The 54,946-nt window shown below is 40.7% G+C and overlaps 1 protein-coding gene and 1 pseudogene across 2 annotated transcripts; both read right to left on the reverse strand.

Annotated features, from left to right (window-relative positions):
* Window positions 1-7,463: 7,463 nt before the first annotated feature.
* On the reverse strand, window positions 7,464-9,994 carry LOC119243528 (ATP synthase F(0) complex subunit C2, mitochondrial-like; annotated as a pseudogene). Its single transcript, XR_008551487.1, has one exon. The product of XR_008551487.1 is annotated as an ATP synthase F(0) complex subunit C2, mitochondrial-like (transcript).
* LMNB1 (lamin B1) lies at window positions 7,464-50,846 on the reverse strand. Its single transcript, XM_037509430.1, has 11 exons — window positions 50,051-50,846; window positions 30,718-30,874; window positions 29,967-30,092; window positions 26,955-27,125; window positions 25,390-25,515; window positions 19,213-19,433; window positions 18,225-18,450; window positions 16,653-16,757; window positions 13,568-13,687; window positions 10,001-10,108; window positions 7,464-7,552 (listed from the first exon to the last, which is right to left on the reverse strand). Exons 1-11 carry the CDS (start codon window positions 50,407-50,409, stop codon window positions 7,511-7,513), a joined length of 1,761 nt encoding a protein of 586 aa, XP_037365327.1. The 5' UTR covers window positions 50,410-50,846; the 3' UTR covers window positions 7,464-7,510.
* Between the last annotated feature and the right edge of the window lie 4,100 nt (window positions 50,847-54,946).

The raw sequence follows: 54,946 nt of genomic DNA on the forward strand, positions 1-54,946 counted from the left end.
ATCCCCACCTGCTGGTGAGATATCCACATGGCACGGCAGACCTTTCCTGCCTCGCCCGCTGCTCCCCTCAGTAGTGTGTTCCAGTCAATCTGCCTGTTCTGTTCCCCGCTCTGTCTCTGGTGAATCCTCTCACCCTCCTGCACATCTGGCCTGTACCCCGGTTCTTGTATGCATGAATAAATAACTCTTTAAAAAAAAAAACTCACTACTTCCAAGTTCCCCTAAATGAAAATGTTGACATCATCATCAGTTTAAAATTCTATTTAGACCTACTATTTTGGTATGACCTTTCTCCATCATCTATTTAATTCTCCACAAATCTTCTGTAATAGAACTTTTCATTTACAGGGAGGGAAACTGAGCAGCAGGAATGTAAGTGTTTTCAGGATCACAGCACTAAGTGACAGCAACTTAACAGTCACTAATTATTTCCCTTTGGGGGTTTTTCATTCATCAAGTTAGTTCAAAGGCAAAAAAAAAAAAAATACTGCTATTTTTATTTGCAGCTTATCTATGGAGAAGGCCCATCCATGTGGGCGAGTACAAATTTGTTACATAACGCATGACTACTCTTGGCATGTTTGAAAGAATGCTTAACTCTCTATCATTAAAAAAAAATTAACCACCTTTGTAATCAGAGCCTAATCACCAATTCCAATCATTCCCATCATTCATAGCCTTCCCCCACCAGAGTAACTGGGCCCCACTCATACTCCTGATGGGTCACTTTGAACAATCTTCAGGCAGGTCCTCTACACCTGCTTAGCTTACCAAGTGGCAATTATCCCCCACAGGACACTGAGCTCAGAAAACCGAATTACTTCCCTGATATGAAAAGTACATCACGAAATGCAGCCAGTTCACGAAAGGCCACTGGGCTGTGGCTTGCTGTTTTGTCTGAAAGTGCAGAATGCAGTACAGGAGGGAAAGGCAGAAACACAGAGCAGGCGCCTGGGCTGCAGGAAGCAGATTCCCTGCTCCCAAGTCACATCTTAGGGGCTGATGGGCAAAGTCAGCAAATCTGATAGTGTCTTCCTGAGCTGCAATTTGCTAATAGAATTTATGACATTTGCCATATAATTTGAAAGACATTAGAAACAACAGATCTGAAAAAGGGACTTGGGGATTAATGACAATGGAATTGTTCCCATTCATTTTGACAACTAAAAGCAGTTTCCATTTATAAACTAGCCATGTAAATAACTTTCTAATAGCTGCTTAGAATAAGCACAGATGTCAAAGATACAAACCTGTATGATCGGACTGAGCTTCCCAGAAACTACATCTCTCATCTTGACTTCCTGGTGCCTTGCTGGCAAAAAATCCCCTGGCGAATGGCTACTGAAGGAATGAGTGAGTAAATAACTGACTTAACCTCTGGGCACATTACCAGGCCTACAAAAGAAGGAGTCCACTTCCCTAGGGAGGTACCGCAGCTTCAAGGAACTTTTGACATGAGCAGTGTGCCCAACGTTCAATAAGTGTTTGAGCTTTTGCCTTCCTTCCTCTTTATAGCTCTTGGGGTGCTTTCTTGCCCCACATGGGAATGAAACTTCTCCACATTAAGAAAGAGGCGAGCATATGATAGTCTGCTCCGCAGTGTCAGAGCTGAAGTGCATTTCCACCACTTGGCCCTGGCCAAGTTCTCTTAATTGGGTTTGCAAGTTTCCCCCACAACTTGGCCTGCTTCAGACTCCTATAGGAATTTCTGGTATGAGGTCACCCTGAGTCAACTAAAACATTCTTCTCTCTGGTTCCTTCTCCACAACAGTACCTTTTCCAGATTTGTAGGTATAAGCACTACTTTTCCTGATGAGCCCATGGCTGCCTATGCTGCCTATCAGAGTTCTGTCCAGGTCTTCAGTTTGTTACAACACAGAAGGATGAGAACTATGCAACAGGCACTCAAAATGGTCTAATTAGGCAGTTGGGAAGATGGTTCTTGGGAAAATTTTGGCACTCAAAAGAGCTTGGTTTTAGTCCCTTGATACTGATTGGAGGGTAGCATGACCAAAAAATTGAAGAGGTGGCAGTAAAGGCTGGGGTTTCAGAGAAAATGTATTGGCTGCTCTAGTTCAGTAATTACTGCTTGTTAGGTCTAGTCAGAAAGAAGGCCCCTGGCTTGACTAGGAGGAAGAGGGGAAAGATCACTCTCGGCCACTAAGCTAGAAAGGGTTTCTGTGAGAGCTGAGCCTTTTTCAGCATAAGCTCTTGTGTCCCTCTAGGGTGAATGCATAGCAGACACTTGCACTAGCACTTGTCTTGGGACACAGGACTGTATGGAAGGGGGTTGTGGAAATACCTGAATATATTCAAAAGACAGAACCAAACTGAAAATAGTTACGCAGTTACTGAGGACAAATGCCTAGTACAATTGTTTGAGGTATAGCCCCAAAGCTGGGTCCCTGGAGAAATTCAGGTGGCTAGCAGCTTACAGTGGCAGAAGATTAGGGTACACAACCTATGGGCCAAGTAGATCACGAAGGAAGGCTTTCAGTCCCAGTGAGAATTTTCTTATTTCAAATCAAATCAACACCAACATTTAAGAAAATGGCATACAAAATGCAGGGAACCCTTAGGATCTACGGGCCCATTTGAAGTAATATATAGCCAAAGGAAGTATAAAAACCACTGAAATGGAACAAGAGCTACATTTCTCTAAGAGCAAACTTGGCTGGCATTTAAACCAGGAATTCCAATTCAGATTGGTGGAGGAAGCACTCACATAATAAATCTGGACGAATATGTGTTTTATTGTTATAAAGTAATTAGTCTACTGAACAGGTTGTCTCCTTAAATTGAGAGGTGCATTTTGTCTCTGGAGAAATGTCAGAAGATAGGATTTACTGTGCTGTTAAAAGAATACAAGATTGTGGAAGTGAGGTGATTTCTCACTTTGGAGTCAGCTGCATGTATCCAAGGGCAAACTGGCTATTGGTCTACCTCTATCATTGTTCTCTGCCCTAGCTTTGACCCTCTAGATCAGCAAAGCAACATCCATTCACAGTATTATGCCTGTTAATTATTCTTCCCATTTACTACTACTAATGTGAAGCTCCCTCTCCAACTTGAAATCTGACTCCTGTGAATTTTTTTTATTTTTTTTGCCTATTTTCCTTGTTCACATTAATTTGGCTCTGAATGTCCCTTTACTAAGGCAGGCAAATGGTAAAATACACAATCCTAAATAAACATTAGTCATTCTATAGCTTTTGTATTGGGGGGAGGGGAGGGGATTTTCTCAAGTAAATAAGGAAATACCAAAACCTTGTTAAGGTGGCTCCAAAAAGTTTTAAACTTAATAGTCATTCTCCGCTAGTGGTACTTCCTGGAAGTCATATTCATGCTGCTCCCTCATGTAGTACAACTGAAAAGAAAAGCATTTTGTTTAGAAGCCAAAGTTCCAGGAGCATAGATTTTTTTTTTTTAAAGACTTATTTATCCATGCATACAAGACCTGGGGTACAGGCCAGAGACGCAGGGGGTGAGAGAATTCACCAGAGACAGTGGGGAACAGAACAGGCAGACTGACTGAAGTACACTGCTGAGGGGAGCAGCATATGAGACAGGAAAGGTCTGCACCATGTGGGCCACTCCCTGGCCGGGGATTGAACCCTCACTGCAGCAGCTATGGACAACTTCATAGTGTGGCATATTAACCAACTGTGCCACCAGAGAGGTCCCCAGAAGCATAGATTTTAAAGATTTGTTTCAGTTTCTCATTTTAACATGTCATGACCAGGAGAAGAGCAGTCAAATAAATTATCCTTGTAATATAAAATCTGATTAAAGGATTGAAACCAAGAGGAACATGATTTAGGATAATCTTTTTTTTTTTTTTTTTTTTATAGAGGCATGTTTTTTTTATTTATTTGTTTGTTTGTTTTGTTTATACATGCACTGGGTACAGTCAGAAGCGCGGGAGGGTGAGAGAATTCACCAGAGCCAGAGCGGGGAGCAGAGCAGGCAGAAGGACCGAAGTACACTGCTGAGGGGAGCAGCGGGCGGCAGGAGAGGTCTGCGCGCCATGTGGGACCCTCCTCTGGTGGCCGGGGAGCAGCCGGGGATCGAACCGGCGCTGCAGAGGCCGCGGGCAGCTTCGCAACCCAGTGCTCAACCGCTGCGCCACCGGGGAGGCCCCGATTTAGGATAATCTTAACTCTTTTAAAAAGACATCCATACACACAGGCAAATAAATATGCATATATGCAAATATGTATGATGGCAGACTAAACTGACAAGGACAATCCCTTCTTCCTCCCACCGTAAGTAATAAAATATTTTGACTTAATTTCTGTTTCAACATAGCGCCAAAAGAACAAACGTTAAAGGAATTAAACACCAGGTGCTATAAAGGAACACAAAACTCTTAGGTCTGAAATACAAGCTTCCTACGGCTTGGAGTGGAAAATAGGAAACAGATGTTGGGTCCTGAAAGGAAAGGACCTAGAGCAAAAGTGCTGTATAGCGCACAGAACCTTAGAATCTTCCCTGCATCTCACCCAATCAGAACGTGCTTGCCACACCAAAGCTAAGGCAGACACCTGCTAGGGCTTTGGAAAACACTTGGAAGTGACTTGTGAAAAACACACACCCAGGTACCAGTGTTGCAGTGGATTTTCACCACCACCAGGTGAATCACTGGAGAGCTTGGCAGAGAAAAATTATGTACCACAATCGCCAAAACATGGACCACTCGTAAAATCAACAACCCTTGCTGAAGATGAGTTCATAAGCTTAAAAAACCCCATGGGAACCATACCATCCCTACAAACTCAAGAAAATAAGAATATAAAATAACTATGATTAAAATGATTTTCTAAAATGATGAAAACTAATGAAAAAAGGAACCTGAAGAACTGGCAAACTTGACAGAAAAAGAATCAAAGACCACTTCAGAAATGAAAAGCACAGTCAATGAAATCAGACACTCAGTAGATGGGATAAACATTACATGGGCTGAGATAAACACAAAGGTTACATCACAGAGGAAACCAAAACATACAAAGAAGCATAGGTTTGGTCCTCCCCTGGTGGTGCAGGCGGTTGAGTGTAGCGCCGGTGAGATCCCAGCTGGCCGGCAAGGGTTCCACATGGCACTGCAGACCTTTCCTTTCTTGCCTGCTGCTCCCCTCAGCAGTGTATTTTGTCAGTCCACCTGTTCCGTTCCCCGCTCTGTCTCTGGTGAATCCTCTCACCCTCCCACACGTCTGGCCTGTACCCCAGTTCTTGTGTAAATAAATAAATAAATCTGTTTAAAAAAAAAAAAAAGCCTGAAGAGATTCCAGAAAGAACAGCTAACTGAAAATAGTCAGTAAAACAAAGATTTTCAGCATATTCTTAGTGGAGAACACTGAGATGAGAAGCTGAACAAGAGGAAAAAATAAAACTGCATATAAAACTAGTAGTAAAACAAGACTAAGACAAAAGAATGGGGGGGGGAGCAGAATAAACTAATGCTTGTCACTAGTAGCTCAATAATCCAGAAATGTGCTTTTATTTATTTTTTTAAAGATTTATTTATTCATACATACAAGAACCTGAGTACAGGCCAGAGGTGCAGGATGGTGAGAGGATTCACCAGAGATAGAGCAGGGAGCAGAACAGGCAGACTGACTGAAATACACTGCTGAGGAGAGCAGCGGGCGAGACAGGAGAGGTCTGCCACGCCATGTGGGTTTGCCAGCCAGTGGGGATAGAACCCGTGCTGCAGAGGCTGCCTGCAGCAGCAGCTTCACAACACTGTGCTCAACCTGCTGCGCCACCAGGGGAGGCCCCAGAAATGTGTTTTTAAAAACTAACCTCCACAGATGTAGAGATAATGAAAATACAGACCCAGCATGTGCTCCTTTCCCCTCTGCCTCAAGCACCCTGTGGGAAGCACCCTGAGTGCACTTTGTTCTCAGAAAACCTCGATTTAGTGTTGCCAGTCTAAATACACTTTAACAATCCACTGCCTCACATTGTCAGGAACCAAAGTGTATTATTAACTGAGTCCTGAATTTCACTAGAGTATTCTTCTGTATCACAACTGCCAATTTTTCTTAATTCCTAACTAAAGCTAAAGTGTTTATTTCTATAACCCAATTTATCTAGCAATAAAGTACCTAGTGTGCATTTTGATGAGAAGAACCCCATCTTGTGGCAAAAATTTTTCACAACCAAGTTTGGCGAGGAACTGCCTCGCCATTCTCATTCTGAAGACAAATCTGCGTTGAGAAGTTATCATTTTATCTGCTTCAAGAGACAGAACTTCTAACCCAGCATTTATCCTGTGTCTCTGATGGCACCAGAGTATGTAGTAAATCTGCAGAGCACAGCAATTCTGGGACTCTGAATTATTTTCAAGTGAAAGCTGGTAGTCTTTGCACAGCTTGCTTTACTGCAAGAATATTTTAAGAGAAAACAAACATGTACTCTGGGTTAGCATGTGAAATACTACCTATCATTTGTGAGATGTGGCTTTCCTATCAAGAGATTTTGAAAGGTCTTTTACTGTTAACAGGCTAACAAATATAAAATTCTGAGCACAACGGCTGGCTCAAAAGAAATCAACCCTTGTTTTTATTGTGATTACCATTATTATTAAAAACAGTAAAAAGGGAGGTAAAATACTCCAAACAGTTTATTTCCACTTATCTTACTCAGTGTCTTAAAGAAAAATCTAGTTCAAATGAGTCAAATGTTTCATAAAAGGCAAAACTGAAATACTTATACCTCCCCCCAAATGTTTTTAAAGTTAAGACAGTAAATTAATATTAAAACAGCTTTATTTTGTTAATGTCACATAAGAAATTTAAGCAAGTTACACTAGCTTAAAAAACACAACTACCGCGTTTTAAGAGATGCCCAGCCCTCCCCCAGTCCCCTCATGAATTATCTAAGAGAAGTAACCATAAAACAAAGTTTTGCGGAATCCTTCATCCATAGTTGCTTACATGATGATTAGGTTAATATTGCCTTCTTACAAAATTTCTCTTCTGTTTTTTTTAAAAAAAAAATTGTAGCCTTGATTGTTATTACAAAAAAATTCAGTACAAAAGTTCAATATATTGAAAAATGCTTTTCCCCGCCCTCACAGCACCGTTGTATATAGCAGAGAATAATCAAGAGCAGATTGCTAATCTAGATAGAGCAATCTTCATATTATACCCAGACACAGTGGTTTATTACCCTTCCCTCCCCTTCTCACAAGAACTTAAAAAAAAAGAAAAAAAAAAACAACCCACATACACAATACAAAAAATGTCAAAAAATTTGAGGAACCCTTTCCAAACAGTACAGATAGTTCAGTGTCGATAATTCACATCTTGCAACAAAGTGTATGGATATGATTTCTTTTACAAAACTTTTCAGTGTCAAAAAGAAATTAAGGCCATCAATTCGCAGCTTAAAAATTCACATAAAGGAAATATAAAAATATTCTGTGCTTCTGAGAAGGCTCTGCACTGTATGTAGGTAAGGATTACCATACGTCTTTATTTTGAGGAAGACAATTGTTCTGAGAAGTTTACATAATTGCACAGCTTCTATTAGATGCTCTTGGAGTTCCCTGAGGAAGAAAACAGAATGGAAAAATCAGTGCTAAGAAAATAAATCACAATACTTTAAAAGATGTCAACAGAGATCTCACAAATCCATACTACCTAACTTTAAATGGATCCCTATCACTTCTCACTTTTTCATTTTAACACTGTCACAAAGTTCTTCCCTAAAATACTCCCAACAAATTCAAATCTGGCTGCACGTTCAGATCCCGAGTGACTTAAAGAATTATGGGAGGTGGAGATGACTCCTTCACATGGCAAAGAGAAAGGCGACCATCAGGCAGAAGAGCCCCAGGGCTTCTGAGATAGCAGATCCTAGAATGGCACAGAAGAGCTGTTGCTTCAGGGGGGTTCCTGGCATAACCCATGATGAGGCACCTAGTCTCAGGCTCAGAGAACTTAGCTGCTATGTCAATGTCCCTTGAAATGGCGCTTGTTGGGAAGCTACGACTGAAAATAAGCGAGTTCAGCGGATGTGAGGCTGCCAAGATGTCACGGCTATCATCTGTCAGGGTCTCTGGTTGTTTCAGCACCATAGCACACTCAGCAGCTGAGGTGCTCCTGACCAAGGATGGGGTGGAGACGAACTTGGCTCAGGCATAAAACATTTTCAGGGAATGAGGAAATGTAGCAGGAGAGCTGGCCCAGTGCAGAAAAAACACAGCTCTCCATTTCTTTATCACACATTAAATTCCTTAAAACCCTACAATATAACTTGCGAATTAACACTTGAATTGGTTTCTTGAAGGTCACTCAAAAGCCTCCTAATCAACTCAAAAGGCCATTGGATTCAATCTCAAATCTAAAGTTAAATAGCTGAACTGCCTTTCTATCTTCCCTCTTCTGAACTTTGATAGCATTATTTTGTCTCATCGCAATAGTTAAAAAAATCAAAAATCTCACCCATCTGACTTTTTTTCCCCTTCTCTCACCTTCAAATTCAAGTACAATGCCTTAATGAGTTTCTATTTAAACAGTCCCTCAGTATTTCTGCAGTTTCCCTTCTAGAGTCAATCCCTGGTATCTCGTAAAATTTTCCCTTGCTCCAACATGCACAGTCTACTCGCGTAGGCATCCCAGACTACGTTAATTTAACACTAACCTTGCAATTTCATTTCTCTCTCACACATGCTCTACAGTGCAATGAGGTGTACAGACATACTCAGTGCTATTTTTCCCTCATCCTATCACAAGTCAGTTGTCATGTTGTAAGGAACGCTGGGCTAAACTAACTAATGAGAAACTACATGGAAAAAAAAAGACTTGGAGACATTCCAGTCCCAAATTCCCAGCTAAATGCAACTTCATGACTGACTGCATTCTCTAGTATGTGGCGCAAAAGAACTGAGCCCAGTCAAATCACAGATCATGGTATGTAAGAAATTACTGTTTTAAGTCATTGAATCTGGGATGCTGCTGTTAGTGTAGCAACATGTAATTCAAATCCTCTCAAAACATCATTAAATAAATAATAGCCGCTAACTCTTCACAAATACCGGACAAGCATATTTCTGTGAGCTCTTCTCAACTATGTTGTCTGGAAAGCCTTCTCCAGCATCTGGTATACTGTCTACTCACGCTCCAAGCCACTTACTTGTCTGGCCCACTGGCGTATCTCCTATACTGTTATAGTGCTCCAGTCATTTTAATGCTTCTCACTAAGGACAGGAAATAGATTCTTGTGCTTGTTTCTTGTTAATGCCAAGTCTCAAGCATCTGTTTTTAAATATGCCTTCAAAATGCCCGAGAAGGTAGCCAAAAACTCATTCTACCTTGTATAGCCCACCTGAAGCAGTTCTCGACCCTGGGGACTAAACATATAAGAGAAGGTTTATTTGGAGTAGAACTGGACTAATTGGGAAAAAAATTGATTAAGATTATAAATCTAGAGACATAAAGAAGTCTGATAAGGATAGGAATTCTGATTGATGATCAGATTCTGCTTGCGAACAAAAACCTGGGATTCTTTAGTTACTAATAATTCCAATTTAATAAATCAAATTTGAAGTTTCTTTATTTCAAGAGCTCTCAAAAGCACAAGCATCAGCTAAAATATTGCAATTGGATGATTAAGAACTTAATATGACAAAAACTTTGTTTCACAAGGAGCTGAGTATTACCCTTTATGTTTATATGCAAATGCTTGCTCTAATACAGTGATTCAACTTTTCCAACATGTAACCCTTTGGTAAATAATTCAAATCCACATTCTTATTTTAAGTAATATACATGGCCCTAATATACTATATATGTGCATTATAAAATAACAAAATTGAAAAAGTTTTGAAAAAGTTTTGAAAGTGCTAATATTTTTTTCCAGTACCCTAATCTGTGATCTTAAATGACCGTTATAAAGAACAAACTCCACTTGAGAGATCACTGATCTGATCTATCAAGTAATAGTTTTGAGTGTCCACTGTAACTCTGTTGTAAGAATTTAAAACAAGTAATACCTGCTGGTGGAAAAGTTCTTCCTCGACAGCCACCTCAGCTGCTTCTTCCTCCTCCTCTTCCTCTTCAGGTATGGTTGTCTTAAAGACTGTACATCTTTGCGCAACTTCCTAAAGATAAGAGTGGTTTGACTTATAAGTTAAAACCTACTTAAAATCACAAGGGCTATGGAGAAGGGGGACCTTTTCTTTGTTTAAGTTTAAGAAACAGCATTCCTATGCCAGGGAGTTTTTGTTTTTTTTTTTTAAGCTGTAGATCAGTAGCTTTTGCTACTGAACAGAATTTTTGCATAATTAGTAGCAGTTCTTATATCTTCAGTATTCCCTGCAGGGAAGCTACTGGCTTCCAATTTGAAATACCTGCTGAGAGGTTTCCACTGCTTTTATTCCCATCCTGTTGACTAAGAATTCTGTAAATGATTTGAGACATTAAATTCTTTATAACATTCAACATGAATTTAGCTAAAAGGTCTAGCTTCCTCACAAAAAGGTGCTGAAAGTAAATGTTGAATAAAATAAAGCTGGCGGTCAACTGCTGTGATCTCAGGGAACGTGGTGGCAGGAGCACCTGGTGAGTGAGATGCAAAGGACAAGTTCCTTTTACTCCTTCAGCAGCTGGTTCCACTTGACAGAGACAGAGGTGAAATATTTACTAATAAAACATTGGATGCTCTAGTGTATCCTATCATTTACTGGAGATAAAACAGAAAGTAACTGTTTTCATTTTCTACTGAAAGATTCAAATATTGATCACTTTTCTGTAGAGAATACGGACTTGCATAAACACGAAGTGAACCTGGGATCTGCAACAGGTATAAGGAGTGTCCTAGAGGGTGCTGCAGAGCAGGTGCACCATGACCTAAGGTCACCCAAGAAAGAACTCCACAAAGACAGACATCAAACATGAGTCGGTAAAAGCAGTGTTGAAATTTAACACAGACCAGCAAAGGAACAAAACAAAACAAAAAAACCAACCCCATGTCATAGAAATAAGACTTCTATAAGTAGTTAAGTAGGAGTTTTGATTACTGTTGCAGAGTCATGGAAGAGACCATTTTCAGTCTCGTAGCCAGAAACTTCAATTCTGTGAGATCGGTTTGCGTTTCCACACACAAATAGCCACTTCACATGCTGGCCGCGTAAAATGACCACAGTGGGAACATTTACACAACAGATATCAGCATATGCTACAAATCAGAGCAATATATGTAACCATTACATACACAAGTTTCAGTTATGCCTATATTCTAAAATGTATAGAGTCTGCTTTAAATTTTATTTCCCTGATAGAAAAACATTTTATTCTACCATGATGACAGGTACTGTTCTTTCCACCACTCAACACCCTCTTCCTCGTTTCTCAGTAAGAGTCTCTGTTTAACCTGGGTGCCCATCTCTCCCAGGGAGAGGCGGTATGTGTGTCATCCAGGAGCCACATGTAATCTAGCTGTGAGGAATGAAAAAGGCTCAAACTCTAACTCCATCCTCCAGGAACTGGAGGCTGCGACCCAAGCTACTACTGAGCAAAGGCCTGGATGGAGATCTCACAGGGGAGGATGCTCCTTCCTGTAAGAAGTCAACTGGCATGACAAACCTCCAAGAACAGTTCACAGCGAACCTGCACCCATGAGGGAGACAACAGAAACCTAGGGGACACTGAACCAACGGATCAAGTCCATGATCTTTAGGTTTGGAGTTACATGAATCCATACACTCACATTATTTTAGGGGCAGTTAATATTGGATTTTCTGACATTTCCAATGCCTCAGCAAGAATAAAAAAAATATTAACTTAAGCTAACTACCCACAATCTCACAGGAAAGTAGTCTTGATGGTAGTAATTAGATTGTTACAAATGTGGTCTGGGACCTACAGATAAATATGAAACATGGTCTTACACAATGAAATGAATGATCACCAAAACTACTTGTCTTAAAATCAGAAATAAGTAAGAACTGTATTCATGATATTTCCCAACAGAAATCTGTAAGAAGGACAAAACCAACCAAATACGCTAACATTTAGTGTTTTGGTTTATGAAGGGAAATCAGAGCTTCATCTCAATACTACCCCTCAAGACCCAGGCCCCAGCATTTACTTTGTTTCCATGTCATTGTACCCATTTTGTGAGCTTTTAAACCTTTCCCTTTCCAAATATCCTCCTGTAAAATTGTTTCTAATTTGAAACACATTTTCACATGGAAAATAATTGTACTGCATGTCAGCTAAATTCCATGACTCACAAAAGCCTATTTCATCTGCTTTATAACAATGCTTTTCAATCTGAGCAGATCACCACTGGTAATAATGTTTTGAAAGAGACTTGTATTCTGCCAATTTCACATCAGGGGGAATTCCCACTTCAGGAGCTACAAAAAGTCTAGTACTTGAGGGTACCTGGAAGGATTCCAAGATGCTAAGGCAGGAAAGCAAATAAGGGCTTTCCAAACAGAGACCACCAAGAAGATCTAGCACCCTAAAGTCTGTGAAAGATTGGAGGCATTTGTAAACTACTCTCCTGCCTGGAAAATTACCAGGTATTTGGAGGTAAATTCCCCAGATGCACCCAAAAACCTTATACAATCGTACTGAAGTCCTCAGTTTAAAAAAAAAAAAAAAATCATGCCATTTCCAGATCAGTCTCAGCCTGAGATCAAAGACACTCCTCATTTAGTAGATAATGAATTCCTTAGGAAAAGCAGTGTCAACCACCAGCAGATATTTACGATGGGGATGGATGTGAAGATGGCTAGGCACAGACCTGATGCAAAACCTACAAACTCCCACAATTACTGCTGTTAATTACTTTATTTCTGTGAATTTAAGTGAAAGTACATGTTCGATTTTTTTTTTTTAAATTTAGCTAATAAATTCTTACTGAAAGCCTATTAGGTGCCAGGCATGCTGCCAGAATAAATCAGCATAGGTCTTTGCCCTTAATGTGCTCGTTACCGTGTGAGAGAGGACAACGGACAAGCACTCTGCAGAATAAGCGGCTGCACTTGGCATTAGAGGAAAAGGACACCCAAAGGGTTACTGCACACTTGGTCCTGCAACTCCTCCCTCCCTTGCAGACATTCACTTCTGACTGGGTGTATGTCAGGTTCTTTGACATGAATTCTAAAACTGACAGTTGAAAACAAACACAGTAAAGATCTTTAAACCCAAAGATTTCACAAGCACAAGATTAATAATGTAGACATTTACTAGAGATTAGATACTGTTCTAAGTCACAAGGATTGCCTCATTTATAAACTTGTTATCTGCATTTTAAAATGAGAAAACTAAAAAGAGTAAAGGATCTTAATTAGTCACAAAGCCAGTATGCGGTGAAGACAAAACTGGACACTGTGTGAGACTCTTTAGTCTGTGCAAATAATTAGTACTCTACAAGATAATCATATTTCATTCCTAAAATTTAAAGGCAGCTTCACTTTGACTTACTCAGCCGCCTTGGTCAGATTTAAGCAATTATTTCATATTTCAATCTGATTCTGAAAAGAAAAATACTGGCATGATGAGCTTTCAGGTGAAACTGATGGCTAGAGCTACTGATAGAATGTCCATACCTCTCCCTGAGAATTTTTCAATATAACCTTCACATCTTCGCCAGTGCCCCAAGAGTTCTGGTTCTTCCAGATGAGGTCGGTAGGAGGACTGGCTGTGACACCAGCATTTGCAGCCCAGATCTGGAAAACAGAAAGGATGTGAGTTTAGTCTACTCAGAACCCAGTTCTCTCTCATGCCAACACTAGCAACGTAATGGTGAGACTTGAACACCCTGGACTGATTCTGTAAATCTCAGAACTATGTCCCAGCTTTCAACCCGCTGCATTAACTAGCCCTGTAACAAGACAACCCGAGCTTGTCAGCCTCAGCTTTCCTATCCGATAAAGATGCCGAAACCCGCGTCTGAAACAAAGTTTCCTACACTCACATCCTATTTTCTCTACAATCCAGCTGACTTTGAACATATTACCTTCCTTTCATTGCCTACAAATGAGACAGAAATGGCACTGGATTGCTGTGATGAACAAGTGACTTCCCACACACAGGAGCTAGAGCCCTCAATGAGAACTAGCTCTCATGTCAGCATGTTATCCTAGGGGTTTCATGGGATATCTTCTGTGTCACTGCCTCTCAAGCAGTGTTCTCCAACCAGGAGAGCAAGAATCAAGGAGATGACTGCTCTCAAACAGCATGCCATCTAATCTAGAACACTCATGGAAACTGTTACCACTCCAGCCAGAGACAGTATCACTACCCCAGAGAGTCAGACATTGAACTACAAGAAGAATACAGGAAAAGGAAAAAGCACCAACTGTTCAAGGTGGGGGAAATAACTGATATTGAAAGAGGCAAAACAAAGAAAATAATTCTATTTCCCTTCTCAGTAGCATGGAAATTCTGCCATATATTTTAACTATCTAATCGACAAATGTGTATACTGACTGTATATTGAAATAATATTTTGCATATCTTGCATTGAAAAGAATATAAGGCTGAAGTTAATTTTACACCTTTGCTTTTTTTTAAAGTTGCTACAAGAAAATTTGAATTACATTATCTAATTCTCTAATTTCTGTTCTGGAATTTTATACTGATCTTCACTATCACCTTGTACAGTTTTTCAAAAAGACCACTTATCATCCTCCATGTTCCACATTTAATGCTACCTACTAAAGAAAAAATACATTATTGCATATGATAATTGAGTTCTACACTAGACCTAAAGAATATGTATGAATTTTGTCTCTGAGGAAGTATACCCAGTGGAATAGCAGATGACTGACATAATGGTTTCACATCAGAGAAATAGAGAGCACACTCAAATCTGAATCTTTTCAATTAAAATGTCAGATTCTTTCCACCATATTATGCAGCATTCATAAGACACATAATAGAACTGAGCCATTTTCTCTCACTATAATAATTACTAAAGAGAAGGACAGTTTTCGTTCCCATTCTTATGCACTATTACAAAATTAGCACCTGGTATTTTCACAATATCAGGTTCTACAAACATACTTTAAAAAAAAGAGGTTCTAAGGTGTTTGAGCCTTTGACTTTAAACTCTGTTATCAATCCTTAAATATTTTCTTTGAAGACTTTTTTTTATTTATGCATAGAAGTACTGGGGTCTAGGCCAGAAGTGCAGGAGGGTGAGAGGATTCACCAGAGACAGAGTGGGGAGCAGAACAGGCAGATCTACTGAAACACACTGCCGAGGGAGGCAGCGGGTGAGACAGAAGAGGTCTGCTGCACCATGTGGGTTAGCTCTCTGGCCAGGGATCGAATTTGTGCTGCAGTGGCTAACAGTGGCTGGCGATAGCTTGATAGCACAAGCTTGATAGCACTGAGACTTAACCCCTGAGCCGAGGGAGGGCCCCAATCTTTAAATTTTAAATGTGTTTAATATTTTCGTAAAAGAACCAATAAAAGGAAATAGCAGTGACCGCAACATTCTTTGGGATAAGCATAGTGGACTTCTTTAAAATATGTATCAGGGGCCTCCCTGGTGGCACAAGGGGTTGGGACACAACCTATGAGGCTATCCACAGTCGCTGCAGCACGAGTTCGATCCCTGGCCAGGGAGCTACCCACATGGCACAGCAGACCTCTCCTGGCTCTCCCACTGCTCCCCTCAGCAGTGTATTTCAATCTGCCTGTTCTGTTCCTCACTCTGTCTCTGGTGAATCCTCTCACTGCCCACCCCACACCTCTGGCCTGTGCCCCAGTTTTTGTATGCATAAATGAATGAGCCTATAAAATAAAAATAAGTATTAAAGTTAACATTTGTATTGACTGCTTTTACTTAATGGTTAGGTTTAGCAAAGGAATCTTATGTTTGTTCAATGAAGCATTCCTCTAAAAACTGAGCTAGTATTATTTATTTTTCAAGACACAGTTATTTCAGAACACACCATGAGAACCATTTGGAACTCAACATACAGTTAGAATACTACAGAGATCATCTCTGTAAATCTAAAACCACATGTTGCCTTCACTTTATTATTATACATAAAGAAGTGATTCTTTTGAACAATACCTAGCAACTAAGAGCTTTTATTCAAAACACAAACTCTAACCCAGGACAAGAGATAGTGACTGGGTCCTGGACATCTAAATACTGCCCAGATGATTTTCATGTCCACCCCAGACTGAAATCTTGTCATTTTAAGGCATATTCGAGCATTAATAGCTTTCCTTCCTAGTAGTTCTCAATGGCAAGCAAGAATCTCTTCACTTATACACTGTGCTATAAATATCAGTGAGGAATTATTTTATATCTATTAGACTATATAAATAAAAAGAACTTAAAGATCAGTTCTTCAATTTTTACATTTCCCCCCCAATTATATTTCTTAAGGTAAAATTAGTTTACACCATTGTATCTGCTTTGGGGGTGTTAGGTTGGAACCTCTACAACAATGTATTTTGACACCCTGCTCACCACTACCCTTCACTAGTCAGTTATCACTCCAACAGAATTTTTAAAAATTTGTAATAGCACTTGTAATTCTTTAGTAATACAAAAGATGTTTTAATGTTCATTTCTAAAATGTTCTTCTTTAAGCCTAGTATTTTCTTGAATTCTGTTAACTCGTCGTTAGCATAATGAAGGTAAATTAAATGATGGGTACATTCACTTACCGTAACAGTCTGGCCTGCCTTCAGCACATATCTTGAGGTATATTTATAACTGACTGATGTGTCTCCAATTTTTCTGATCATCTCCCAGCCTCCCATTGGTTGATCCTATTCACAGAGCAAAATAAAGCAAGGTTACTCCAAAAATACACAAAATCATGAAATTATTAAATCTATCCAGTTAAACTTTATAAAATCTGTACAGCTGAATTAAGACAGCCTTGTGGCTGTCTTTCCATGATTTTCATTTTCTTACTATGAAAAGTGAACATGGTTTTGTCATTCAGCAAGGTAATAACTTTTTGACAAAACTGCAGTTAATTATTGAGGTACTTAATTTTAAAGAGGATAAAACTTGGGAGAAAAGGAATACGCACCAAATCAAGTGGCTATAGTCACTGCTAGATCAGGTGGGTCTTTAAACATCTACTATTTACTTTAAGCTTTTAAAATACAGGCACACAAGCTTAGAGACAGGAGGAAGAAAACAAGGTCTTTTCCTCCTACCCCCATTCCATCTCCGCCCACATGTAACTCGTAACTTCAAGCATCAGAGGCTCAAAGAGGCTCAAAGAGGGTCAATGATGCAGTGAGCCAAATCCTAGAGGACAGTTATCAATTCTAGCCCCCAAGCTATCCAGAGCTGCCGGACATCTGAGGAAAGGTACAGGATTTGAAAGCAATTAGCTACACTAATTTATACTCTTCTCTAACTCAGACATGAATAAAGCAGGCTGAGAGCCAACTTCAGTATAGCTCCACACGAGCTAGCTCACCACTACAACTACTGTCTCCTTTAGCTTTTAGAGTCAGTAAGAGGCCTTTGAGCCTGTACTTTAGCGTCACAACTGCTAGTGTTCCTTTACCCAGCCAAATTACTTATCCACAGCAAGATGCATTTAATAACTACGGTGAGAAAAGGAGTGATTTTCACAAACATTTGACAAACCCTGAACACAGGCTTCAGAAATGGCATCCATCCCATGCACCCCTGCCACACCTCCACCCTGCCTCTTCCTCAAGGATCCTCTCACCCGCTCACGACCCCCAGCACCATGCTGCCCAGCCAAGAAGGATCTTCACGACTGAGCTCTTCAGGGCCCTCCTCTAAATTCCAGAATTCCCTGCTGTTTTTTTGTGTTTATTTCTAAACAAATAATTTCAAGATAGAGCTTCATATTATTTTTGATATAAATTAAATCACTAGCATCCATGTAGAGAAAAATGTTTCCTGCATATAATAGGAGCAGGTAGCCACAGCAACTTTTCCACAATCTAGCGTAGGGCAGGTAATAACAACTACTCATGCTTAGGAAGGCGACTGTGGCAAAACAACCAGGTGTGAACAAAAGACTGGCTCTGCAAAGGAGGCCTAATGCAGAAAATCTCTAACCACTAAGGGCACCATCTCCTCCTACTTCAAGTTATACTTCAGTCTTTTATGAATTCAGGTAAAAATGAAGGAAGAGACTTTCTGTGAGGACCACTGAATCCAAATAAAGGCCGAGGAGATCTTATAATTACAAGATAAGTCACAATCAAAAAAGCTTCATGGGGGGGGGGAAGGCTTTTAACCTGTTCAGAGGTGTTCTTCAAGCGGATAAACTTCCCATCAACATCTATCTCTTCGATGCAGACATTCCCAGTGGCTGAAGCAGAATGAGAGATGCTAACACTACTGCTGGCCTCTGATTCTTCCACATCAACTCGCTTCCGCTTGCCTCTGGTTGTGCGCACACTGCGACTTGACGATGCTCGTGATACTGTCACACGGGAAGAAGGGCTTGGCGAGAGCTTCAATCTATGTGGGAGAAATAAAGCATTTATGAAATAGTATGCCCTCCCTGCCTTAGAAAGAATATCGAAATGCCCGCAAATTTCTAAAGCAAAACATAACTGTCAATCTGTTAGGTAGTATCTGGCATATCTTAACTAAGATGAATATATTTATGCTATGATGACAAACCATCAAGTTTCTTTAAAAAAAAAAAGGTAATTTGAATGTTTGCCCTAGGAAAATATAACCACAATGCAGTGAGTTTGGAAAATGCATGAGTCCACCTACCTCCTCTTTATAACAACTACTGTTACATTTAGTATGCTTTCCTTAATTGCTTTGCAACTTGTCTTTTTACAAAATTACAATCGCAATATACATAATATAATGTTGACTGGATTTTTATTCTAAATTAGCCACTTTACATTTAGTCGGGTTTTTTTCGGAACACAGGTGTTAAAAAGGATTTACACACTAGCCAGATTTAAAAAGTAAGTATAAAGCATCAGAATAAATCTGTTGTCCTACAATATATTAAACTGTCGAAATATTTAAAGCCTCATAGAATAGACTCTATCCTAACAGCATTTAAAGTAAGACTGCTTATGCAAATTTCCTGTTGTCAAAATAAAATCTATCACCACCTACCCCTACACCTAGGTGTTAACAGAAATGCCAGAGAAAATAAAGTTGGCGTGATTTTTTTTAACCCTACTTACTCTTCTTTAAATGGAAGGGGGCCGGGGAGGGAGACTGTGACGTAAGGGTGACATCTGAGTTCCTTACCTCTCTTCTTCACCTTCTAAGAGTTTCCTATAAGCACTGATTTCCATGTCCAGAGCTAACTTGACATCAAGCAGTTGTTCATAATCATTCAGCTGTTGCTGCATCTGATCCCTTATTTCTGCCATCTCCCTCTCTTTGTCAGTCATCATGCGCCGAGAGTTGTCTCTTTCTTTAGCAAGCAAGTCCTCCAGCTCTTGAACCCTCTCCGACCATGCTCTCGACTGCAGATTCAAGGAAACACAGTTACTCTCTAGGAACTTTCCAACATTAGCACAAGGCAGCTATTTTAAACCATTTCCCAGACTGGCAAACAAATAGAATCTTAACAAATCTCTAATAGAATTCGAGAGACTTTTAAGATATTAAAAACCAAGATTCCTCAAATACAAAATATTTGTGAGTAAAGTTTTCTTTTATAAACCACCAAGGAGATATTCATGAAATATAATTATCATAAATACACATATTTGCCTGGTTTTGGTCAAATAAAACCATTTTTAACTTGTCACAGACTTGGTTTTTCCCTGACCTTTTCTAAAGTCAAATCTGGCTCTTTGTGAGGCTTTTAGTTCAAAGGTACAAATTAATAAAGAGATATAACTAAAAAGATAGAAAACTCATTAACAAATGAATTCTAAGGGTGGTGAAAATCTGTGTTGAAGAGTCACCTGGAACTACTCAGAAACCAAAGAAAAGGGATTCTGGTTTTCTGTGGAGGCAGCACACACCACAGTACACTGATGTGTAGGCTGCAGGGTGTTCTTGTAAACACAGAAGGTATGTTTGGTATTTGGAAAAAAAAAAGAAAGAGAAATCACATATCCTACACCAGAAAGTTTACCTTAGAAACTTTGCAGTAGCCATAGTTAAGTGACAAAGATAATCAACTCAGAAAGACAGAAGGATAACTTAGCTCTCCCCTACACAAGCTACATCAGAACTTGCTATATCAGAGCAAGCTACACAGAGCCAGAGAAATCACAAGCTACATCAGAGCCAGAGAAAGGGCAGCTACTGTGCAAAATGAATCTTGGAGACTAGAGAAAAAGGAACACTACGTGTTACAGACACACCATTCTTGTTAGTATTTTGCATAGAGTATGTGCAGGTTAAAAATTTTTTTCCATTTTATACACTGAATTTTCATTCAGTATACATTTACGTGCATACTGGGGTTGAACAATAAGTAAATGGAATGGTAGAAAGCAGGTTCTTATATTCAGAGAGAAAAGTTGCAGATAAGAAAAAATGAAGCCTAAAACAAACCCTGTGGTGCAGGGTTAGTCAGAGACATCCAAATGAACTTATATTTGGCCTAATATGAATAAAATGGACATGTGTAAACATGGGTTAGCATATATCCACATAACCTAGCTCTGTCAGCAAGAGGGCCAGTACTGAGGACAACTCTCAGTCCCCAGATCTAAATTTCTGCATCGATCACTCTCCAAAGAGTAAATGTCTATGTAGATCATTTCTCCTTCAAGAAATGACTGTTTTGGGGTCTCCCCTGGTGGCGCAGCGGTTGAGCGCTGGGCTGCAAGGCTGCCCGCAGCCTCTGCAGCGCCGGTTTGTTCCCCGGCCGCCGGCGAGGGTCCCACCAAAAAAAAAAAAAAAAAAGACTTTCCAGGGCTGGGGTAGGAGATATATGAGAGTCTGGAGCATCTTAATAGTATAATTAAAAAATAATTATATCACAAAAGAGGAAAGACACAGTAGTCAACTTGAAAGAACTCCTAACTGCCAAAGCTGGAACAATTTGAACTAAAGTGATACTGCAGTCTTTACTGGATTATATAACCCAAAACATAAATGTCCATGAATACATTCCAATAAAAACTGAAAAAAATATAAAAATATGTAGGTATAGAGGGCCTCCCTGGTGGTGCAGGGGTTAAAGTCAGTGACATCAAGCTATTGCTAGGCTGGCCAGGGAGAAACCCACATGGCGCAGCAGACCTCTCCTGCCTCACCCGCTGCTCCCCTCAGCAGTTTATTTCAGTAGATCTGCCTGTTCTGCTCCCCATTCTCTCTGGTGAATTCTCTCACCACCCCATACCTCTGGCTTATACCCCAGTTCTTGTACGCATAAATAAATAAATCTTTAAAAAAATGTAGGTCAAGAAAAGATAAACCTTATCAAAAAATATCAACTATTAATTATAAATACTCCCCTTTGGAATGTGAAGTTTATTAATCCCTGGCCTTCACCCTTGAAGGTGGGCTGGACTTAAGTGACCAGTTTCAAGAACAGAAAATGGAAAGGAAAAAAAAAATAATCTGACAGTGGAGAAACCTGCTAACACTACCTTAATTGATAAAGGTTTACATCACCAATAACATTATCTCTTTGAGGCACTGACAACCCATAAGCCCAGTCTAATCATGAAAAAAACACCAGACAACCCAGATTGGGGCACAGAATACAGGATACCCAGCCAGTTAGCTTAGACTGCCATGGTCATAGAAAACGAGGAAAGCCTGAGAAAATGCCATAGGCCAGGAAACCAGACAGAGACATGTGGCACCGTGGAACAGAAACCCAAGTAATGGATACCTGACATGAGTAGGGAACCGGTAATGCACTGATGTCAGTATGTTACTTTAAAAGAAGTGTCATGATGATATGTTAAAGATCAGGAGAAAATGGGTAAGGGAGACAGGGGAACTATCTGTACTATTTTCCAGCTTTTCTATAAATCAAGAATTCTGTCAAAATAAAAAGGCTATTTAAAAATAAGTCAATTAATTAAAATCCAGTGTAGCATTTTCCATTCTGTAGCACAAGTGGGCATTCCTCTGAAGAGTAATATACTAACATAATCTGTGCCTCAGGGAACTCCATGTGTAAAAACCATGCTATTAAACTGAGAAATCTTCCCCCCCAATCCTTCTTTTATTTCCTCCCAAAGAAAAAAGATATTTTGAGTTCAAAATGCCTCCTCTTCAATCCATTTCTTCACTAAGTTCCCATGTGGGAGGGAGAGAACAGAATGCACAATGAGATGGAATAAAAGAGTTGAGGCAAGACATAAAACTACCCAAAATTCATAAACAGCCTCTTAGACAAGATTTGTAAATCTTAAAATATCTCTGTCTTGAGTATTATAGCGTTCAAGAGGGGGAAAAAAATATCAAAATCTAAGCATGTTAGTTTTAAAGTTACTATGAATTGCTTTGTATTTGAAATAGAAACATTTACATTGCATTTTAAATAGCTGCACTTTACCTGTTATGTAGTGAAATATAAAGAACACAAAATGGGAGCAAGATCTAGATTCTTCTTCCCATTTCTACCATTAAGCACCTATGTGACTCCTGGCCAGCCGCAAACAACCTCAACACACTGGGATCCACATTTGCAAAATAAAGAGAAAGAACTAAATTACCTGAAAGATCTCACCTCTAAACCTAAAATTTAATGACTGACAACTAATGATCTGCCTTTTTAAAGTTTCATTTGTGATAGCGTGTGCTATAATTTTACCAGTTGCTACAGTCTAGCTTCAACAAAAGTTTCTGGAGTTGGGTGTTAGAAAAATAAAAATTAAAGCGTTGTTTTTAACCTGTCACTGGAGACTTCTCTCTGCAAGGCAAGACTGACCAAAAAAGTTAATTTGGCCAGTTTCTAAAGCCAGTCGATTTCTAAAGGCTATGTCAATTCTAAGTAAAATATATGAAGTACTTTACTAATATGAGTCATACAATGGAAAGGAAATTCTATGGCCCAATAGGTAGCATGATGAAACTGCTGTGACTCAACAACAAATACTAGTAAGAGCCATGGGAAATACCGAGTTTTTTTTTAAAAAATGATCTCTCTAAGGCTAAGATTTGCCAACTGATGATAACACTCCTCAAAATATATTATTTATTCTAAAATATGATACCAGTAATGAATAGAGAAAGATTGCTGACCCTCACTCTCCCCCCACCCCTCCGAGAAATGGACAACTATCTGGATGAAGTAGGCACTTCTCTATTTCCTAAGGAGTCAGGTCCTAGAAGTCCGCAGGACCCTGCTTAATGTCATTCAAAAACCACTAACTTGAGGTTACAGAACTACTTGCAAGGACAGGAATATAATTAACTGGCAAATGGGAATAACCCTGAACTTGAGTCAGTAAACCTGGTTTCAAAGTCTACTACTATTTAACCAGGCCAGTCTCAGTCTCCCCACCCGTAAACGTCTGTAGTTAAGTCAAATGGATTAAGCAGCAGCCAAAAGGGTAGGGAAATAAAAACCTAAGAGACTTAATAACTAGACTTAATAAATCAGGCAATCTGAATTATTAAATGGATAGGCAGTAAATTTCAATTCAGTGTAAGAGAGGGCTATCTTGAAAAAGTTACCTGGTGAAATAATGCAACGGGAAAAAAAAGAACATTAAGTTCCTGAAAGAAAACATTCTTCCAGGAGTGATGTGTAAAGGAGAAATGTAGGAATTAGGAGAGAAACCCATTTAGCAGCCTGTAGCCTCTGGGAAAATAACTAAACTCACCTAGATCTGCAGTCACTAAGTGAACACAAGTCCTTCCTGTAATGTGACATGAAAATTTCAAAATAATATCAAGATGAAATAGGTCTAAAATAAATTTAATATTTATATTGTGAATCATAAAGAACACATGATAAACAACATAAAGTTTCTATTTTTTTTAAATCTTAACCTATTTAAAAAAAAAAACCCTGGGCCTCCCCGGTGGCGCAGCGGTTGAGCGCTGGGTTGCGAAGCTGCCTGCGGCCTCTGCGGCGCCGGTTCAATCCCCGGCTGCTCACCGGCCAACGGAGGAGGGTCCCACATGGCGCCCGCTGCTCCCCTCAGCAGTGTACTTCGGTCCTTCTGCCTGCTCTGCTCCCTGCTCTGGCTCTGGTGAATTCTCTCACCCTCCCGTGCTTCTGACTGTACCCAGTGCATGTATAAACAAAACAAACAAACAAACCAGCAAACAAATAAATAAAGCATGCCTCTATTTAAAAAAAAAAAAAAAAACCTTACCCTATTTTATCTAACCCACTGTCTACTTTGTTGACTAAATTCCTACAATCAATGTCTTGGTTTTCTAATTAGAATAAAAAAGCTTTACTGGAAATAGTAAAAAGAAAAATAAGAAAAGCCTAAAGATTAAATGTGGGTATCTTAAAACAAAATTTCCCCTTAAGTAAAACAGAAGTTGAAGTTACTTCCCAAGTAATTATTAAGACATTCTGAATACCTATATGGTTGTGTAAGTACTTTGTGTACTTATCATCATCATCCTTAAACTGAACAAATTTCAAGTGGTGTTCACACCTGTTTAAACTGCACCCATGGGGCCTCCCTGGTGGCACAAGGGGTTAAGCACAGCACTGTGAAGCTATCCGCAGCATGAGTTTGATTCCCAGGCGGCCAGGGAACTACCAACCTGGCACAGAAGACCTCTCCTGTCTCACCCGCTGCTCCCCTCAGCAGTTTATTTCAGTCTGCCTGTTCTGCTCCCTACTAGGTCACTGGTGAATCCCCCCACACACAGCTCTGGCCTGTACCCCAGTTCTTGTATGCATAAATAAATAAATCTTTTAAATAAAAAATAAAATAAACTACACCCAGAGCCCCATCACATATCAGCAAACATCAGATCAACACAGTTAACAATTACTTAGGTTTACAAGTGAATGGGTAAGTCACCAAAATCTTAACTAATACCCAATGAATGCTATTTCCCCAGACCCTAATTACTAGGTAGTTTGAGCACTAAGATAATGTGTCTAGAAACAAAAAGCATTTACCACCCACAGAGAATTTCTGCATGTTTTTCTTCACAAAATTTTCCAAATATGATCAACAAAAGAGTACACTAGGAAGAAAGCAGTGTGGAGACGAGGCTGCTTGACAGGTCAGAAAACCTAGATGGTGGGAATAAGCCCAGAGAACCAACCAGGAGTTTGCTTCCTCAGGCATAACTCCCTTAGCTCTGTGTAGTCCATTAACTTAGTAGTAACTGCTCAGAGGATGATTCTACAACACAAAATAAAAACACCCGGGAGCACAGTGAAACCAGAGTGCATATAACACCAGCCTGTCTGGCAAGCAGAGGAAGGAGTGCTATCAGGCAGAGTAAAAGAGTAGACAGATCAGCATGGTAGAGGTGGCCTTCAAGTTCAGCCTCAAGATTTAGGGGAAGATGCTTACTGACCTCTTTCTGTAGATTAGAAAGCTGAGATGAAAGACTCTCAATTCTCATCCGACTTTCCATTAGTTCTTCTCTGGCACTGTTCACAGTAGAAGTATTCATCTCTGAGGATAATCTGGCATTCTCAAGCTAAATGAAAAAGCAAGCCATAATGAGTCTTAACTAGTAAATTTGAACGAAAAAATAAGGAAGCATGATTCACCTCAAGGAGTTTCATTTCAAAACAAAGTCATGCTCGCAACTGGTTGACGAAACAACAGGAAAAGCATCATGAGGTTGCTGATGTGGTGTAAATTGCCTTAAAAGTCTTTCTAACTTTTGGACTCAATTCCCAATGTATGAGCTTTAACAATGCTAATATACCTGGGTGTTTACCCAAAGTTTATTTCTTCAATATTTCACCTATTATATCTCAGGTAATACAGCTAATAAGGAGACTGGGCAACAGCAACGAGACTGGAGATGTTTAGAGGAAGACAAATATCATATATCCCTAACCCACTAAATCTACTACAGAATATAAAGCAATAAGCAATCTATAAATATAAGCAATATATTTATAATAAGCAATCTATAAATCTAATTTACAGATTAGATTATATATAATAATATATATAATATATTATATATATTATAATAAGCAATATAATAAGCAATCTATAAATATAATAATAAGCAATCTATAAATCTAATTTACAGATTATTTCAAACCAAATAAAAACACTTCCTTTCAGAAGCAAAAATCAGCTCCTCAGATAAAAACAATACCCGTTCTTCCAAGTACCCATGGTATCTGTTCTGTGTGTCTCAGCACATGATCCTAACATTGCCATCTCTTTCCTGGTTCCCTTTGAGGGCCTAGGCTATGTGACTGATGCCTACTTCAGCTCCTTCACTTCTTAACACAATGACTAGCATCAAGTAAGTGTTGTACAGTTAAAAGTATGGCTTAAAAGGTCTCTCCCTCTCACCAATTATTACTTATGAAATGGATTAATCAAATTATGTAACATTTATCAAGATCATTTACCAGGAAAGCCTGCACATACTGGTGATTTTATGAAATTTTGCAAGGTCTGCTAATATGAGTGGAAATTTTCTAACACTTTAAAACTGAATATAGCAGAGAAAGAAATAAGACTTCTCATTTGACTTTGTTCAAAAAAGCCCAAAGTATAGTGGTCACAACTGATGTATAGTGAGGACATGGAAACCAGAGCTAGCTGCAAGTCGATGTGCATTTACTATTAAATGGAAGTAGAAGACAGCATGATTAGTACTTATTACTTGAAAAGAAGTATTTCCAGATAATTTATGTTAAACAACAACATAACATGAATGATCAACAGGACAAAAACCCCTATCTGTTCATTTGTAATTTCTACAACACTTACTTTATTGAAAAGTACTTTAGGAAAAAAATCCATTTCCTATGTTCATGGAGACATAGAGAATTCATTTAAGAGAACTAGAATAAAGCAAACACCAATAAATAAATAAAGCAGTCACCAGGGTGACTATGACGTGATGGTTTCAGGTGTTGAGCCAATGCTCAAGGAGACGCTCACCTTGGCGTGGTACGTCTGCTCCAGCTCTTCCTTGTACAGTTTCACTTGGGCATCATGCTGCTCTCTCATCTCATGAAGGGCCTGAGCCAGCTTGTACTCATACTCAATCTGACGCCCAGAATCCACCTCTACCAAGCGAGTTTCATGCTTCCTCCTGGTCTCATTAATCTCCTGGAGGAAGGGGGAAATAACATAAAACCAAGTTATCACAATTGCACTGACACAAGTCTGAGTAACACCAGGGCCACCTGAAGTTCTGCACACCAGCCGCCTCTGTTCAAGGTCAGGCAACGTGAAGAGACTAATTTTGTGTGACGAGATTGAGATGAAATTAATGACAACAATGATAGTTAAGCCCAATGAACTTTATGTTTTTTTTTCAGTGGCATAGCTATTTATTTCTCTGAAGGCAGGAAAAGGTCTGAATGATTCACTTAAGTACCATACGATCATAGATAACTATGTCTACTGAACAGTAATTGTTTTATCAATGATCGAAGGACAGCTCTTAGATTTTAAAAATCCTCATGAAAAACTAAATGTCAGACAACTTCAACTAGAAAATTTATGCATAACAAAACTATTTTTTTAGACATACAAGACGCAGGGAGCAGAGCACACCACCTTACACAACTTATTTTAGCAACTGCTACGCTATCAATGTGAATATGAAATCTTATTAACAAATTAATATCTCAAGTATGTATGACAATTCACTATTAAAAAAAACAGAAATAGCAGGCGTGACCAGTCACTTTGTTTTAAAACAAAGACTAGAATGGCTAGGAACGCAAGAGTAAAATTTCCATGCCAGTTTCTAGCTCTGAAAACACAAGATGTCTTTAGTGGCAATAATTACAGAAGCCACCAGAGGGGGATAAAACCCACTGAAGTTCTTGTTTCTGGCATCTTAACTGCATGCAGTTTGTGCATTTCAATTCGTTGCACAGGAAAATGCACTCGACAGAATCAGAAAATCAATTATTTGAATTCCAGTTCTGCTATTAACCTCCCAGAATCCACATCTATTTAATGAAGAGAATACTTAAATCATGAAATCATACAAATAATAAAAGGTTTATTAGCTCCACAAATGTTGAATACCTACTAATGCTTTTGCCCTCTGTCTAGCCCCTGTTCCTTCTCCTCCCTATTTTTCTTCTTTTGCTTTCTTTCCCACTTACTGTACATAATAAGGAACTTAGGTATATTCAGTGAACAGAATTATATCCTCCACGTAAAGAAATAAGGAATATTGTACATTCATTCTCAAAAAAGCAAACACCAAAAATTCTAACATGCCACCACTCAAACTATTAAATTATGTTTTACTGATGCTACTTTTCATTTAGCACTTTATGAAGAATCAGTGACTTGCAAATAACAAAAACAACTAACTGCTGGTTTAAAGATGCAGGAGTCCACAAAGAACATCAAAATCAAATCATGATAATCAGGGGCAATTATATTTTTTTTTTATTTTTTTTTTTAGAGGCATGTTTTATTTATTCATTTATTTATTTGTTTGTTTTGTTTTTTTGTTTATACATGCACTGGGTACAGTCAGAAGCGCGGGAGGGTGAGAGAATTCACCAGAGCCAGAGCAGGGAGCAGAGCAGGCAGAAGGACCGAAGTATACTGCTGAGGGGAGCAGCGGGCGGCAGGAGAGGTCTGCGCGCCATGTGGGACCCTCCTCTGGTGGCCGGGGAGCAGCCGGGGATCGAACCACCGGCGCCGCAGAGGCCGCGGGCAGCTTCGCAACCCAGCGCTCAACCGCTGCGCCACCAGGGAGGCCCAATCAGGGGCAATTTTAACAAAACAAATATAAGTCAACAGATAAGTTTAAGATAGTTCCCTTAATAATAGAAACAAAACTGAGGCTAACATTTTAATAGTCGTATTTATCACCGTTTACAAGGAACTTTCAAGTACTCTAATCTACTGAGATGCTCACCACTCTTTAAAGATAAGATATTACTGTTTCATTTCCATGTAAGAAATGAATCAAGAGTTGTCCAAAGTCTGAGTGAGCTAGCGGTCCACTTTGTCCCAAACAATACCTAGTGTGACACTAGGTAGTTATAAAAATGGTCAGACCTTTATTATATTGGGTTTCTTTTCTCCAATTATTTTTTTCAACTGCTACAATAAATTCTTGTTTTTAAATCAAGTCACTTTTCAAAATCATATTACCTGTAAAAACATTAAGTATCTGTAAGTTCTCCACAATGGGCTTATTATAATGCTCTTGCTTTTGAAGAACTACATCTTCTTTGGTGATACTAGGTAAGGCTAATAAATGACACTTTAAAGTGTATACTGATAGACCTATAGATGTTAAGGGTAGCCACAATGGCCCCCAATGGTGGCTGCCTCCTGATTTTCACACCCGTGTAATCCCCTCCCACACTGTATCTATGTGATGGGCACTGATGATACAGCACTTGTGATTAAGTTATAGAAGATGCTGTGGCTTGTCTGCTTGTGCTCTTCTCTCTCATCACTCACTTTTGAAGGAAGCCATGTCATGAGCAGCCCTATGGTGAAGCCCATGTAGCACTGACACCTCCTGCCCACAGTCTCATGAATGAGCTGGAAGCAGTCCTTCCAGCCCAGGGTGAAAGCATGACAGCAACTTCATGAGCACCCTGAAATATAACCACCCAGTTAAGAGCTCTCAGATTTCTGAAGTTCAGAAACTGTAAAATATTAAGTCTATGGTATTAAGTTGCTAAATGTTGGAATAATTTGCTAGGCAGCAAATTATAACTAATACAAATGCTTAACCATGTTGACAGTAACTAGCTGCTGTGACCATGCCTTAATAAATTAGATGAAATGAAATCATATCTGTGTATCATAACAGACTAAATTCTTATATGCAGCCTTTTGGCAGCAGTACCTTGAATAATTTACCTGCAAATTTTTATAATTTTTTTGTATATATAGCTATAACAAAGCCATTTGGGATACCCCACGCCTTTAAAAAAAGGTAAAATCACATATAATTACCTCTTCATACATATTTTTGCGAAACTCCAAATCCTCGGTGAGGCTCTGACAACGATTCTCCAAATCCACCTTAAGTAAAGTTTCATCTGCTAACTGCTTTTTGGCAGCAGCTAAGGAGGCTTCCAACTAATGAAAGAAAAAAGAATTGATGAATATTACACAACCATCATCTAGTAATGAATTTAAGATACCTGTAGATTAAATCAAGTACAATTTCTATATAATATGTACCAGTGTAAGAGTTTCTCATTTTAATGCGTATCACAAAACTGTGTTCCACTGTGGTCCCACCCAGAGTGTCACATCATAACACCTTTCAAATTTAGTAACTGGTAACAGGGAATGGAGAGTGGCCTCTTGCAACTCAAATTTCAAAGATCAAACTAACAATTTTAGCTACTACTTTTCATTTTTCCAGTATGCAGAGAAGTATTATGATACCTTCTCTCTTCTGACTGCACGTTTTGGTGCAATAATGATATAGGGTGGAAAAGCAAGAAACAGAATGAGCATAGGCACGAGAGAGGAAACAAAAGAGCAACAAAATTTGCATAATGCAAACACAACGAGAGGGATAACAGAGGAAGACATTTTCATGTTAGCTACATTAGCACTTTTCTTGAAGTAAAACTCACCTAAGTAAATAAGTAATATTTTTTAAATAAAAAATATATAAAAATATTAACTATCAATCATCACAGATGGGGCACCTAACAGGCCAAATATGACTAAGGAGCAGAGTTGACCTTACCTGGGCAATCTGATCCTTCAGATCCTCCAAATCGCCCTCTAAACTCTTTTTGTCACCAAGAGCAGTAGCCAGAGCTGCATCTTTAGAATTCAGTGCTGCTTCATATTCTCGAAGCTTGATATGGGCTCCACTGAGATCAGATTCTTTCTTAGCGTAACTGTAATGCATTTGAAAAAGCACAAGACATCAAATAATACCCCACGACCTTAGATCGTCTCCTTTCCTGATCATTAAGGGGGAAACAAGAGAAGCAGTTTAAATAAAGGCTCTTATAACCTACCAAAATAAGAAGTGCAAGCACAGGAGCATTACACCTAGAGTTTTTGGTGGATAACTGTCTTTTAGTGATTTCCCTCCCACTACTGACCTTAGGTACCAGAATCCCATCTGTCCTTGCTCTGTAAAGAGACACTACATGTTTCACCAAGAAGACATTTTTTGGAGAAGTGGAAATTTATTATTCTTAAATACAATGAATATTACAAACCAAGATGACAGCAGATATAAATCAGGATATAAAATGAGATTAAATAAATGAAAAAGAAAAGTAATTCTTCAGAAGTAATATTATGACTTGATAATTTATCTTATAGAAAATCCTTTGGTAATATATACGAGCTATCTGATCCCAGTCTTATAAGCGCTCTCCATTTCTTACCTGAGGGGTGATAAGATTTCCCTAACAACAAAAACAAGGGCATCCCTAACATTTTCAAGAAAAATCAATTCCGTTTAAACAATTACCCCAAAATGAGGTTCAAATAGGTTTTTCTTCTAAATATCATTTGTAATTAAATGAAGCTCTACATTACAAAAATTAGCTTTCTTTGGTCATTAAGGAGGAAACAAGAGAAGCAGTTTAAATGAAGGCTCTCATAACCTACTAAAATCATTTATCAAGTAATTAGATTTTAAAAGACAGTATTTTTTTCTTCCAAATAATTTTGTCATCATTAATTAGTAACACTGGAAAAGCCTAAGAGGAGTACCAATATTCTCAATAAAAGTTCTTAATTTAAACTGATGCTGTGGGGCCTCCCCGGTGGCGCAGCGTGTTGAACGCCGCACTGTGAAGCTGTCCGCAGCCTCTGCGGCACCGGTACTAACACGGCCGGCTGGTGAGAAACCCACATGGTGCAGCAGACCTCTCCTGTCTCACCTGCTGCTCCCCCAGCAGTGTAATAGGTCTGTCTGCCTGTTCTGCTCCCCACTCTGGCTCTGGTGAATCCTCTCACCCTCCCGCGCCTCTAGCCTATACCCCAGTTTTTGTATAAATAAATCTTTAAAAAAAATAAACTAATGCTGTGAAAGAATATTTCTACTACTGATAAATTCGAATAAGCTACATAAGGAATCTTTAGCTAATAAAGTATTTTTAAATCTTATATATATATTTTTTAAATGGAGAAACTAAGATTCTCCGTATGGCCCATCCAATTTCCTAAGTAAGGTGGATCATGAAAAATTGTGAAGATAACATTCAGGTTTCTATCTGATAAGATGCCATGATTACATGCCACATGAGCAGCCCAAACCAAAATTACAAGGGTCACAAAATGAGTTAACATCTCAAACATCTTTTGATTTTTTTTTTACATCATTGTTCATTCTTAAACAATATTTACTACCCCCACCCCCTCAAGTGTGGCCCCCAGATTTTCCTTCACCAATGCACCCGTGCGCCATCACCACAGTCCCCTGTGCTCCTCCCCTGCAGTATGTCTCTAATTTATAATTGTCTGTTTTTGCTTTGCTGTGTTTTGTACTGTTATTTTTTTACACTGTCTTATTCGGTTTCCCTATATTCCTGTTATAAGTGAAACAGCCCAATTTTTTTTTTTCCTTCTGGCTTATTTCACTGAGCATAATTTCTTCTAGCTCCATCCACATTGCTGCAAATGGCATGAGTTTATCTTTTCTGACTACTGAATAATATTCCATTGTGTATATATACCACATCTTCTTGAGCCAGTCATCTATTTTTGGGCATTTGGACTGTTTCCAGGTTTTACCTATTGTAAATAGTGCTGCAATAAACATAGGGGTACAGGTGTTCTTTTTGAATCAATGTCAAACATAATCTTGCCCTAGTTTTCTAACTGTATTATTTTTATTCAAGAAATATGGTGCAGGAAGTCCAGCAGACACTTGCAGAACTGACATCCTAAAAATGCACCTGTGAGCTGACTACAGTCCTCACCTATGCACACAGTGACATGTGACAATGTCCCTGGGGGACAAAAAGAACTTCAGAATCCAAAGTCACCAGAAACTATGGGGGTTAGTGGGCATTTTTTTCTTCTTACTAAATCTCTTAACTGAATTTGTTCAGTGTTACTGACCTACCTCCTTTCCTACCTCCATATAAGGAGACCTTCCTGAGTTTTCATTTAAATACAACATGTCAACCCAAATGGTAGGAAAATGCACACTGCTAAATATTTAGCAGAGAACTACACTTGAGGGGGTGGTAGAAGTAAACATTGTTTAATGGGGATGGGGATGTAGATGTTTATAGAAGGGCCAAAACTCCAAGGAAAATGTTTTATAAAATGTAGTTGAGACTCTAAGAATTTCCTGCCCTAATAAAATTATCTTTCATGTTAAGTAATTGTGAATTTCATAAATTACTATCAAGAATCCAGGTGACCCTTAAAAAAACTAACCAACTAGAAAGGATCCATTCATATTCCTACAGCAGTAATTCAAGAGTAACAGACTGAGGCAGGTAGGGTACAGACTATTTTCCTAGGAGAACCTATCAACAGTAACTGTCTGGGACCTTCTTCTGAGATCTGGAGGAAAAACACAAACTCGGCCTCCACTTGCTACTTTCTGACTTACTCCTGCCTACCTCCCATTGCCAGCAACATCCTACTTCACTGCTTTCCTCAGCTTGATTTTTCAAGCCACTGACTCTTTGACATTGACTTATTACAGAATCAACCCTAATTTTGCATTGAACCACCTGGCTGTGGAAACCAGTGCCTGCTTCAACTCTGGTCTCTGCACTACCTTTCCTGTTTCAGTGACTCCATCACGCTCCCTGCAGACCCTTCATATGTGTACACACACCCCACTCCAGACTAACCCCGCCAATAGTTAAGCAGAGATTTTAAAAATGCACCGAAGTATACAATCACTGAAATGTGAATGCTCAACAAAACTCTGAGGGAATGTATGTTATTACTAGGTAATAACAATTTAAATAAAGACATACCCACAACACACATGAGCACAAGGAATGGTTCATGTTCAAGACAGGATCTATACACATGCCCAGATGTGGTTTAATTCTTTTACATGTGCCATTATTTTCCAAGTACTTTGTCCATGTTCTTTGATTTTCATAGAAATACAGGTACAAAGAGTTACATTAAACAATTCAATGTAATAGACTTAAATCAGAGATGGCCTCTTCATTATTAGAATTAGATACCTAGAAAAAGGTATAAGAAACTAGTGTCTGGACATTAAATTATTGTCATTTCCTGTAAGTGCATCAAAGATTAAACTTTTTAAAGTTACACATAAAAAAAACTAAACAAGAAATATTCAACCAGAAATACAAGTACCCAGATTTTTTACAATTGGCCTCACCAGTTGCAGGACAAAAGAATCGCTTAAGGAAACAAAAAGTGGATACCCTCAAGTCAGTTTCAAATTCCATTCATATTGTACAGGAAAATACCATACAATTCTGGTAGTTTGGCTCAATCCTAGCATTTCTGAGAAGCAATTATAAATTGTTAGCTTCATATTCTATAAGAACAGACACTCAAGAACTAGGGATTGAGAATTTCCCCTAAAGCACATACAGTAATCTCCTAAATGGAAATGAGAAGATGATGAGAGAACAAGGAGTGCCATGCTGATGATGTGCTTTGTCAGAACTATTCTTTTTTAGAAAAACAGATAAAACTACAGGATTAAAAGGGGGGAAAGGATGTGGTTTTTCACCTGCAATCAGATACAAACACAGAAACCACTGTGCATAATGGTTATTTCTAATCAAATCCACAAAAAGAACTTCTCAAGCCCTCCAAACAAGCTCACTCTGCATGGAGAGCCAGGCCAGTCAGACCCAGCTGGTGGGGCTCTGTGCTTTCATCTACTGTAAGGGTCTTCTGGCAGCTGTCTGGAGGCAGCTGAACCCCACTCAACACTAGTACAGTCATTCAAGTGACTATCAAATAATCCAGCTTCTGGGGCTTTCTTCAGAGTTCAGAACCAACATATCCTTTATTATCTAACCAGAGTCCACATTTTTAGCAAAATATATTTACTTTGAATTTAAGGTATTGTGTTCAAGTAAAAACCTTCCATCCTAAAACTAATCTATTTCAGAATAGATTCAAACTGCATATTAAATGTGAGTTAGCACCAACATTTATTCTTCAGCTTCAATACTGTACTTAAATTATCTTCCCTTCCAAAAGGATGTGATTCACAATATTTCTACAGAGAAAAAATAATAAACTTCTCTGTAGTTAAAGACAAATGTAATTTAATATACAAAACCTCCAGAAAGTCATGTGATCACAACTTAGATTGAAAAGGCACTTTTCTAGCACAAGCAAAAAGACTAATATGCTTTTGCATAAATTCAGAAACTGCCATTGATAATTTCTGGTTGTGTTAACATTCTGCAACAAACTAATTAGCAACAACCCAATCAGATTCAGGCAAACCCTAATTGAAATCAGATTAAAATTAGGAAAAATACTAAGACTGAAATGTGACCATACAACCATTTTTTTGAACAAAAGGAAGTCACTGTTCAGAGCATTCCGGGTGGCGCAAGGGGTTAGGATGCAACCTGTGAAGCTATTTGTAGCCACTGCAGCATGAGTTCAATCCCCAGCTAGGGAGGTGACCCACATGGTGCAGCAGACCTCTCCTGTCTCGCCCGCTGCTCCCTTCAGCAGTGTATTTCAGTCAGTCTGCCTGTTCTGCTCCTCACTCTGTCTCTGGTGAATCCTCTCACCTCCCCACACCTCTGGCCTGTACCCCAGTTCTTGTATGAATAAATCTTTTTTTTTAAAAAAAGGAAGTCACTCTTCAGTACATAGGCACAGGAGTAAAGGAGTGCACATTTATAATATCCCAAGTTCTAATTAAAAAATGACTGACTAGGGGGAAAAAAAACAACCAATACTCATGACGTGATTATGTATGTCATGCATGTACTTGGGTGCTCAAAAACCAATAATGAAGAAAATATACCAACTCTCTGCTCTTTGGAAGGGACTTTAGAGTGGGGAGAGTACCTAGGGGAGAGTACACAATAAGTACAAAAGTGACTGGGGTAATCAGTACTTGAAGAAAAATAAATCAGAATAAGGAGTCAGAGGGGAATGATGACCATTTTATAGAATATAAACAGAATGAGACTGATTTAAAGCCCATTATTTAAAACTAACAGCCATTTTCACATCAGAAAATCACTTTTCAAATCTAGGTTGTATTCAGCAATACCATTATTTATATCATTAATTATTTTGATCCTCTATGGGTTATGTACAGTTCAGCCCTAAGAAAAATAAACAGCTCCCTACAAAAATGGTCATCATTAAGTCAACAGTTACTTCAGGAGAGACCTAGAGTGCTAGGAATTGTGGTGATACAACAGGAGGCAAAAAAAGGACACACACCCTGCCCATAAAGAGATTCCACTCTAATAAGGGAATCAGCCAATCATATGAAACCATTTAATGAACAAATCAGACTTGTGAGCCACTTTCTCAACAAGTTTTAAGAAAAAGAAAGTACATAGTGCTGCTGCAAGAGTACATGATTTAATTTCTGGGTAAAAATTGTCATATTAGGGCCTCCCCTGGTGGCGCAGCGGTTGAGCGCTGGGCTGCGAGGCTGCCCGCAGCCTCTGCAGCGCCGGTTCGTTCCCCGGCTGCTGGCAAGGGTCCCACCAAAAAAAAAAAAAAGTCATATTAAACATGATTGCACTTTTTACCTCTTCCAGAAACCCAAGTAAACAGCAAAGGCTAAAAGTTTCACAATAAACTAAGAGGAAATGATAACAATTTTGGAGGTTGAAAGCTGATGGATGTGTGACAACTTACTTAGTCAACCCAATTCAAGAGTACTGAATTCTAATCTAGAAACAGGAAAATCTGAGAAATAACCTGATTTATCCTGTGGACAATGTTGATAGGTAGCAAGATAGACCTGGTATCCTTAAGTAGGCCAGCTGAAAATTGATTTAGGGCCTCCCCTGGTGGGGCAGGCGGTTAAGTGCCAAGCTGCGAAGCTGTCCGCAGCCTCTGCAGCACTGGTTCGATACTGGCAGGCCAGCGAGGGTCTCACATGGCTCAGCAGACCTCTCCTGTTGCGCCCGCTGCTCCCCTCAGCAGTATATTTTGTCGGTCTGCCTGTTCTGTTCCCTGCTGCTCTGTCTCTGGTGAATCCTCTCACCCTCCCACGTATCTGGCCTGTACCCGGTTCTTGTATAAATAAATAAATAAATCTTAAAAAAAAAAAAAAAGGAAACTGATTTAAGAATCAAAATGAACTCATATCCCCAGAACTCATATTTCCATGCTTTTGGACCAATGGCCACTCATTCACCATGGCAAAAGATGACAAGTTTACTTTCAGCAGTAAAGCAGAATCTCAGCATCAGCAGTACCATACTAAAAAGGCAGAGAAAGTTGGTGGATCTTTACAGATCCTGACATTAGCTCTTATTCTCTCAGCTTACAGTACACTTGGCAGCCAAACTTCCAGAGAAATGACTTAAAGAAGCTGACGGTGGGTGTCCCAATGAAGTGATCTCACCATCTCACCCACAATGAAGCTAGTTCAAGTTCCCAAAGATGCTTCCCATCAGTTTAGAATCCCATTCTTGAATACAAGGGAACATACAATACTCACCACATATACGAGAAAAACTTTGGATTGATTCAGCCAATATCCATATCCCACCCTCCTAAAGAGCTTTCCTACTCTGGAAAATCAAAACCTACATTCCCGGAATCAGAATCCCAGCTATGCTTCTGAATACATTTTAGGCACTCTAGCTAATGCATCCATAAACCATATGAGAGAAGGAAGTGCAGTGGGCCTAATTTCCTGGTCCATACGGTCCTTTTTCTGCTGATAAGCAGGGTCTCTGAAACCTGAAAACATCCTGTCATTACATCAATGCCACACACATTCCTATAGCTGTGTAAATTTTAAAACCACAAACTGTGAGTCCTCCAATTTTATTCTTTGTCAAGAATGTTGTCGCTTTTCTTGGTGTCATGCATTTCCATATGAATTTGAGGGTCAGTTTGCCAATTTCTGCAAAAAAAGTGGGGGATAACTATGATTTTGATAGATTGTATTATTGACTCTGTAACTCAGTCTGGGAGAAGCACCAGCATAACAATATTAAAGTCTTCCACCCCATGAACATAAGATGTCTTTCTACTTATTTAGGTCTTCTTTCATTTGTTTCAACAATATATTGTAGTTTTCTGTGCAAACATCTTCCGTTTCCGTAAATTTATTCCTAAGTATTTCTTCTCTTGGATGCTATTCTAAGTGGCGTTTTTGTACTTTCATATTTGGGTTGTTCTTTGCCAGAATACAGAAATACAACTGAGTTTTTTATATTGCCCTTGTATCTTGCAACTGTGCTGAACTTGTTTAATAGTTTTCAAAAGCTTTGGGTTTTTTGTTTTGTTTTTCAGATTCCTTAGGACTTCCTATTTATGATAGCATGACATCTGCAAACAGAAATAGTTTTACGTCTAATCTAAATGCGTTTCTATTTCTTTTTCTTGCCTAGTTGCTTTGGATAGAGGCTTCAGTACAACACTGAATAAAAGCGGTGAGAGTGGACAGCCTTGCCTTTTTCCTGAACCTAGGGAGAAAGCAGCAGATCTTACATTTTTTCACACAAAAACCCTTTATCGGGTTAATAAGTTCCTTTTTTACCCCTCATTTGGGTGTATATATCTTGAGAAAGAATGGTGTATGCCTTGAAATACGCGCTTTTTTTTTTTTTTTGCATCTATTGAGATCACCGTACAGACTTTCAGTCTATTAGGATGGTGTGCAATACTATAGACTTAATCAATCTAACATTCCTAGGGTAGATTCCTGTTGGTAGTGGTATGTAATCCTTTTCCATGTTGGCAGTTTTAGTTTGCTAGTGTTTTGCTGGGAATTTTCAGTTATAATCATAAAAGATCTTGGTCTGAAATTTCTTTTCAGTGTTTTAATGTCCATTATCCAGTTTGCTGGGTGTTAAGATTAAGAGACAGCTGTTGGTAAAGCAACAGTTGTGGTAGCTTCCTGATCCTTTATAAATTGTAGCTATATGCCATTTCTTTTTAATTCAGTGGTTCTAGTGGTTGTCTCAGACATACAAGCTTGTCTACAACATGACCCCCAGAGCTTCTAAAATATTTTTCTAAGCTCAAACACCCCAGATCAGCCTCCCCAGTGGCGCAGCGCTGTTCGCAGCCTCTGCAGCATAGGTTTGATTCCCAGCCAGCCAGGGAGAAACACACATGGTGGGACAGACCTCTCCTGACTCGCCCACTGCTCCCCTTAGCAGTGTCCTTCAGTCCGTCTGCCTGTTCTGTTCTCCACTCTGTCTCTGGTGAATCCTCTCACCCTCCTGCGCCTCTGGCCTGTACTCTAGTTCTTGTATAAAAATAAATGAATCTTAAAAAAAAAGTATTCTTAAAAAAAAAACCCTATTATTTTCTTTTCTTCTTAAAATATCTAGTGGTTTCCATTTCTTTCACTAATACAAAGACTTAAACAAAAAGAAATGAACCTAGAACAAAGAGCACACCAAAACTATCAAGGAGAACTATGACTTCTGAAAAGGTAATGAAAACTACTGCATCTGTGAAATTTAAACAAGTTCACGATGCTGTAAAGAAATGTCAGGAGAATAAAAAGCTATTTGAAATTAAAAGGATTGCAAAAATGTGAAGGTAAAACATCTAGCAGAGGAAAAAGGAAAAAAGTTCAGGCAAGAAAACTAATCAATTTTTAAGAGGTCCAACATTTTAACAGAAGTCTCAGAAAATAATAAGAAAAATACCATCAAAAACTAATTTAATCATTTCTAAGAACCAAAGAACATGAATTCCCATTCAGTAAAATTTCTACCAAATGACCAGCTCAGTGGATCGAAAGAGCCACACCACTGTGAATATTATAAAATTTTCAGAATGGGACCAAAAAAGATCTTACAAGTTTTTAAATTCTTCACTGATTAGTATTTTTCGGTAACAATATAAGCTTGTACCCTGTGGCGCACGCCTTCAAAATCTTGAGGCTGTAATATTTACCATTAAGAATTCTATATAACCAGGCTGTCAAGGCTTATGCAGTGCAACCAGAGAAAGCACACAACACTCCAAAGGATTTTTCTTTAATAAGATAAACAGAAAACCTCAACTTGGTTATTCTAAATGACTTGGCTACTTATTTACAGTCTTTCTATGTGATTATATAAAACAAGTAAGAGAAGAATACTGGTTTCATAGACAATCAAAAGGTGGCATGAGGAGACCTCCTCCTAGTATACTATTGAGTTCTTCTGGGGATTATGTCCATACAGCATGGGCATTTCTGCTACAATACATTTAATATGGACACATTAAAATAATAGAGCAAATGGCAAAAAAAAAAAAAGGCTGAAAATAAACCACTCAAAACCTACGCAGCTTTGTAACTAGAGCACCAACAACAACATAAAATAGTAATTAGTACCTTATAAGACAACACAGGCAGTTTAGTGTAGCAGAGCTACTTCAAAATGAAGAAAAACAAGAGTAGACATGCTGGCTTGTAGGAATTGAGACCAAAGAGACAGAAGTAGAGCTTTGAACACAAGACAGGCTGCAAGGGCAAAGCTGGGGATGCACCTCTATAGGGGAGATGATGGAGGCTGGAGGCACTCTAAGTCTTCTTAAAATAGAGCTGAAAGCAGAGCTGGGGATTTTCTTTCCTTATGAACTCTTCTAGTTATTCTAGTCCCCGCCCCCTTCCTAAGAAATATCATATATACACTAATAGGACTTCCACTTATAATAATATCATCAGTCTATTTACCAGTCACAGGAACTAACTGGTGTTACAGAACCACGCGTAACAATACACTAAATACTTTAAATACCAAAAACTGATCTAAAGTAAAATACAATGCATGAAAAAAAAAAAATCAAAAGTACTAACACAGTACTCAAGCAATACTAACACAGTACTCAAGCAATACTAAGAGACAGTACTAAAAACAGGGGACAGGTCGCTGTCTACTGACTGCTGGTTCTCACCCATGTACTCAACTGCAAGACCACAGAGGCTAGGGTTCAACAGGATTTATTTTACAAACAAGAGATTGGGGGGGAAGGAAAGAGCTTCTAAGGTCACAAGAGGCTGGGCTGTCTCACCCCAGATGGTATCTGCAGTGTCCAGGAGTCTCAAACAAAGGCTGCTTATAGAAGATGAGGTGACTGCAGCAGCCTGCAGCCACAATCTGGAGGTTGGGCTGGACACCAGACTGGACAGCAACAGATTCAACAGCACCAAGAGATGGTACCAGAGAGCCAGAGGTCGTGGACAGCTCTATGGGAGCTAATGGCAAACACCAAGAGCAAACAGCTCTTTGAGATACCAGACGATGCTCCTGGCAAGTGATGTCAGAGGCAGGGCTGGAGGCAGGTGAAGCAGCTGGGTCTCTGTAAAGGTCTACGAAGGTCTAGAAGTCTGCTGAATCCCACGAAGGTTGTCTGCGCAAGGCTTCTCTCTCTTCTGAGGCCGTCTGCTGAATCCTCTCTTCCAAGGCCAGCTGCTGTGTGACTCAAGCTGTGACTCTTGCTCTGCCTTATAGCCTTATCCAGGGTCCCCCACACTACAAGCCTGACAGGAACGTTTTTCAATCCCAAGTGTGTGATTGGGCCACTTAGCACCTTGATTTCCATTTTTAATGGGAAAAATTATCTCAAGTTGAATGACAGCGGGAGAGCAGAAAACTGATTGGTCCATTTAGGACCCTGGAATCAGATATAAAAGGGATAAGGTCAGGGCAGGCTTGTGGGCCTGTGGGCTATGAGGAGACAAGACCAGAGTTGGCCTCCCTGCAGCTGGGGAAGGGAAAACACCCATGGGCAGCGGGTTAAGGCTGCTTTCCATAGCTCCAACAAAACAAAATATTCCTGTCTGGATGCTTATATGGTCACCCTACTTATATGGGCACGCTACCATGAAGCAACAATGAGGATTTTTTTTTTTTTTTAAGATTTATTTATTTACACAAGCACTGGGTACAGTCAGAAGTGCGGGAGGGTGAGAGAATTCACCAGAGCGGGGAGCAGAGCAGGCAGAAGGACCGAAGCACACTGCTGAGGGGAGCAGCGGGCGGCAGGAGAGGTCTGCGCGCCATGTGGGACCCTCCTCCGGTGGCCGGGGAGCAGCCGGGGATAGAACCGGCGCTGCAGAGGCTGCGGGCAGCTTCGCAACCCAGCACTCAACCACTGGGCCACCGGGGAGGCCCAACAATGAGGATTTTAGTGTTTATTTTAGAAGTTACATAAATGTTTTAAGCAAATATTTGTTCAGTAGAATGTTGAAGAAAGAAGTGGTCTGATCCCCAACCTAATTTACATAAACATTGAGTAATTATCTACTTTAAATCCACACTCTCTTTCTACTCATTTTTTCCTCAATTATAATCAGTGACACTGACCACACTGCCCTCTACTAGCACTAATTCATCCTTACAATTCAACAAGGACATACTAGACACGAAAGCCCATGACTACCTTATCAAACCAAAACAACACTAGCATCCCTTCACAAACCTTGCTCAACACCACATTCTTGGAAATTACTGGAATTTTATTTGCCTCAGGTTTTTTTTTTTTTTTTTAACAAACCTTGTTCAATGACAACTCTCTTTTCCTACCTCTCTGTAACTTACCAGCTCTACTGTGGGATTTCCTTCCTTTAGCTAGTTCTCAGATGTGAATGTTCTCTCTGTCTCTGACTTTGGCCTCTTTTCTTTTCTCTCTCTAGCCCCAAAGACTACCCATTAGCCTAAAACAGGATCTCCAGTCCAACTCTCTTTTCAGAGCTACAGAAAAGCATTCAAAATTCCCAGCTGACATCTCTACCTGGAAGTCCAAATATCACTAACTCACTAACAGCACTGACTCACCACTAAGCCTATGTAGGGTTCTTCTCTACCAATCTGTGGAGAGTAACACTATGTCCCCAGGCACCCATGTGCCTGGAAGCAGGGTGGTCCTAGACTATTCTCCCTAATTTCCACATTCAGCATCTCTTTAAACTACTTTCTGTCTTTCCCCACTGCCTATACCTCAGTTCAGTGGCTATACCTCAATACTCCCCCAGTGTCTTCACCAGTGTTTCTATCTCTACTTTTCTCCCCCACAGAACTGAGAAAATGATGAGTTCACTTGTCTCTTCTGCCTGAATTTCTTGAGGCTCCTCATTACCTAAAATCCAAGCCTTCCCCATGAATGAAAGAAAAAGAAGGAAGAAAAGGAAGGAGAGAGGGAAGGAGGAAGGTAGATACATACATACATACATACATAACATACATACATACATACATACAAAGAAGGAACTATTTGCCATTCAGGACAATGCCCTCTCCTAACACTTTCCATTTAAAAGTCAACTCTTACTTTCCTGTCAACACTTTCTATCCAGATTCCCCTGAGATGTCCTTTCAAAACTTCAGGAGGCTCCTGATGAGCCCAGTAGTCAGTTTCTCCACAGAACTAATGAGATACTGCACTCATCATGCAGTATTAGTGGATGGCATTTTTAGTATCACAATGCTGTAACGCTTGTCTTCTGCCTTCCCTATAAGACGAGAGCCACTTGCACACAATGTGATAAGGACTGAGTGTCCCGTGTCCCATCTCTCAATTCCCAGTATCGAGATCTAGGGTGCCGGCACATAGTTCCTGCCCCACAAATATGTGAATAAGAAATAAACATTTCCATCAGTAGAATTAAAGATATTTTAGAGGAATTTAGTTTTAATTTTGAAGGCTTATAGTATAAAGGAATAGAATGACTGAAACACAAATCGAATCTTAGGTTTCTGTTGATATTTTTAGTGTAAACCTAGATGATAAATGAGGTTTTCCTAAGATATGTATTTGGTCCCTTTAAAATTTAACCTTTTTTTTTTTGCCTTAATTGCAGTTTGGGATTTATGAGGTTGACAGAATTAATGTACTTTTATTGCTACAAGGGAGTCTTGGATCATTTGGAATAACCAACTCAAACAAAGGGAGACAAAGGGAGCTAACACCATTTGGGGGCTTACTATGCTTGCCAGGCACTGTGTTAGACCCAAACAGCAAATGAATTCTCAGCTGCTACTCGCATCACAATTGACAAAATTTTTATTTCCTATCCAATGATTAACATTAAACCAGTAAATTATTTTACATTATTGGTCACAAGTAGCCAACAAAGTTTACTTACATGTCTTCAGAAAATGCTAAATGATGGTACGTGTAGTAATGTGTAAAGATGTTCGCAAAAGTGTTTCATAAAGAAAGGCTACAGGAGCTCCAGTGGCGCAGTCGGTTAGCGCGCGGTACTTATACATAAAGAAAGGCTACACTATCATAAACCTACTCTTTGTTAATAACATGGATGTGAACAGAAAAACTTCAGAGCTCTTACTTCTGGACAGTGGAACCAAGGGTGACTTTTATTTTCTTCTTGGTGTGCTATCTTTATTTTCTCCCTTTCCACAATGAACATAAAATTCTGTGTAATAAATAAGTTAAATGTTAAAAAGCCCACAAATGTAACAAAACACAACCATCAAAATACAAAACTCCTTATCACAGATTAACATTGAAAAAAAGTTAAAATTCTGACTAGGAAACTTCCTTAAATCTCAGAAACTGGGAGCCTCAAGTTAGACAGGTTCCACACACCCATTAACACCAGAGGCTGATTCTCACTACTTGTGCATGAACTACACCTGATATGACATGAAAGTTCAAAGTTCGCTAACTCAGACAATTCAGAGGTGATGTCATCTGGACAATTAAAGAGCAAACATATCAGACTTTGGAGGAGAAAGACTCAGAAGCATATTTTTATAGCGCTTTATCTTTCATTCTGTGTTTACTTCCTTCAATTCGGACACACCAAAAGATCACCTAGGCTAATCCCCTTAATTAAACAAACAATTCCCAAAGATATCTGGCTCCACCAAATATCCTTTGAAAGCATGGGAAGGAAGTGTCACGACAGTTTAATTACTTAGGACCTGCTTCCCAGATTTTTAACACCAATTTTGGGAGTTTTGTCCTTCTAGCTCTTCCTCTGAATATTAATTTTAACATGCACTTTGACAGCTCGTATAGTAAAGCCTGGGGTAACTGTTAACTTGCTCCTATCAATGCAAACTCAGGATGTAAAAGGATAAGTGGATCCTTCTTACAAGCGAAGTTTTGGTTTTCAATTAATCGTCCCAAATACAATGAAAACTCCCTAAAGCAGAGTAACAGTTACTAATTTAGGTTTGAAAACTAAGAAACGTGAATGTTGAAATAACCCTGACACTGTTTAGCCTATACACATTTTCCAAATTTTATTCTATTACCAAAACATGTATAAAGTCAAAAAAGCAAATAAAAAATATACAACTAAAAAACATAAATCCTCCAGTCCTTTCTCCACTAAGACACTAAGAGAAAATGGAAATTAATTTACCATGTTTACATTTCTCCTAATCCTTTCATATCTCTAATTTGGATAAAAACCACTCATTACTCTGAGACAAGTAGATGACAGGCTAGGAAAAGGTCTAAGTTGCTTAACTCTTCCTGAGATTCAGAAAACTACTTACTCCTTATCCCAACTACACAGATAAGGAAATGAAGGCTCAGAGTTAAAGTACTTGCCCAAACCACAAGAAGTGGAAGTGGCAACTATGCTTGATACTACTTCTGTAGTATTTTACTACGTCTGTCGCTATTGTAACCAAGTGTCCCACTTACACTTGTTTGTAGTGTTACACTCAGGGAGAGCGACACCCCAGGCCCCGCAAACCTGCCTGCTCTAAATAGGTTCTGTCATCTGCCACATCAACACAAAATATGCAAGACTTTAATGGGAAGGAACTTTAATTCAATTAGTAAACAATACAGAAAAGACATAGAATATAGTTTTCAAATCAAATACCCACAGTTACTCACCCCCTACTGGGTAAAAGTCCACCCAAACTGGATTGGTTCAGAGCAAGGCCCAAAAGCCAGCCACAAGCCTAAAGCACCTTTCAGTGGAGACCCACAGAAAAGGATCAGAAACAACCAGACAAGTCTGGGAGGAAAAGAGCAAGATCAAGATCAAGATAAAAGCTGCCATTGTTATCCTCCCCACCTTCTCTCACCCACATCTGTTTCAACCAGTCCACGACCAAAAGGCAAGTGCAGTTTCTTCACGTGTCTCTCTGCTCCATGTACCTCTTCCAGGTCTCCTTCTGCCTCTCCATCCTGCTACCTTCCTTCCTCAGTCTCTTCTCCAGCTTCTTTTCTTTTGTTTAGCTCCACCCTCCTTTGGGTGGGACAGGGAACTTGAAACTTCCCCTTTTTCTGGGGACCACCCTGTTACAGTAGCACAGCAGCATCTGCATGCATTTTTTATGCAAACACAAATTCAAACTTCCAACTGGTGTTCTTACTAATGTGTTGACGGAGTGAAATGAGAATAATAAAAGGCTTGACCCAGCAACCTCAAACCCACCCTCCTCAAAGCAACCAGGCCCAAGGATGGAGATTACAAGTCTACAAATTTCAGGTTCACAAGTACTATGAACAAAAACAACCAAGGATCACCGTGTGTGTGACAAAAATCTGTAAGAAAAAAGAAAACAACAACAAGCCAAACAAAAAGAACAATGACCAGGGAGAGAAAGAGACACATAAATTAATAGACAAGAATTTTATCAAGAAAACTCTAAATGTTATCCTTCGACAAATAAAATGCATCCTTAAAATAGAAACAAGCTGAATAAGAGAAATATTTGTACAAAAATATTTCCTAGCACCGTATTATTTTTGCCTTTAAAATATTAAGCTACAGAAGAAAACTATGTAATTTCCCAGAAAGAAAGAGAAAATTATAAGAGACATCAAGAAACCAAAGGTTTCAACTTTCAAACTAAAGAACAAAGAAAACGAGTACAGGCAAATTATGGAATAAAGTTTCCCAGAGCTAAATTAAAATCAAGCCTATAAAATAAAAAGGACTGGGCTTCCCCGGTGGCGCAGCGGTTGAGTGCTGGGCTGCAAAGCTGCCCGCAGTCTCTGCAGCGCCAGTTCAATCCCCGGCCACCAGCAAGGGTCCCACATGGTGCACAGACCTCTCCTGCCTCACCCGCTGCTCCCCTCAGCAGTGTATTTCAGTCAGTCTGCCTGTTCTGCTTCCTGCTCTGGTGAATTCTCTCACCCTCCCGCGCTTCTGAATGTACCCAGTGCTTGTATAAATAAATAAATAAATCTTAAAAAGAAAAAAAAAAAGACCTATTACAACTAGGATATATAACATCCTAGTTCCATCATTATACAATTCCAGAAAAGTAAGATTAAAAAGAAAATTTCCCAAAGCTCCAGAGAGGGAAAATAAAGGTAATTAATAAAAGAAAATAAACGTAACTGCCAACAACACTGGATGCTAAGATCAATACAAAACTTTCAAAGTAGTAAAGAAATATGTTAAACCAGTATTCTATATTCTATACTTAGCTCAACTATCGATCAAGTTTAAGACAAAGCAAAGTTATTTTTAGGCACACAGGTCTCAGAAAGGTAACCTTCTGCCATCTTTTCTAAGTTACTTAAGGATGTTCTCCCAAAAATGACAAAAAAAAAAAAAAAAAAAGAGGTGTGGTAAGGTAAACATATGATGCAGACGGAAAATGGATCTAAAATTAGGCAAACTGCTAGGATGTCAGCAGCACAGCATGTTGGAGGAAGATAAAACTCCAGGAAAGATAGCACACTGAAATGATATGACTAGTTAGTTATCTTCAGAAAGTTTGAAGATATGCTGAGAGCAATTTTTTTCTTTAGTCAACAAGAAAAATGAAACACTACTTAGGGGCAAAATTGTATAAGAAAAAGGCAGGGGTTGAAATATGAAACAAAGTGGATTGTTTTGAGCAACTGATGGCGTGTTGGGAAAAAAACACTACAAATGTACTTGCAAAGGTTAGAAAATAAAATTACAGCACACTACCTAACATCTCAAAAACTATTTTAATAGTGCTTCAGACAGGTCTCCTAACCACACCATTCCTTCTGCCTGTTTTATTAGCGTTCTCTGAGAAATCTGTTATTATTTAGCAATATTATCACACATATTACTTCATTGATTCTAATACACATATCTCCTAATTTTTTAATCCCTCTGAAACCGGTATGCATTTTACAACCCGTATGCACACACAGTCAGCCAGGTGGCAGTCTTGTTACTGTGTGAAAAAATCATCAGTGGATACCTTCTGGAAAGCACCCAAAATCAAAATGCTTCCAACCCGATGAAATGTGTATCTACTTGCTGAATATCTCCCCCACTGCACTCTAAGAACATTATGGGCAGTAATTTTCTTTTTAAGTCTCTATGTGTCAGTGACTGGCATGTAACATATTTAATCAGTGTCACATTTAACATCTCTGAAACCAGAACAGGTTCATAGGATGGGTCCTATTAACTGTCAACTTCCAACCTTCCCACCCCAGCAACCAATAATGGAGAGTAAGACAAGCATATCAGTTTATTTCAAAAGGTGATTCCAAAGATTGGTAAATCCAAGAAATAGATATATAAGCTTATTATTTTTGGGTTATGAAATGATACCAAAAAATAAACAGAAAAAGGCTAAATGTGATCAAGAGGCCATAAACATGTTTTTATTTTTCATTATAAGTTAGTACATACTATTTTCCTTTTACTAAGTACACATACATTTTTATAAACCCTTTTGAGTAGAGACTCACTTAAAAGTCACAGAGGGTTGAAAGAGACATTCACAAGGATACACACACACACACCCAGGAATAAACAAGTTAGAATCGGGTATCTTCAGAAATTTGTACTGACAGTAGGGAGGGAAACCATGACTTCTGGATGCATGTTTAGCAAATGTTTAAAGGGTGACACTAACACTAGTTGCCTACTGATAACAAGTATGCCATTTCGCTCATCAAAAAATCAAGGTAGGCTCAGCCAAGTCTGGAGAGTTTATCCTTGACCCTGGACTGAAACTCAGACTCCGTTAGGTAGAATAATGAATTACATGCACTCCTTTACTACAACGCTCCACATTCATCCAACACTGTCACCTGCCCTGACGTGTCAGCACGACAGACACGTTGAATGAGGGGGTCTCTTCATTACCGGAGAGGCGAACTGTCTCTATTAAGGAGATGCAAAAGCTGGAACTGCTGCCTGAGACACGGGGCAGGCAGTCCAAGGAATGAAGAATAGTGGGTGGCCATGACATGCAAAAATCCATTTTTTTGAAATTCCGTTCACAGAAGCACCCAAGCCAGCCTCTGTCTCGCGGAAAGTCACTACACGTTTTCCCCATGAGAGCTAAGGCGCTCACACACCCAACGTGCCGTGGACCGGCAGTGGCGCGCAAATCGGACCCCACCCCTCCCTCCCAGCTTAAGGCAGACGCACCAGCATTGCAAAATGTCACTGGGCCGAGAATGAGCGCGCCAAAGAGAGAACCACCCCCGGGAGACCCGGACGCTGGAGACAGGTCCCTCCCCTTCCTCCTCCGAGCCCGCGCAGAGCTCATTCATTCTCGAGGATCAGCCTGTCCTCCCAGACCCGCCATCCCGGCGCAGCAAACCCCAAACGCTTTGTCTCCCGCCCGGCCGGAAACCGGGGCGCGCACTGGAGCGCGCGCCCGGGAGCCTCCTCCCCGCACCTGGGGTCCTCCCGGCTGCCGTGCCGGGTCCACGCGCCAGAGAACCCTGCTGGATGCCGGGGGCCAAGGCCCAAATCGGGGCTTTCTTCCTCTGCGGCCTCCAGCGTACACTTCGCCGGCTCCTGCAGGGTATCCGGCCTCGCCAAATGCGCGCCCCGACCCCATGGGTGCCACAACTCCAGCCTCCACCCGCGGATAGTCCCGTTAACAACACTCCTCTAGCTAAAAAAAACGCTAGATTCTCCTTTCCGCAGACGGGAAGCCCCGTCGCTTCCCCAGGACCGCGGCACCCGGGTCCCCGCTCACCCCCTGGGGCAGACCCCGAAGCGGCGTCCCCCGACACCGCCGCGCGGCGCGCACACTCACTTGAGTAACAGCTGGTCGTGCTCGGCCTTGAACTTGCCCAGCTCGATCTGCAGCTTGGCGCGCTCGCGGGCCGTGTCGTCGAGCGCGCGGCGCGCATCGGCCAGCTCGGTCTCGTAGAGCGCCTTGAGGCCGGTGAGCTCGCGGCCACGCACCTCCTCCCGCTCCGTCACCTGCAGCTGCAGCGCGCTGTTTTCCGTCTCCAGGCTGCGCACCTTGTCGATGTACACCGCCAGCCGGTCGTTGAGCTCGCGCAGCTCCTCCTTCTCCTGCAGCCGCGACAGCCGCGTGGGGCTCAGCGGCGTGGCGGGCGCGCTGGCGCGGCTGCCGGACCGCGGCTGCACGGGGGTCGCGGTCGCCATGGCGGGCGGCGGCGGGGCGATCGGCAGGGACGGCGGGGTCGGGGAGGCCGCGGGCTGAGCCGGGATGCGCGAGGGTCCCGGGGAGGCGGCGGGCGGCGCAGCGGGGACCGAAGGCACCAGCCGGGGACCCGCGCTCGCGCAGAGGCCGGCGTGGGGAGGGGAAAGCAGCGGGGATGGCGCGAGCGGGGTTACCACACAAAGGGCAAAGGGGGAGGGCTGCGAATCAATCAATCGTAAAATGCCCTTTGTAAGAAAACACGCGCACGCACGGACGCGCACACACACACACTCACACACACTCACACACGCGCGCGCGCGCGCGGGGAACACACGGGGTGAGGAGCACCGGGAGGGCCGAGCAGGGTCCGCGCGCCGCCGCCGCCGAGTCTCCCGCCCGCAGCACTTTGTTTCCTCGCAGGCGGAGCAGCGCGGCGCGGCGGGCGGGGGGAAAGGGGGGGCGGGAGGCGGGCAGCAGCCGAGCCGTGGGGGCGGAGGTGGCGCGAGCCGCCGCGCCGCGCTCCCCAACATGGCGGCGCGCGCCGGCGCGCCCACGTGACCCCCGCCGGCCAATGGGGAGCGGGAGGCGCGCTCGGCGGCGGCCGGGTCGGGCCTGGAAATTCAAACTCGCGCCCTCGGGCAACCGTCGGCGGGGCGCGCCGCGCTGGGCGTGGCCGGGGCTGGCCTGAGGGCGGCCGGGTGGGGCGCCGGGGACTGCGCGCCCCGGGGCCCCAGGCCCAGCGCCGGCCTGGCCCTCCCATCACCCCGCGGGGACCCCTGCAGGGGCCGGGCCGGCCGGTGGCGGGAAGGCGCCTGGGGGTTTCCGGGGCGGGCCCGCGCTGCGGCCCACACCCGGCCGGGTCAGGGAAATTCAAAAGTAAACGTCCCCGTTCGCGGGCCCACGCGCAGCTCGCCGAGGCCCGGACGGCCGCGCGCGTTGAAACCCGACCCCCCGCCCCGCGGAAAGGGCTCGGGAAGAGGCCCCGAGGCCCGGCCGCCCCGGGGTTACGTAAGGGGCCTCGGTGTCAAGGTCCAAAATCCACGGCGGGCCGGTTCCAAGTACAAATCATTATTTTTCTCTCCGATGGAAACGCTGTGCGAGGACGCCTCAAATCGGGCGCGAGCCCAGCAGCCCGCTGATAAACGCCGCCGAGAAGCCGGAAGCCTTGATTTTTAAATCTTTTGCTATCAATGCTAGCGGGTGCCCCGACCTTTGGTTTCCTAACAATTTAGGGCTCTGTCAAATCAAAAAAACGCCTCGAGTGAGAAGATTAACATATGGACGAATAAATAGCACAAGCTGTTAATTGTCATGCTTCTGCAACAGGGTGGTCCCCAGGAATTGTTTCTGGAAATATAGGGAGAAAAGGTCTCAACAGATTCCTATTGATGGAACTGTTGAGAGTAAAAAACTTTCCTACAAAGGACTGAATAGACCTGAAAATACACCCGACATTTACTAAGGTTTCTTTGACATAATACTGGAAATTTTTTTTTTATGCATTCTGTCCTAAATCCACGAAGTTTTTGTTTTGTTTTGAGTAACCAGGATCTGCAGAAAGGTTGCAATTTTTTTTCCAGCAAAGCTAACTTGTCACATTTTCTCTCCCCTTGATACCAACACAGCATACAAATAGTGGTAGTAATTTTGCTACTTATCTTAGAGTCTGTTTTTGCATAACTTCCATAGGGATTTTGCCTGTTTTAACAAAAAATTGGACGTGAGTTTGATTGTGTGGCTTTGTGTGGAGTTCTTCCAAAAGTCGAAACAGAGCTAAACCAAGAAGAGGAGAACCTGTTTGCCTTGTTTGTAGGGTTCCAGAGACCTCCAAAGAAGGTGAGGAAGCTTGCCTCCATTGGCAGGACTGGACAACCCGGCCAACGAAAAAGCCCTGGTACCCTCGAGAAGAGGAAGCCCAGGTGGAGTCTGATGAGACCAACTTTATACCTGAAACATACATCGACTGGATGCCAATGGTTCGCTCTGATCCTATATGGAGTATTTCAACAAAGCCAGCTAAAAATTGCTGTTAATTATTTCTGCCCTGTGATTTTATGCAAAAATAGGAAAAATGGTTTAAAAGTAGATTTAATTTGCAAACTTTTGCTATGCTGTTAAAGTTTGGGATCAAGGTTGAGAGAATTCGTTTTTGCATAAGTTGAACCATTTTAACATTTTTTCCCTGTGATTTTGATATATTTGCTGTCTTGTTTTAGCTAACGCTCCAATTTTTTTTTCTTTCGGCTTGTATAATGGACTATTTTTCAGAATGGAAAACTGTCATACTGAACATTCATAGACAATGCTGCTGACTAATTGTTGCTTCTCTTACACACATTGTAACCCTAAAAAAGACTGTCTCCTAAGACTACACCCTGAGATTGTGCCACCATAGATATGGTGGAGTAAAAATTAAAAGGGGGGATTGCAACAGGGTGGTCCCCAGGAAAGGGGGAGGTTCCCTGCCCCACCCAAGAGAGAGTGGAGCTGAGCAGGAAGAGGAGAAGCTGCAGAAGAGACTGAGGAAGGAAGCAGGATGGAGCCAGGAGACCTGGAGGAGGCGCATGGAGCCTAGAGACATGTGAAGAAACTGCGCTTGTCTTTTGGTCATGGACTGGGTGACACAGATGTGGGTGAGACCCGTGGGGAGGTGACAATGGCAGCTTTTATCTTGATGTTGATTTTGCTCTTTTCCTTCCGGGCTTGTCCGGTTGTTTGTGACCCTTTTCTGTGGGTCCCCACTGGAAGATGCTTTAGACTTGTAGCAGGCTTTGGGGCCTTGCTCTGGGCCAATCCCATATGGATGGACTTTTACCCACGAGGGGACGGGTAACTTTGGGTGCTTCATTTAGAAACTAGACTTTTTGCCTTACCTGTATTGTTTCCTAGTTTAATTAAAGTTCCTTCCCATTAGAGTCTCATATGTTTTGTGTTGATGCGGCGGATGGCAAACCCATTTAAAATAGGCAGGTTTGCGGGGTTTGGGCTGACCCTCTCCCTGTCCTATAACACTTCCTAAAATTTAATGCATGAAAACCTAAGCTTGTGAAACGTAAATAGAAATGATTTTTTTTTTTTTTTGGCTTTAAAAAGTGATTTCCCCTAAGATATAACTGACAGCAAGTTGTTATAAACTGTCCATTAATTCCTTGGAAACGTTTTTTAACTTTCAGGCAAACGTTTATTGGGATTTGATTTTTTTTTTTTTTTTTTTTTTTTTGCTTTAAACAGTGAATTCCCCTAAGAGGTAACAGACAGCTAGTTGTTATAAACTGCCCATTAATTTATTAATTTCTTGGAAAAGTTTTTTAACTTTCAGGCAAGCGTTTGCTGGGACTTACTACATGCCCCACATTGAACTTTTTGTGAAATACCCGTCCTCACAGCTGTCTTGTGATTTGGGAACTGGATTATTTCTTTACTGCCGCCCGGCAGGCAGGCGATAAGACTTCATTTGAATCCAGGAGGTTCAATTTACTGGAGCCTCACTCTTAACTAACCTAGAAAGCCACCTCACAACCCTATTACTTCTGTAGTGTAATTAAGGGTTTGATGGTAGAGATGAAGACCAGGATGTTCTTTAAATATTGAGTCATGTACATAAGAATTATTTCTGTGCATTCTTTAAATGATGATACCCTCCTTATTATGGCTCTATATGCTGTCCTGGTATCTAAAATATTTCCTTCTAAACCTCATTGAGAATTAAAGAGCTGAAAGGCTTCTATCTTAAAGTTGGTGATAGTAACTTTTAAGTACTTTAAGTATCTGGTTAATTTTAATAACTTAAAGGTATCTGGAAAATCCAGATTACTAATGGACAAATGAGGCCTAAACGTGGGGGCTGGGTCCAAGGCAGTGGAATCTGGAATCAGGATTGGAATGTAAATCCACTCCCCTTTACCTCAGACTTTTAAAAAATATTTGGAATTTTTCTTTTAAAATCATCTTCTGACTCTTTTTAGGAGCTCACATTGTATCTTATCTGAAACACAAAAAGGAGTGAGACATTGGATGATTTGCTACTGATGGCCCTATAACTTTATGGAAGTTATTCCTTGGTTTCCTCATAATGTTAGGGGGAAAGGATGTCCTGAGATAATCCCATACAGGCTTTGTGGACCCCACCCCCACTCCAGACTAAAGCCATCAAGACATTGGGAAAGACAAATCCCATCACCACCAAAGGGAAGGTGGCTGGGACCTGAGGGTGGAGTTGGGCAGCCAGGTTGGGTATAAAAACCAGACACGTGGGCCTTGGGGGGCTCGCTATGGCTCGCTTGCTGGCTTCACGGCTCCTGGCGGCCAGCTCTCAGAACGCCATTTTGGGATTCCTGATCGGTGGATCGGGTAGGACTCATTTAAAACTTTGTCTCCCACTTTTCTCCCTTAGCTGTACATTTCCTCATTTCCCCTTCCCTTGTAAATAAACCTTTTATTAACCTTTCGCGTGTGCCTGCAGTAGAGCATTGAGAAGTCCTTTTAAGCACGCGGGTGAGGACCCACAGTCAGGCACCCCGTTTTGTATCTGGGTTGCTC

This window comes from Talpa occidentalis, unplaced genomic scaffold, assembly GCF_014898055.3.
Source record: "Talpa occidentalis isolate TD23 unplaced genomic scaffold, MPIMG_talOcc4v2.1 talOcc4.13, whole genome shotgun sequence".
Classification (NCBI taxonomy): domain Eukaryota; kingdom Metazoa; phylum Chordata; class Mammalia; order Eulipotyphla; family Talpidae; genus Talpa; species Talpa occidentalis.

What these genes read in the sequence shown, in the direction of transcription:
- LMNB1 (XM_037509430.1), bottom strand. Translation starts at nt 50,409, where the DNA reads ATGGCGACCGCGACCCCCGTGCAGCCGCGGTCCGGCAGCCGCGCCAGC. An exon ending in CACGACCAGCTGTTACTCAA is followed by an intron (nt 30,875 to 50,050) that starts GTGAGTGTGCGC and finishes AATGCATTACAG; the next exon opens with TTACGCTAAGAAAGAATCTG. An exon ending in TTTCTAATCTACAGAAAGAG is followed by an intron (nt 19,434 to 25,389) that starts GTCAGTAAGCAT and finishes TTGAATCTGCAG; the next exon opens with TCGAGAGCATGGTCGGAGAG.